Source organism: Chenopodium album, chromosome 2 (assembly GCF_948465745.1).
Source record: "Chenopodium album chromosome 2, dcCheAlbu1.1, whole genome shotgun sequence".
Lineage (NCBI taxonomy): Eukaryota > Viridiplantae > Streptophyta > Magnoliopsida > Caryophyllales > Amaranthaceae > Chenopodium > Chenopodium album.
This window is the reverse complement of record NC_137835.1, coordinates 67,635,238-67,707,326: the sequence shown is the minus strand read 5'-3', so window position 1 is coordinate 67,707,326 and position 72,089 is coordinate 67,635,238. Positions and strand designations below refer to the sequence as shown.

Genomic DNA, 72,089 nt, shown 5'->3' with positions numbered 1-72,089 from the left:
AGAAGACTATAGGTCTAAAGTGGGTGTTTAGGAACAAGCTAGATGAGCATGGTATTATTGTCAGGAACAAAGCAAGACTTGTTGTTCAGGGTTTCAATCAACAAGAAGGAATAGACTATGAAGAAACATTTGCGCCAGTGGCCAGGTTAGAGGCTATTCGTTTACTTATTACTTTTACTGCTTATATGGGATTCACGTTGTTCCAGATGGATGTTAAATGTGACTTTCTAAATGGATTTTTAAATGAAGAAGTCTATGTGGAACTTAAAGTCAGCAAGCTAAGGTCCCTGAAGGAACTTAGTCTGCGTGGAGCCCAAGTAACCTACCTGTACAGAAGCACGGCGCAGCAATTTAATTTAGCTAAGGTTTTTATCTTCTAGATTATTGTTAATATTTAAGTAGGTTAATGCACGAGATTTATTAGAAGCGTGGCAAGTTTGCTTGGTAAATAAATTATTAAGGAAAATATAAAAGATAGATTTTTAGAAAAGATTTTCTAAAAGGTTTTATTTCTTAAAATCGGTTTGTTAAAAGATATGATTCTTTTTAACAATATCTTTCTATCTTATTTTCCGGAAAAGATTTTCTTCAAATATGATTTTCATAAAACCGTGTTTGTTAAAAGATATGATTCTTTTTAACCATATCTCGAACTTTAGAGAACTAGAGCCAAGGTTAGGTTGCAAACTCATTGCATCATATTATGCCTACTTGACTAATTGTGCATTATTTGTTGTGCATATATATTCTATGTTTCTCTTAACCGTTTGTTGACTTGTGTTGAGATTAAATAAATTAATGACTTAAAGAACTTTGCCTAATTAATTATTTAATTTGAGTCAATAAAGTCTAATATTTTAATCGGAATTGACCTAGTACGACTTTAGGCATACCCCAGTTGACTAATAACACCGAAGACAGTCCCAGACCGAAGCTCCACTATTGGCGCCAAGGTCTGAGCTGTAGCGCCACACTATGGAGTGTAGCGCCTGATGACAACTATGTTGTCTGGCGCCAAGCTCCACAGTGTGACGCCAGTCCTGTTGCTTGGCCGACAGTTCGGATTATTGGTCGAGTCATCACCTAGGGTCTAATTAATCAGTTTTCTGTTTAATTCGGTTAATTTCGCTGTCAATAACACCTTTTCAAGTCATTAATCGAGTCTTAGTCACATAGTCTAGCCACATGGTCATGACACGAGTCTTAACGTACTATCTACACTCACTAGTCTTAGCACACACGTTGAGTACATCACCATGGCCATGTCTTAGGTCCATGCATGAGTTGGTCTTTCCGTCATTTGAGTTGGGGGAGTACATTCTATTCCTAATTCTTCATATCCCTCCACCTAAATCTTCTTCACATTCTTCCATATTTCTTCACTTCCTCCATCCATTGCATGTTGAATAAAGTTTGAGTCAAATAATTAACAATAAGTATCCCCAAATTCCTTTTCCACAATACTTGGTCGAGGAGAGAAGGGCGATTAATCAAGGACAACCTCTTTATTCAAGTCTCACTTTTTGATAAACCAATTCGTCAAAAGAGGAAGGCTAAGAAGATAATGGCAACTCAAGAAGAAGTCAATGATCTTAAGAATCAACTGGCTACCGTGACTGAAACACTGAAACTTCTCGCACTCAAGGTTGATGATCCCGTGAAGCAACAACAAATGAACCTCATGCAAGAAAGTCTAAGCAAGCTATCTAGTGACTATAAATTTCAGGGCATGAGTTCACAAGGGGTCTCGCTGGACAAGGAACTTCTTCCACATAAGTTCAACGCCACTGACATCCCTAAATTCAAGGCAACAGATAACCCTTACTTCCATTTAAGAGCTTTTGAAACTATAATGAACATTAAGGGTATCGATAAGAAGGTTTTCCCCTCTCTGTTCCCACTATCTTTTGAAACCGTTTGTCAACAATGGTACTTCTCCCTTGACAAGGAGAAAATCTCTACCTGGGAATCGATAGTGAACGCTTTCATTGATAGATACAAGTGCAATATCCAATTTGAAACCGATCATAGACAACTTGAGATGCTAAGACAAAAAGAGAATGAAGGTTTTACTTCTTTCTTTAATAAGTGGAGGGAAACTTCCTCTAAGATGATTGAGGTCCCCACCGAAAAGGAGTCTATGAGGATGTTTATTAAGAATCTCCAAGAAAAGTATTCAAAGCACTTAAAATATCAACACAACTTGAATACTTTCAAGGCCGTTTATGACATTGGAATTGAAATCGAAGATGACCTCGCAAAGCAAAAAGCTACTAACAATAGTAACCACGGTGGCTGGAAAGGAAAGAAGAACAACAATCCTTCTTCTTCCGAAAACGCCCACTCTAGTAATAATGTTAGTACCTTTGACCATAATGATGTCTTAGCCATGGACAATCAAGGATCTAAAAGGAAACCCAGGCGAGAGTTCACACCCATTGGAATGACCTATGATGCTGCTTTCGATCGTCTCTATGATCGAGGATTAATCAAACCTATTGGCCCTACCGAGGATCCAACACCAGAAAATCAATCTTCGAGATGGAATCCAAATTCCTATTGCAAGTACCATCGAGGAAACGGTCATACCACTAATGAATGCTACAGATTTCAAAATATCATTCAAGACCTCATAGAAGCAAACAAGGTTCCATTGCCTCTAGCTAGCGAGAAGACTGGGTGATGATGAAACAACACAAGACAAGAGGCGAGCTTCAACGACAAGATTTCATGGCCTCCTTTTCTATTTCTTCTTCATCTTTTCTTTCCCCAATAAGTCTAGCATAGGCACCTTTCTTTTCCCTTAGATTAATTTTGTAGATTCTTTTTTTTCTTTTAATAAAATGAGCATTTATTTCCTTGCACATGATCGTTACATTGCATTGCATTAAAAAAAAAAAAAAAAAAAAAAAAAAAAAAAAAAAGAGTCGAATCAAGCACAAGGTATACCAATGATTTGAGGCACCCCTTGTAGCCACATCATATCTCATTTCACCCTTCAATTATACATCCTTTCTTCATAAACCACTTTGAGCCTCGTCTAATGATAGACCTTTCTTTTTTCAACCTACATCTACTAACCTTGGGATGGGATGGTGTGCAACTTATGCAATTTTCAAAGAACAAAGCTTGAGTGATTTCAGAAATTCAAAAAATAGTAAAAATAAGCAAAAGCAAAAAAATAAATAAAAGTGTACAAAAGGGCAAGTGTTCCAATGTCTTTGATATGAAAATATCTTCGACATGAACACGTCTCAGATTGCGTCTCTTATCGAGTGCTCGAGAAACATGAATGCCAAGTGAGTGATAGACCGCATGATCGAGATTTCCCACACTTATAAAAATAAAATAGATGCTAAAGCAAAAGATAAAAAAAGAGCTAAAAAAGAGTAGAAACTCAAGCATTCAAAAGCAAGGTTGCACACCTTGAGGGCTTATCTAGGGTCTTGAGCCTTTATCCCCTTCTTCTTCTATAACCTTTAGCCTAACCACGTTACAACCCTTAAAAATACCTTTTTGAGGTACACACACACTCGTGCGAGGTTCGGCTAGAGCTACGTTTGGCCTGATTCCTGACGGATACGTAGGCAACCTCACATCGAGGTGCGGCCGTAATAAACATGCACTCATATTCACATTCACACACTTACACCATGATCATATCAAGGGATCTCCAATGCTCATCCCTATTCACTTAGAGCTAGACTTGGGGGCTTGATCTCTACATCATTAGCTTACCTAGCCTAAGAATCACCATCATTTGACTCTTTTTAACATTTTCTCCACACACTTAGCTCTTGCGGCCTAACTTTAGTGTCACTATCACACACCGCACAGATACATGACCATTTACTTTCCCTTTAGGAACCCTTTGTCATGAAATCTTAACACAACGCTGAAGCATGCCTTATCAACATCACTCATCAATCATAATCATCATTGCATCACAAAGTATGAAGTGCTTAGCCTCCGTGCCTAAGTTACCTAAATGCTTTCATCATTGAGTCAACCATTGAGATAGCCTAGGATGGGTTAATCCTTGCACCTTGAGTAGCCTCCGTGCCTAAGTTACCTAAATGCTTTCATCATTGAGTCAACCATTGAGATAGCCTAGGATGGGTTAATCCTTGCACCTTGAGAGATAGTATCAAATAACATTTGACTAAGCTCATTCAACATGCTTCTTCAAACTTTTGATTTTCTTTTTCACGTCTTTCTTTTTCGGGAGAAAGTCGGTACCCTCCACAAAATTGACGGAAATTTTTTGATTTTTTGGCATTTTCGAGTCGCACGATCACATTACTATGCACACACGGTTCACGAGTCACACGTGTCATTTTACTTCGAGTCGAGTCAACCTCGAGTCAGTCAATCTCAGCGAGTCAAGTTTATACCTTGAGTCGTGTCAAGTCAATGAGTCAAGCAATGCTAAACCTTAGGTCAACCCTAAGATAATTAAAAAGATTCGCAAAGTTCTATAGTCAAAATAAATACAGGTGTAGCAGAATAGGGAGGACCCTACTCCAATTCCTGGCGCTAGAAATATCTCAGCAACGACAGAGCTCGAAGCCTCTCAGAAAGGTGATTTCAAACTCATGCAGCAATTTCGGGTTCCTTGGTACGCCAGTTAGCCCCTATAAGCAATTTGACATGATTAGTAGTCGGCTCGATTACAATCGTAGTAAGTGATTAACCTGACGAAAGATCGTCTCACTTAGCTTAAGCGCCTAAGTATTGGCTCATTACAAGCACCAAAGCATCAGTTCAAAAGCAAGCACTTAAACGACAATATTTCCAAATATGGATTGCCGCGCATTCTTATTAAACGACAAAGTTTTCCAAAAATTGAATTGTCATCCCCAACTGACAATATTTCCAAAAATGGATTGTCGTGCATCTTCTTCAACGACAATTTTTCCAAGATTGGATTGTCATCTCTGGCAAAGTTTCCAAGCGTGGATTGTCGTGCTCCTTCTTTGTTAGCAAGTTTTTCAAGTTCAGATTGTCATAAATTCGTCGGCTCGTTGGCAAGTTTTCCGAGATTGGATTGTCATGCACCCAGTTCCCTACGGCAAAATTTCCCAAAGGATTGTTGTAGGTCTCTATTCATCATAAATTTCGGCAAAGGTTCCTCAACGTGGATTGTCATTCATTTCAGCAAGTGGCAAATTTTCCCGAAGTGGATTGTCGATCGACTCTTTTTGCAAATGTTCCAAGACGCGGATTGTCAATTGTGGCAATATTTTCCTAAAAGGATTGTCGCATAAGCGTTGGCAAAATTCCAAGATGGATTGCTTTCAAGAGTTATATTCCAAGATGTGGATTGTCGATCGTTGCAAAATTCTTATGAAAGATTGTTACGAAGCATTGGCAACTTTTCCAAAGATTGGATTTTGACAAATTTTCTGAGATACGGATTGTCGCTTCATAGGGCAACATTTCCAAGAATGGATTGTTACGAATCATTGACAACTTTCCCTAAATTGGATTTTCATACATCATACAAGAGTTGTGTTGGCAACTATTCCCAAAGAAAAGAGGATAGTCATCACAACAAAAGCACCGACATACAGGTTCACAAGCAGCGAGATGGCGTTCCATAGATTGTGGAAAGTTGTCAAAAAGCAACTGAGGATTGTTTCAGGAGAAATAATCTTCGATAGTATTCCCTAGGATGTGGAATATTATCAATGCGGATAGAGATTGTTTCAAGAGAAATAATCTTCGATGGTATTCCCTAGGATGTGGAATATTATCAATGCGGAGGAGGATAGTTTCAGGCGAAGCAATCTTCCAAATTTGGAAGCAGTTACAGGCGTAGCGGTTTTCAAGCGAGGTGGCATTCTCTACCTTTTAGGAGGTCATCAAAGCAAGGATACAGTAAAGCGGCAACAATCGGTTATTTTCAGAGACGTGTGCTCGACGGTGCAAGATACGCGTTTCTTAACTCTTTTATCTGTTTAACTAACGCTAGTTTGCAGGTATCGGCGTTACCAGATTGATTTAGGATCGCAGAATGTTCTGAATCATTCTCCGTCCCTATCGCTACTTTGACTTTTGTTTTCGAAACTTGCGTTTCTCCAAACTCAGTCAAAGTGGGGGCTTCTGTAGACACCCATTTGTGTCTCCCCAAAACCAAACCCAGTGATGAGTACCTTTCACGTCGAATCATAATCGAATGAAACGAAAGTGTGGAAAGGTCTAGTGTTGCGGAAAGTTTTTATTTCTTTTCTCTTCTCTCTGTTTTGGAAAACTTTATTTTAAGAAAATAGCCAATCCAGTTTGTTTGGTCCATGATATGGGTCAAATAGTGGTGTAGTTGGATGGGGCTTGCAAAGACCTTTCCAACGATATATTATAAGCCCAATTCCGATGAATATTGAGGAAGTTATGGCCAATTTACCAAACTAGGCCCGGTTTGAGCCTTATGTGCGGCCCAATGATCTAGGGGAGGGCCTAATATGATTTATCATTCCTAATGCAATTAGGAATGGTTTTAGTCTTTTAGAATCTTCTAGAAGGTTCTTTTCATTCCTAATTTAATTAGCATTGATAAGTTGACTTTGTTGACTTTTCAGAGTTTTAATTAAAGTCAAATAGCATTTTCGAAGAAATTATATTATTTTATCCTCCAGTACGGTAAACTTATCGGATTTTCGAAAACGCGTTGAAATCAAGCTTGGCGTCCAACCCCAGGCCTTGGCGCCTGGAACCAGGCCTGGCGCCTGGTGCTAGCTATTGGCGCCTGGCGCTAAGGATGGTGCCTGGCGCCAGCTAGCCAGGGTTGGCGCCAGCTCTGTTTCCTGAGCGTCAGACTCTGTTTTGTTAATTTATCTTTTTTGGCTGATTTTCTCTATAAATATCGTATTAAAAACTCCGTTTTCATTCACCAATTCTCACGATCATTCATCTACAATCAGTTTTAATTAGCATTCTTCAATCTTTCAATTCTTTCTCTTTTTCCTCTTAAACTTGCTTTTTACATACAAAATTCCGCATTCGCAAGATCTAGAAACACCTATCCATATTCGAAGTTGCCTTCGCCCTAGACGTGAAAGGTTTTAATTTCTGAGGGTTTGGTCCCAAATCTCTCTTTCAATTATTTAATTTGATTGTTTTGATTTATTATTTTCCTTGAAGTTACTAACGTGTGTATTTTGCTATTAGAAAGAGGTACGAAGCATCAAAGTAAGTACTTTAATGGTTTTTATTGATATTATGAAGTAGAAATCATGTTTACATTGTTATTATGATATTCCTAGTATCATGTCTAGGGTAATTTTAATATTAAATATGATTGCTACGATGCTTCCTATTTTCTTCCTAATATTTATGATTGCTAGTATCATGTTAGGGTTAAAGATTTGATTTTTATTGCTTAGTGACATTCTAGGGTTTGTTATTAATCTTGTTAGTATCATGCCTAGGATCTTGCTATTAATATGCTTTAATATTGTCATGATTATTGTGATTATGTTCATTTTATTTATGATTATTATTATTATGATTATTGTAATTATTATTCATGATATTATAATTATGTTGCTTGATACATTATTTATTGTTATTGCTTGATCACGCCTTTTATACATGTTTAAAGGAAATTTGTACTTGTAATCACGCTTAATAAGATAATTAATAATTTTGTTTAGGGTTAATTGTGATTATAATTTCAAGTGATCGCCAGTAATAGTTTGTTTGTGCATTAATATTCAACCAACATAGATTAAACAGGTTTAGGGTTAATCCTATTGATTGCATGTTAATTGAAAAGCGCACATGAATACGGTCAGAATAAAGTAGAGGCCTATTATTAGGGCAGGTTCAATCTCTTTTAGGTTGGATTTGTACCTTCATCCCCGAACCCTTATTTGGTTCTAGAACTTATGGAGTTGACGATCTCTTGGATCGTTAAGGGGTGTAACCTTCACCTCGTGAAATGTTTACAAGTTCCTTAAAAAACTTGTTGGCGACTCTTTTGCTCTATCTTCTTCCCTTTTGGACGCCACCGTACTTTAGTGTATGATCACAGTGGGGTTCAAGCTAGTAGGGGTTTAACGCTTGAAATTATTCCCTACAGGACCCTCTTAGACTAAACCATATCCCGAACTTTAGAGAACTAGATCAATGGTTAGGTTGCAAACGCATTGCATCATATTGTGCCTACTTGACTAATTGTGCATTATTTGTTGTGCATATATATTCAATGTTTCTCTTAACCGTTTGTTGACTTGTGTTGAGACTAAATAAATTAATGACTTAAAGAACTTTGCCTAATTAATTAATTAATTTGAGTCAATAAAGTCTAATATTTTAATCGGAATTGACCTAGTACGACTTTAGGCATACCCCAGTTGATTAATAACACCGAAAACAGTCCCAGACCGAAGCTCCAATATTGGCGCCAAGGTCTGAGCTGTAGCGCCACACGATGGACTGTAGCGCCTGACGACAGCTATGTTGTCTGGCGCCAAGCTCCACATTGTGACGCCAGTCTTGTCGCTTGGCCGACAGTTTGGATTATTGGTCGAGTCATCACCTAGGGTCTAATTAATCAGTTTTCTGTTTAATTCGGTTAATTTTGCTGTCAATAATGTTTAATTGAATCAATGATCGAGTTTAGGCACTAAGTCCCATGGTCTTACACAAGAGTCCAAGCATGTCACTTACACTCAACGCACACACCAATACACATACTTTGACCATGATTAAGAGAGTCTTGTGTGCGCGTTTTTCCGTCATTTTTTTAGGGGGGTAAGTCGGATATTAATCCTCCAATAAAAATAATAATACTTAATTACCTAAAAATATGTACATTAATATGTACCCTTTTCTTTTTCTTTTTTTCCTTAAAATAAACCATAAAGTCAAGATGATTCGAGTCAAGTAATTAAAATGCAAAATGGTTTAATTTACAGCGCGTGGTCAAGAAAGGAAGGACGATTAATCAAAGATAACCTCTTCGTACAATTCCAACTTTTCGACAAACCTATAGCTCGCAAGAGAAAAGCTAGTGTTATAATGGCAACTCAAGAAGAAGTCAATGATCTTAAGAACCAACTGGCTACTGTGACTGAGACACTGAAGCTTCTCGCACTTAGGATCGATGATCCCGTGAAGCAACAACAAATGGACCTCATGCAAGAGAGCCTAAGCAAGTTGTCCAGCGACTACAATTTTCAAGAGCTTACATCACAAGGGGTCTCAGTGGACAAGGATCTTCTTCCGCAGAAGTTCAGCGCCAACGACATCCCAAAATTCAGAGCAATTGACAACCCTTACTTTCATTTAAGAGCATTTGAAACAATAATGAGTATCAAGGGTATCGATAAGAAGGTCTTTCCTTCTCTTTTCTCACTATCTCTCGAGACCGTTTGCCAACAATGGTTCTTTTCACTCGAGAAAGAAAAGACCTCTACCTGGGAGTCTATAGCAAACGCTTTCGTAGATAGGTACAAATGCAACATTCAAGTCGAGAATGACCATAGAGAACTTGAAATCCTCAAGCAGAAAGAGAATGAAGGCTTCACCTCTTTCTTTAACAAGTGGAGAGAAACCTCAGCTAAGATGATTGAGGTGCCAAGTGAAAAAGAGTCTGTGAGACTGTTTATCAAGAATCTTCAAGAAAAATATTCCAAGCATCTTAAATATCAAAATAATCTTCATACCTTCAAGGCCGTTTATGACATTGGGATCAATATTGAAGATGACTTGGCTAAGTCAAAAGCTGCCAACAATAACTCCAACAGTGGCTGGAAAGGAAAGAAGAACGACAATCCTTCTTCTTCCAAAAACGCCCACTCAAATAATGTTAGCCCCTTTAATTTAGGAGAAGTTCTTTCCATGAACAACCAAGGACAGAAGAAACCATTTAGGAGGAACTTCACTCCTATTGGCATGAGTTATGACACCGCATTTGATCGATTAAATGCAAAAGGTCTTATAACTCCTATTGGGCCATTTAGGGACCCACCAGTTGAGAAGAGGTCAGTTAACTGGAACCCCAATGCACACTGCAAGTATCACCAAGGTAGGGGTCATTCCACTGAAAGCTGTTGGAAGCTTAAGGAAGCTATCCAAGACCTAATCGACAATAACAAACTACCATTGCCCCCTGCCAGTAAGAAGCCAAGCATCGACAATGCACCTCTAGCTCATACTCTGGCTATCTCCGATGAGGAAAACGAGGTTGACCCCTCCTCTCTCATTAAACCTGTCAAAGAAATCTGTGCCATAGAAAAAGAAGATGAGATCTTTTTTTATGTCAAGGATAGTCTTCCAGAACCAGCAAATAAGGAAGATATACAATTGCTCACACTGTCTATGAAGGAGGCATCGCAATTACTACGTGAAGCTCTCAAAGTTATGAACGAACTCCATAAGAAATATGATGAGCTTCCACTTCCAAAAGAAGAACCTAAAAGAGAATTCACACCAGTGAGGACGACTTATGAGGCAAAGCACTTTCCCTTACAAGTCACTGAAAAACCCAAGAAGAGCAATAGAACCTACACTCCGATTGGGATCCCATATGCGCAAATGTTCGAAATGCTCTCCGAGAGTGGCGAGGTCAAACCTCTCGAACCGAGACCATTCGAGTCATTGAAAAGGACAGATAGATATTACTGTCAGTATCATCAATCAGGGGGGGCACACTATAGAAAACTGTTTCAAATTCAAGGATTTGGTACAAAAAATGATTGATGAAAAGAAACTAGTCCAAGTTCAACAAGAAGAGGATACAACCATTCATGGAGTTTGGGACAGTGATGAAGAAGATGTCTATCTAAAGGACATAGTAGGACCTTCACCTTCTGTGTCATACACCACAGATGACATTTGGGCTGAAGAAGATTCATCAATAGACGTCCTCACAAGATCTGGGAGAATGCAACCTCCCGTTTCAACACAACCTATGCCCACCATACATCGAGTTCCCATACCTATCATCGAAGACAACGACATTGTTAAACAGTTTAAGAAGACAAAAGTTGAGATGAATGTGTGGAAACTTCTGGCAACATCTCGAGAGCATAGGTTGGCTGTAATGAATTCCTTGGATAAAATCGGGATAGATTCTGACACTACTCCTGAGGGACTAGCCAAATTCCTCACAAGTGACCTTCCTAGTCCGATTAATTTGATCACCTTTTCTGACAAAGATTTACCCCCAGAAGGTGACAAACATTACAAGGCATTAAACCTCACGGTAGTCTGCAAAAGGATAAATGTTCCCATGACTCTAGTAGACAATGGATCGGCTATCAATGTCTGTCCACTTAGAACCGCGAGGATGCTCGGCATAAGGGATGAAGACCTAGTTCCGTCCACACAAGAAATAAGAGCGTACGATAATACTCGTCGTCAAGCTCTTGGCAAGATAACCCTAACTGTAACGGCAAGAGCAATAGAACATGCTACTACTTTCCAAGTAGTAGACATCAAAGCTTCATTCAACTTGTTGTTGGGACGCCCTTGGCTTCATGATCTAAAGACCGTCCCTTCATCTCTCCACCAACAAGTGAAAGCTATAGTTGGAGGAATTCCAATCACTATCGATGCTTCGCCAATAAGAATCAAATCCATAGAAAATCCAATCATTAATGTGGAGCACGACGAGGATGATGAAGACTTATGGGGCTTTAACGAAGAAGTCTCCTTAATCCAGGAGGATGAAAGGACATCTCTTTGCCATGACCCCCATTCCAACATGACCGTCAACGCCATGCTGAAGAAACAAGGACACTTTCCTGGAATGACTTTAGGAAAGAAGAAAGGAATAGCAAAACCGCTGGAGTCACCTGGCCTCCCTAAGTTAGATACTTTCGGACTTGGTTTTGAACCAACTCGGAAAGATCTCAAGCGAGCCCAGGAAAAGTTGAAGGCGCGTAGGAACGCTCGCATTCAAAAGAAAGCAATTCCAATGGATCAGTACCCTCTTACGCTTAATGGTCAGTTCATAAAAGAAGGAGAGGACTATCCATGCCATGAATTTCCCGAGCCATTTGTTGTAAACGGCATAAGACAACCGGGATTCGAGATTTTCTTGGATTGCTACTTCACTGATGAAATCCCAACTCCCGTCCATAAGGAGAAAGCACCCCCATGCTTTGACTTTAACGTCATGGGATTACTTTTTGGGCGAGAAAAGAATGAGCCAACTTATGAAGAAGATAACTCCTCACTCATTCAAACGGACCTACAAAGTGAAAGCTTCGACCCCTTGAAGCTAATTACTCCAGCTGAAGGATCACTACATGGATGGCGCAAGACTATCAAAGTGACTACTCCAAGCGGAAGGGAGATATCAATCACGACAGGACAGGGACCGATGTTTGAGGAGTCGTCTGAGTCAGAGTTTTTCCCTTAAGTATTTAGTAGTAACACCTCCCTCTCCTATTTCTTCTCCTAGGATAGTTAGTGATCCAATCCCTGAGGACATATCACTCTTTGATAAAATGATCTCAAAGTATAATAATATTTCTCATTCTCCTTACTTCTTGTGTTCTTCCCTAACCCAAGATGACGAGCATTGCTTAGCTAACGATGAAAAAGACAAAGAAATTATTAAAGCAATGGAAACACTCGAAAAGAAAACACCGGTAATTGAAGAAACTGAAACGGTTGATATCTCGAATGATTCAACCCATAAAAGAGAAGTTAAAATCGGATTAACATTGAATAAACAAGAAAGAACCGATTTGATTAACTTACTTAAAGAATTTATCGATGTATTTGCTTGGTCATATGAAGATATGACAGGCATTAATAGAGAAATAGCTCAACACACTATACCACTAATTCCAAGAATGAAACCTGTAAAACAAAAGTTGCGTCGAATGAAACCCGACGTAGCACTTAAAATAAAAGAAGAAGTTCAAAAACAAATAAATGCAGGTTTCATCAAGGTATCCAAATACCCCGAATGGGTCGCCAACGTCGTCCCAGTTCCAAAGAAAGACGGAAAGGTAAGGATGTGTGTCGACTATCGAGATCTAAATAAGGCAAGTCCAAAGGACGACTTCCCTTTGCCACACATCGATATTCTGGTAGATAACACGGCAAATCATGCGCTTCTCTCGTTCATGGATGGGTACGCAGGTTACAACCAGATTCTTATGGCAGAAGAAGACATGGAGAAAACAACCTTTATAACACCATGGGGCACTTACTGCTACACGGTAATGTCATTCGGGTTGAAAAACGCGGGTACTACTCACCAACGTGCAGCAACTGCCTTACTCCATGACATGATGCACAAAGAAGTCGAATTATATGTCGACGACATGATTGTAAAATCAAAAAACCGTCCAGGCCATCAAGTAGCCTTAAGGAAATTTTTCGAAAGGCTAAGAAAGTATAACATGAGGTTGAATCCATCAAAATGTGCTTTTGGAGTCACCTCAGGCAAGCTCTTGGGATATGTCATAAGCTCTAGAGGAATAGAGGTAGACCCAACCAAGATTAAAGCAATCATGTCAATGCCACCGCCCAAGACTGAGAAGAAGATTCGAGGATTTATTGGCCGGTTGCAATACATAAGTAGGTTCATATCAAAACTGACGACGATATGTGAACCAATCTTCAAGAAGCTCAAGAAGAATGTACCAGTAGTATGGGATGAAGAGTGTCAAAAAGCCTTTGAAAAGATCAAAGTCTATATCGCAAATCCTCTCGTATTAGCACCAGCACTTCCCGGAATACCTCTTAGGTTATATTTGACGGTTACCAAGGAGACAATGGGAGCCATGCTAGCACAAGAGGTAGAAGGCAAAGAGAACGCAATTTACTACCTAAGTAAAAAGATGCTCGAATATGAAACACGCTATACACCGCTCGAGAAATTGTGCCTCGCCTTGGTGTGGGCTACAACTAAGTTAAGACATTACATGTTGGTGCATACCGTTTTCGTAGTCTCCCGATTAGATCCACTCAAATATCTATTCGAGAAATCTACACTCAATGGACGCATATCAAGATGGATAGTCAATCTAGCCCAGTTTGATGTACGGTTTACGCCACAAAAAGCTATTAAAGGATCCGTGGTGTCAGACTTTCTAACAGATTTTCCAATAGAAGACTCGACGCCAATACAAGACAATGACTTTCCAGATGAAGACCTAATGGTCACTGAAGATGATACTTGGACCTTGTATTTCGACGGAGCCTCAAACCAAAAGGGATGTGGCGTCAGAGTGCTACTAGTATCACCTAAAGAAGAGCACGTTCCAATCTTGATAAAACTTGATTTCGACGTTACCAACAATGCTGCTGAATATGAAGCATGTGTGGTAGGCCTTGAAACAGATTTGGCATTGGGAGTAAAGAAGTTAAGAATATTCGGTGACTCTTCTTTGATCATCAATCAGATATCTAAAAGATGGAAAGTAAGGAGCGAAAGCCTAGCCCCTTACCAAACCTATCTGGAAACTCTTACCGATCAGTTAGAGAAGGTAGAATATACATATCTACCTAGAGAAGAAACCAATTTGCTGATGTCTTGGCAAGATTAGCCTCAATGGTTAGGATTCCCACGGAAATCGAGCAAATGCCTCTAACTATCGAAAAAAGGCACAAACCAGCATACATCCAAGCTATAGAAGACGACGACTTAGTCCAAGAAGAAGAAGAAGAAGAAGAAGAACCGTGGTACACAGACATACTCAATTATGTTACCAATGGAGAATACCCTCCTCATGCTAACAAAAGAGCAAAGCGAGCGTTGAGACTTTTGGCTTCTCAATATGTACTCATAGACAACGAGCTACATAAAAGGGTACCTAAAGGTCGAGCTCTCTTATGTGTAGGAAAGATGGATGCAGAAAGAGTAATGAGAATAGTTCACGAAGGAATCTGCGGCACTCATGTAAATGGCAAAATGTTAGTCCAGAAAATAATGCGAGAAGGATATTATTGGACTACAATGAATAGGGATTGCCATCAATACGTAAAAAGATGCCCTAAGTGCTAAATTTACGCCAATTTACAACATGTCCCTCCATCTTTGCTCTACACCTACACATCGCCATGGCCATTCTTTACATGGGGAATTGACATCATTGGCAAAATCACTCCCCCAGGAACGGGAGGCCACGAATTTATTCTAGTAGCAATCTATTACTTTACAAAGTGGGTCGAAGCGCAATCATACGCTAAACTCACTGCAAAACATGTAGCACTCTTTATCGAAAGAAATATTATATGTTGATATGGAGTCCCACATGAGATGATAAGTGACAATGGAACTCACTTTCAAGCCGAATGTGAAGAATTGCTACAAAAATACGGCATTCAACGTCATCATTCTTCCCCTTATAAACCTCAAGCAAACGGAGCAGTCGAGGCAGCTAATAAAAATCTAAAGACTATCATCGAGAAAATGACTGAAAATTATAAGGATTGGCCTGACAAGCTTCACTTCGCATTGTGGGGTTATCGCACGTCAATCCGTACATCAACAGGAAATACGCCATTTTCCTTGGTATATGGAATGGATGCCGTACAACCTGTCGAATTAGAAATACCATCTCTACGCATCGCGTTAGAGAGTAAACTCGATGAAGTCGAATGGACTAGGGCAAGATATGAAGAATTGATTCTACTTGACGAGAAACGACTAGAAGCTCTACATCATACTCAGTGTTACCAAACTCGTATGGCTAGGCATTTTAATAAGAAGGTCAAGACAAGAAATATCAAAGTAGGAGATTTGGTATTAAAAACACTAAGGAAAAATGTTTTAGACCCAAAGGGAAAATTTAGACCTAACTGGTCTGGACCCTACATTGTCAAAACAATCCTATCAGGAGGTGCAGCAAAACTAACTGACATGGATGGCAATGAATTCTCAAACATGACCAATCTTGACCAACTTAAAAAATACTACCCATAATTACTTGAGTAGGATACTCAAGAGAGCTACGTTCGGCCTGATTCCTTAAGAAAGGATACGTAGGCAACCCTTTACGGGTGCGGCCACTTTATTCCTTGACATCTCCGCGTTCCAGAATTAATTAAAAATTCAACAGAAAATCGGCGAATTGTTGGCGTCGCAGAACAGAGCCTGGCGCCAGCCATAAGTCATCAGCGTCAGCCGATGGAATTGGCGCCTGGCGCCAGACCTTAATAGCTGACACCAAATGCCAATGACTGGCGCCAATTCAGGAATAGAATCTGGGCGAATTTCGGTGTTTTTCGAAAAATTTTCGACTTCCGTACTCGACGAATTTCTGGAAAATTAATTTTTTCGATTTTCATTGCTTTAATAAAAAAAATTTAAAGTAAATAATTTAATTGAAAGCTAAAATTTCATTAATAAAATAAAATTACATTATTCATGGAATTTATATAAAAGCTGAAATAAATTAACTTTAAATAAAAATAACGATCTAAGTCTAATAAATCTAAAGCTAAGCAATGCTCTTAATCTTTCTTTTCCTTTCTAGCTCTTTTCCAATTCTCGTCTGCTTCCTCCTCTTCATCCATGACTTTAGCTAGTAGGCATCCTTTAGAGGACCTACATTCAATTTTGGAGTAGATGGTCTCCCCTTCAGCTAACACTCCATGCTTCTTTTCCACCCAAGCTTTTTTGTCTGTGGTGTTAGCTTTCCTTTTTCCTTTTTCTTTGGTAGTATTTTTCTTCCTAGGCATTGCAGGTGTTTTGAATTCAATTCTTGCACCTAAGCGTTCCTTGGCAGGAGTCACTCTGTCACCTAGACGATTCTTCACATCGGTTCTACCCTGATCAATCGAAGATTTCTTCAGCAACCACTTCTTTACATCATTGGGCAAAGAAGGAGGAACCTTTTGGGTAATCACTTCCCATAAAGGTCTAGCACCCCAATAAGCATCAAATCTGTCTACTTCTTGATAGGGTACTCAAAGGGAGGACGAAGATCCACGGAAGGAATATTCAGAAGCAAGTCGTATTGTCTTTTTACCCTGCAGGGATAATAATAAGTTACACGAGACAAGCTTGGAAGACGGCAGAAAGGTTGCTTGTTGACACCAACCATCCTTTCTATTTTCCACCATGGGATGACCCACTTGATAGTAAAATCACGTGATTCAAAGACTTTTCTCCACCCATGGCGCCCAATTTTAGGGATGCGCTTCTTCCTTCTCACGAAGCAATTAGGAGTATATTTTTCAATGTCGTCCGGAGGGCTAATTAATCCTAGCCTCTCCATTAGCCACATCTGTAAAAAATTGCAATGCAAATAAATTATTATTACAATACAAAAATATATATTTTGATTTCTGTAATTAAAAATATTATTTTTCTACCTGTAATAAAATTGGAGAGCCGCGAAGAGGCGCTTTTGGGTCCCTTTTCAATTCATCTAGACTAATCATAGTCTCTCCAACTATTAATGGCATTGGATTTCTCCCTGATTCAATTTGTTCTAGTACAGTGGTTATAATTGATTGACCCTCATTATTTTTACCACTACTAAGAAAAAATTGGTTAAGCATGCAAAATAGGAACGCCCATCTTCTATATATATGAAAAGATTCAGAAAGAGGTTTATCAAAATAATAGCGTGCAAATTCTTTCAAATTAACTATATTGCCATCCACTATTTTTGATAAGTCCCTTTCCTTTAAATTAAAGAAGCGCTCAAAATCCTTATAATAGTATGCATCTATTCTAGGGATTGCTATAAGGTCTATCGCAGGGAAGCCTAAGATAGCACCAAATTCCTCCGGCAAAGGGCTAATCTCATCATACCCTATTCTGAAACAATGAGTATCAACATTCCAAAATTCTAAAGCGGTATGTATGAAGTCTAGGTCTAGATCTACCCCTTTGATGCCATAAATTCCCCCCAGGTGAAATAAGTCTAATTATTTTCTCTCCCTCGCATTAAGAGATCGACACCATTCATGAGTGTATTGGGTGAAGGTCTTGGTGACTAAAGACATGATTATTATTTTTTCTAAAGAAGAGAATTGTTTTATTCGCTGGAATTATGAGAAGAATCGGCTGGGAAGGGGGCTATTTATACACAAATTGCGAAGAATTTTAATCAGAATGAAACACGGAGTCAGCGTCAATTGGCGCCAACCACCAGCGCTTGGCGCCACACGCTAAGTGTAGCGCCTGGCGCCACGCGCCATAGTGTGGTGCCAGCTGGCGCCAAGTTTCCAAACCAACCACGCGTGCTCAACTTGTGTTTTTAATATTAGACTCGAGTCGGTTAATGACTTTATGGCTCCGTTTAATTTTCCTAAACATATTTTCTATCCTTTTTTCTTAATTAATTAAATATAGCTATTATTTTTAATTTATATTATTCCTTTTGGACTTTATTTTAATTTCCAAACACCCGACATTTTATTCGATTTTTTTTCCTTTTTTTTTTCTTTTTGGGGGAGAGAGTCGGATACCCTCCATCAATAATAAAAATGACGGAATTTTTGCGCAAAATTGTTGTCACACTTTTCTTGCACACACTAACATACACACAACAGTAAAAAAATTCATAATGGCATAAATATACAAAATGTGTCTATAAATAATGAGTCTAAGGCAAAGTTCTATAAAAAAAAGTCAAAATAAAATATACACAGGAACAAACTACGGCGCCGGAGGACGTAGGCCCATCATATCATAAAAATGCGCCGTACGAGGAGTCACCTCTCCACCAGCTCCAGCTTCAGCTCCAGTCTCCGTAGGAGGAGGAAGACTCAATATAGGACCACTCCAGCCAGGATCAACCTGAGGCTAAGGCCGCAGAGGCTGCTGCGATGACAAGCCAACCTCGTACATCCCACCACCTCTGAAAGCCGAGGTAGCCTCTCCTACCGGTGCAGCGTGAGCACCCTCAGAGGAAGATCCCGAGCCCTCTGCAACATCAGCTCGAGCAGCCAGCAAAATGAAGAAGGAAAGGGGTATTTAAGGAAGTCCCTGTGTTGGCGCCAGGCCCTATGCATTAACGTCACAAATTTTGCTTGGCGCCTGGCGCCAATATCAGCGCCTGACACTAAGGCCAGCTGTGTGGCGCTGATGGTTTTTCAGCGACGCCAAAGCACCCAGCCACCTGATGAGGTTGAGCTAGCCTTCTGCAACATATTTTTGGGTTCCTTGGTACGCCAGTTAGCCCCTCTAAGCAATTTGACATGATTTAGTAATCGGCTTGATTACGTAAAGTGATCGACCTGATAAGAGATCGTCTCACTTAGCTTAAAGCGCCTAAGCATTGGCTCATTAGCAAAAAGCACCGACATATAGGTTCAAAAGAAAAAGAGCACCGACATACAGGTTCAAAGCAAAAGAGCGCCGACGTACAGGCATAGCGGAAGCAAAGTTCAGGCAAACTTTTAAAGATCGACAGGCGTGGATCTTCGGTAGTTTCCTTTGGAAAATTATCGCATCAAATGAAGATGACTTCAAGAGAAGATATCTTCGACAACGTTCCCTAGCTTGCGGAGAGTTGTCACAAACAGCTGGAGGTAATTTCGGGCGAAGTTGTCTCCGATCATATTCCCTAGGATGTGGAATATTATCAATGCGGATGGAGATTGTTCAAGAGAAATAATCTTCGATGGTATTCCCTAGGATGTGGAATATTATCAATACGGATGGAGATTGTTTCAAGAGAAATAATCTTCGATGGTATTCCCTTGGATGTGGAATATTATCAATGCGGATGAGGATTATTTCAAGAGAAATAATCTTCGATGGTGTTCCCTAGGATGTGGAATATTATCATAGCGGAGGAGGATCGTTTTAGGCAAAGCAATCTTCCAATTAGGAAGCAGTTACAGGCGTAGCGGTTTTCAAGCGAGATGGCATTCTCTAGCTTGTAGAAGGTCATCAAAACAACAGTGAATCGGCAACAAATCGGTTACTTTCAGAGACGTGTGCTCAACGGTGCAAGATACGCGTTTCTTAACTCTTTTATCTGTTTAACTAACGCTAGTTTTTGCAGGTATCGGCGTTACAAGATTGGTTTAGGATCGCAGAACGTTCTGAATCATTCTCCGTCCCTATCGATACTTTGACTTTTGTTTTCGAAACTTGCGTTTCTCCAAACTCAGCCAAAGTGGGGGCTTCTGTAGACACCCATTTGTGTCTCCCGAAAACCAAACCCAGTGATGAGTACCTTTCACGTCGAATCATAAACGAATGAAACGAAAGTGTGGAAAGGTCTAGTGTTGCAGATAGTTTTAATTTCTTTTCTCTTCTCTCTTTTTTGAAAACTTATTTTAAGAAAACAGCCAATCCAGTTTGGTTGGTCCATGATATGGGTCCAATAGTAGTGTAATTGGATGGGGCCTGCAAAGACCTTTCCAACGATATATTATAAGCCCAATTCCGATGAATATTGAGGAAGTTATGGCCAATTTACTTAACTGGGCCCGGTTTGAGCTTTATGTGCGGCCCAATGATCTAGGGGAGGGCCTAATATGATTTATCATTCCTAATTCAATTAGGAATGGTTTTAGTCTTCTAGGATCTTCTAGAAGGTTCTTTTCATTCCTAATTCAATTAGCATTGATAAATTGACTTTTGTTGACTTTTCAGAGTTTTAATCAAAATCAAATAGCATTTTCGAAGAAATTATATTATTTTATCCTCCAGTACGGTAAACTTATCGGATTTTCAAAAACGCGTTAAATTTGAGCTTGGCGTCTGACCCCAGGCCTTGGCGCCTGGCGCTAGTGTTGGTGCCTGGCGCCAGCTAACCAAGGTTGGCGCCAGCCCTGTTTTCTGAGCGTCAGACTCTGTTTTATTAAATTATCTTTTTTAGCTGATTTTATCTATAAATATCGTATTAAAAACTCCGTTTTCATTCACCAATTTTCACCAATATTCACTAATCATTCACCAATCATCATCATCTACATTCACTCACCAATTGATTTTATTCATCTCTCTTAAACATTCAATTCTTTCTTACTTTGCTTTTCATACAAAATTCCGCATTCACAAGATCTAGAAACACCTAGCCATATTCGAAGTTGTCTTCGCCCTAGACGTGAAAGGTTAATTTCTGAGGGTTTGGTCCCAAATCTCTCTTTCAATTATTTAATTTAATTGTTTGATTATTTATTTCCTTGAAGTTACTAACGTGTGTATTTTGTTATTAGAAAGAGGTACGAAGCATCAAAGTAAGTACTTTTAATGGTTTTTATTGATGTTATGATGTAGAAATCATGTTTATATTGTTATTATGATATTCCTAGTATCATGTCTAGGGTAATTTTAATATTAAATATGATTGTTGCGATGCTTCTTATGTTCTTCCTAATATTTATGATTGTTAGTATCATGTTAGGGCTAAAGCTTTGATTTTTATTGCTTAGTGACATGCTAGGGTTTGTTATTAATCTTGTTAGTATCATACCTAGGATCTTGCTATTTTTATTATGCTTTAATATTAACATGAACATGATTATGATTATAATTGTTATAATTTATGATGTTTATTATTATTATTATTATTATTATTATTATTATTATTATTATTATTATTATTATTATTATTATTTTGATGATTATTTCATTGTTATAATTTTATGATCATGATTATATTTATTATTTTATTATTATGTTGCTTGATGATTTTTATTGCTTGATCACGCCTTTATGCATGTTTAAAGGGAATTGGTACTTGTAATCACGCTTAATAAGATATTTAATAATCTTGTTAGGGTTAATATGATTATGATTTCAAGTGATCGCCAATAATAGTTTTATTTGTGCTTTAATATTCAACCAACATAGATTAAACGGGTTTAGGGTTAATCCTAATGATTGCATGTTAATCAAAAAGCGCACATGAATACGATCAGAATAAAGTAGAGGCCTATTATTAGGGCAGGTTCAATCTCTTTTAGGTTGGATTTGTACCTTCATCCCCGAACCCTTATTTGGTTCTAGACCTTATGGAGTTGACGATCTCTTGGATCGTTAAGGGGTGTAACCTTCACCTCGTGAACGGTTTACAAGTTCCTAAAAAACTTGTTGGCGACTCTTTTGCTCTATCTTCTTCCCTTTTGGACGCCACCGTACTTTAGTGTATGATCACATTGGGGTTCAAGCTAGTGGGATTTTAAAGGCTTGAAATTATTCCCTACAACTACTCACACATAATTAAATCTAAAACTAATCAAAGCAATAAAAATAAGACATGATGAAAGAATTAAAGTAAATAACTGAGATTAAGAGAAGAGAAATCGTTACCAAAGAAATCTAGAATTAAGAGTAGAGTTAAGAACAAAGTATTAGAAAGAGAAACTAATCTAAAAGCTAAGTAGAGAGAGAAAATCTAAGAAAGAGTAAAAGAAGATCCTAAACTCGCTTAACGGAGAAGTATTTATATTAAGTAAGAATCCTAAACTAAAACAAACTTAAACGACGCTAATCGTTTCCTAATAATAACACGCGCCCGATCGGGCGAGGCACCGCCCGATCGGGGGCGCCTTTTTGCTCATCAGGTACGTTTCTCGCGCCCGGCCGGTCGCGAGTTTGGGCGCCGACTTACTTCCCTCGCCCGGCCGGGCGCGCCTTCGGGCGGTAGCTTCTTTGGTCGGGCGGCACTCTTGGGCCACTATTTGGACTTCGATTGGGCTCCAATTCTTCAGGCCAATCTAGATTTCCTCTTCGGATCTTGAATACTTGGTCCAAATGCCCCGGTATCACATATACTGAGCCCTTAATCACCGGTTTGATGGCTCTAACAAGTCATGGGCTATAGAAACCAGTCGTGCTTCTCCAATGCTCGTAGTTGCTCCATAATATCTCGGGAAAATGCTCCAAAAGTGCAAATCCCTACAAAAGTCAACCAAATCTACGAAAACACTAGAAAACACCAATTAGTAATAAAAGTGGATCTAAAGAGCCAAAAACACTACTAATTATGACCAAGGGACGGGGGTAAAATACTATATAAAATAGACATATCAAACTCCCCCAAGCCAAACCTTTGCTTGTCCCTAAACAAAGATCTCATCAATGAATAAATAAATATGCTTCACCCCAAAAATAAAAATCAAGCACTAACAATTCAAGGTAAATCCAATAAACATGCTTCAAAATCAACCAATCAAATCCGTCCAATTACCCTTCCTCTTTAACAATTGTCAAATAGAGCAAACCACAAGAGCATATAGAATTCAAGACTAGTGCTCACACACTCAACTCTCATTTATGTGGCGAGTAAAAGATGTACTCGATCGCTCTCCAACCAACCCCTTTATGTGAACAATGCCCTCCCAACTCACACTCTCGTGTGTATAAAAAAGATGTACGCTCAACCTACTAGTCGACTCGAAATATGTCAAATCATAACTTGCATTGATAAACAACACTTTCACATTCATACAACTCTATGCACAAAGGTCGGAAGGTCTTTAAAGTTTGTAATGTAAGGCTAGGGTAAAGGGTAGGAATCATTTGGGAACAAGTGAGAGAAAAGCTATGCTTAAGAGAGCAAATCCTAGTAAAACTCATGATCAAAATAAATAATGATCAACATCTCCTACATAACCAACTCTAACAAAAATCCACCGAAAATACTCCAATCATAAACAACAATCCCAACACTTACAAAATTTCACTCATAAAAATATAACAATAAAGAACCTTAGTGAATAAACAAACTTTATTTTCCGAACTTGAATTTTTCATTGAAGCTCAATTTTTCTTCCTTTTGATCAACCTCTAATAGAACATTTAAACATTGAACAATTTTTTTCTTTTTGCTTTTTTTTTCTTTTGAAGTTCCCTTATTTTTTTCACTTATTTTTCTTTGAACTTCTCTCTTTTTTCATAACATCATACTTTATTTTTTCTCAAGAAGATTAAACATTCAAACTCATCAAAAATAAACATGATCAAGAACAAAATAACTTCTCAAAACCCACCCGAATTGTGCAAATAATAAGCACACTACAAACTCCCTCAACTCACTTACTATTAGCTCTCCCAAGCCAAGCTTGGGACTAGTAACCAATGGGGAAAATTAGGCTTGTAATGTGGTTAATAAACAACAAAAAGTCAAGGAAACAACATGGGTAGCAAGAAGGGAACAAATGTATCTACAATCATCTGGAGGCTACCTAAAAGAACAAATGTCTTCGTCCTCCTCAATGTGCATAATAATGAGTCATAAAAACATTACTTATAGTTTCAAACCAATACTCAAATTCATTAACATATCAGGAACTATCACACGTTCCTAACCAAATCAACTAGTCAGGCACTATATTCACAAGTAGTTGGACAAAATTGACTCATGTTAAGGTTTCAAGGCAATCAAATATCAAATCATGATCAAATAATCCACAATATTTATCATCAATAACCAAGAATCAAAACAATATTTTCCAATTATGGGGCACAGGGAAGCATGAATGATTTACAATTCATTGGAACGTATTTTTGGATTTTTTTATTTTTCAATTTTATTTGTATTTTTTCATATATAAGAAAGAATTAAAACTAACCTAGAATGCAATAAATCTAAACTAAGAAAACACACCAAAAACAAAAGAAAAGAGAAAAAGAAAGATACCAAATCCAAAATCCTCCCCCAAGCCAGAATCAGACAATGTCCTCATTGGCTCGGGAACTAGCCCAGCATAGCTAGTCCTCATCATCCTTATCCATGGAGCCAAAACCTCCACCTCCACTGCCACCTGCACCACCTGCACCAGGAGAGCTACCACCAAAATAATCAGCATGAAAACTCCCCCCCCCCCCCGTCGGTCCCCCGAAAGGAATGTCCTGGCCGTACCCATGGAAGGCAGAATAGTCAGTACAAATGTCATGGGCAGTGGGATCCCTATCGTATCCCTGGGGTGGAGGCTGAAACCAGTCAGGGTAAATGGCATCGTCGGGAATGTTTCCCCGACGAGCATAATCATCATACATAGGGTAGAGAGCTCTACCCTGGTTCCTCTCAAGGTACCCTAACCTATGGTCAATGGAGCCTACCATCCTCCTAAGGTCAGTGTAGGAATGCTCGATAAGGCCTAAAGCCTGACCTATACTCTGAAGGTCCCAAACTGGGTCAGAGTCAACATGGAAGACAGAATGAGGTATGCGAGGTGGAGAAAACGCTACCTCGCGCTCAGGCTGGGGTGGTGGAACTGGTGGTGCTTGCCCCCTAGCATTGGCAACTAAAAGGTCGTACGTGTAGGATGCTTGCCCGAGGGGAAAGGCGGTCAAATCAGGACTAGGTAGGGAAAAGATGGGCAATGGCTGCTCGGTCCCAGTCCTAATACACCAGTGGGGGGTCTGCTCACTATCCAGTCGTACCCAACCCAACTCCTCAAAATACCTAGCAGTCATATAGGTATCCGGTCCACAGTTAGTCATATGGTGGGGTCCACTCTCAACAAAACCGGCCTTTTTAACTGCTATCCTAGTGATAAGGCCTCCTATACGAATAGAGGTATGAGACTCGGTACTGGCTGTGGCATGTCTACTCAGGTGGTAGATGATATATCTACCTATTTTCAGTTTACCAAACCCATACACATAGTGTCCTATAACAGCTAGTTCGTTGGTTTGGGCGTTATGAGGCTCGTTCCTACCAAGAAAGCACAAACCCGCAAACCTTTGCCAGATTTTTAGGATAGGGTGATGGATAGGTTTTGTACTAGCATGTTGGGGGTCGGGGGTAGGTAAACCAGTTAGAGCATGATAAATATCACCCATTTTGTAATCAGCATGCTATTGGAATGGTAATTCATAATTCAATTCAAATAATTTACAAAATTCAACATATGTGAAACTAATATTCCTATTGTTCAACCTAAAAAATAAATTCAATCCATTTCTACTATTTACAACTTTCAAAGAAGACAAAAATTCACATGTTAATTCACGGTATGTAGGATATTGCATGTCAACGAATTTTCACATTCCTATATCATTCAAAAATTGTTTAACAAAATAAAAAAAAAAACCATAAGATTCTAGAGTAGGGAGGTGTAACCACCGTGAAGGAATTACCTCCTGCCCAGCAAGGTGTTCTAGCCGTTCCTTTTGCTCCTGGCTAGCAATACGGATCGTTGGCCAGTAGGAGAGTTGCAAATCTGGATCGTACTCCTCCCTCGAGCTAGAACTCCTACCAAAAATTGATCGAGCCCTCTTTGAAGCCATAGTATAAAAATGGGTGTAAAATTATTTGAATGAAACTTGAAAATTTTTATATAGGATTGTAGAGGATGAAGAGAGGATTAAGAAAATGTAAAAAAAAATTGGATTTGAGTGAGAAATGAAGAGAAGATCTTAGAGAGAAGGTAGAGGTTTTATGGTTTTAGAGAGAGAAGGTTATGGAGGAAAAGAGAAATGAAGAAAGAAAGAAGAAGGAAGAAGTAAAAGAAAAAGGGGGACGGTGGTGTCGTGCCCGGTCGGGCGGTCTATCGCCCGATTGGGCGATCTGTGTATCTAATTGTGCGCTGCTCTCGCGCCCGGTCGGGCGGGCTATCGCCCGATCGGGCGATCTAAATGTCCGTAAACGTCAATTTTTGCGCCCGGTCGGGCGAAAATTAAGCTTTTTCTAACCTCACTCTCGCGCCCGATCGACGAGCTTTGCCCGGTCGGGCCCGAGGCTACTCGGAAAATTTTTTGTTATCTTCTTTTCTTCAATTTTTGGCTAACTCTTTTCCTTCAAACCTGTACAAAAACTCATAAAACTCATCAAAATTCCCTCCTCTCTCCTCTCATAAGAAAAAGAAGGAAAAACTAGTCTAAAAAGCATTTAAAATACGGGTTGCCTCCCACAGAGCGCAGGTTTATCTAGGTCCCGCATGACCTTCTTACCAAGTACAAGAACTAGGACCTTTGGCCTAACGCTTGGTCGGGTGGTTTCTCACCCGGTCGAGCGGTGTTTAGGCCACGACGCGGTTTCCTGACATACCCTGTGGGACGCTAATTCACTTCATCCGGTGGATCTTCCTTGACTTGGACTGGGGGCTCTTCAATGCTACGCACTAAAGATCCCTCTTCGATCGATGGTTGCTTAAAATTGTCATTGGATTTAGCACTTGCAACTCGATGTGGCGGAACACTTATTGTAGGCTCAATTTCCACAACTTGCTTGTTTAATTCCACCTTCTCATCCTCAAAGCCAAGACCGACAGTGTAGAGGGATCTTTCTATTGCATCAACTTCCTTCTGCCATTTGTCTGTCTCATCTGTAAAGGACGCAACACAAGATACCGCCTCCAAGGGATCTTTTAAATGAGCTTGGGGCTTGTTAGAATAATTTTGAACCACATCAACACTAAAACACTTCTCCTCTGTCATGGGGCTTTTAGGGGTATTATTAAGATTAAAAATAATTTTATCGTCCCCTACTGATAGTGTTAATTTTCCACATCTCACATCTATAATTGTTCCTGCAGTGTTAAGGAATGGTCTACCCAAAATAATTGGGGTTTGCATATCCTCGGCCATATCAAGAACAACAAAATCAACAGGTATATAAAATTTACCTACTCTAACAGGAACATCCTCTAAAACACCTAAGGGGTATTTAAAAGAACGGTCGGCCATTTGTAGAGTAATATTGGTAGCTTTTAATTTACCCATATTTAGTTTGGAACACACAAATAATGGCATAACACTAACGCTTGCGCCCAAATCACACAATGCATTATCAATCATTAGATTGCCAATATGACAAGCGATAGAAAAACTACTCGGATCTTTTAATTTAGGCGGAGATTTATTTTGAAGTACGGCACTACATTCTGCAGTGAAAGCGACTGTCTCTACCTCACTAATAGACCTTTTTCTTGTCAATATTTCCTTCATGAATTTTGCATATGCAGGAATTTGTGTAATTAATTCAGTGAAGGGAACTGTTACCTGCAAATCTTTTACCATCTCCAGAAACTTACCAAACTGCTTATCCAAATTTGTTTTCAGGTGACGATTAGGGAATGGAAGTTTGATAACTTGTTTTGGAGCATTATTGCTTTTATCTAGAGTGGCCACCTTCCCTGGAGTCGTACCCTGCAATGTAAAATCAGATGTGTTAGTATTACTCTTTAGCCCTACAGGGCTATTAGCGACATTGTCACGTTTAACAGAATCAAGATTAGCATTATTTATTAAAACATGTTCATCATCTCTGGGAATAGGGGGCCCTTCATAGTTTGAACCACTCCTTAGAGTAATTGCATAGGCTTGATCCGTAGGCCTGGTCGGCTGTGCTGGCAGGGCTCCCTGTTGACGGGCTTGCAGAGTAGCGGAAATTTGCGCAATTTGATTATCTACAATTTTATTGTGTGCTAGGATCGAATCAATTTGAGCATCTCTACTCTCCATGTGCTTCTGCATATTAGCCAGCATCGCTCTAATTTCTACCAAAGCAGGGTCAGAAGATGAGGAGGGTTGTTATGGTGGGGGCATTCTCTTTGTAGGTTCTTGAACCTTTCCCAAGCCTCATATAAAGTTTCATCGGCTTCTTGGGCAAAGTTCTGAATTGCACTCCGTAGTACAGCTGTTCTCTCTACAGGATAATATTTGTTATAAAAATTCAAAACAAGAGTTTCTCAGTCAGTTATACCAAGTGCAGTTCTATTTAATATATTAAACCATAATTTGGCTTTTCCTATTAAAGAAAAAGGAAAGAGAATCTCCCTGATTTGATGTTGTGTGACCCCAGCTTGCCTGATGGTATTACAATACTGACAGTAATCTGCAATATGAAGATTTGGGTCTTCACCCTTATCTCCACTAAATTGCTTCCTTTCTATCATCGTTATAAATTGGGGTTTAATCTCAAACTGTACCCCATCAAGAGCTGAAGTGGGAGTAAGGTGTGGAAAATCTGTAAGCTTTGGTTGTGAATAATCACTAAGCTTCTTTGGAGCCGTCATCTCTGATTCTGGATCTGAAGAAGCCTCTGAATTGCTAGAATCATTTGGAGGGTCTCGGTGATTATTATTATCACCAGAATCCGCCAGAATTTGCTTGTAAAGATTCTTCTGTCTATGGAAGGATCATTCGATCTCAGGATCGAATGGGATGTAACCTGATCTGGAACACCTGGGCATAAACAAAGAACTAAAAGCAAATATGAAACTTGCCTCAAAGAACTAACATTCTCTGAGACAAAAGAAATAACCTAGACTACAAAAATAATCAGAAATAAAAATAAAATCGTTTCCCCGACAACGGCGCCAAATTTTGACAGGCTAAAGTCGTATCACCTAATAAAAAAATAATTCCTAAATCCTCTAACTAAAGTAGATAGGGAAATAGGGTTGAATCCACAGGAAAACAAGTCTTTTTATTTCTAATTAATTAAAGCAATCTAAATTATTAAGTAACAATTTAATAATATGAATATAAGACTAAACTACAGAGATTAAGAATAAGGAGAAAACAATGAATAAAATGCCTAGGGCATAGGTTCACCAATAAATAGTATTCCAAGGTAAAACATAATAATCAATCATCAATGCATAAATTAATCAGATCATAAAGGGCTTTCGTTACGTATTACAATCACACAATTAATTTACCGGTATTAAATCTCATCACTCGAATCTCGACTTAACCATTTAAAAATTAACCTGCCTATTGAAATTAGACCTAAACATCAATTCTCATCTCTCGAATCTCGAATCAATATTGTCAAACTCATGCATAAAAGATCAGGCCTAATCTAGTCACAGAGCATTAAATCAATCAATAGGAAATTAATCTAGCATTGATAATTAACAACAACAAATTACCCCTTCATATTATTTATGAATCCCCACAAACCCTAGAAATAAAACTACTCACACATAATTAAATCTAAAACTAATCAAAGCAATAAAATAAGACATGATGAAAGAATTAAAGTAAATAACTGAAATTAAGAGAAGAGAAATCGTTACCAAAGAAATCTAGAATTAAGAGTAGAGTTAAGAACAAAGTATTAGAAAGAGAAACTAATCTAAAAGCTAAGTAGAGAGAGAAAATCTAAGAAAGAATTAAGAAAGAGTAAAAGAAGATCCTAAACTCGCTTAACGGAGAAGTATTTATATTAAGCAAGAATCCTTAATTAAAACAAACTTAAACAACGTTAATCGTCTCCTAATAATAACACGCGCCCGATCGGGCGAGGCACCGCCCGATCTGGGGCGTCTTTTTTCTCATCAGGTACGTTTCTCGCGCCGACTTACTTTCCTCGCCCGGCCAGGCGCGCCTTCGGGCGGTAGCTTCTTTGGCCGGGTGGCACTCTTGGGCCACTATTTGGACTTCGATTGGGCTCCAATTCTTCGGGTCAATCTGGATTTCCTCTTCGGGTCTTGAATACTTGGTCCAAATGCCCGGTATCACATATACTGAGCCCTTAATTACCGGTTCGATGGCTTTAACCGGTCCTGGGCTATAGAAACTGGTCGTGCTTCTCCAATGCTCGTAGTTGCTCTATAATATCTCGGGAAAATGCTCCAAAAGTGCAAATCCTTACAAAAGTCAACCAAATCTACGAAAACACTAGAAAACACCAATTAGTAATAAAAGTGGCTCTAAAGAGTCAAAAACACTACTAATTATGACCAAGGGACGGGGGTAAAATACTATATAAAATAGACATATCACTTTTTCCCCACAACAAAATCAATTGGCGCCCCCAAGTGTCTATCCAAAGTAGGGACCTTTCCAATATTAAGGATCTCTTTCAGTTCCTCTACATCTTCTGGCTGAGACCATTTGCTAAACTTGACACAAGATTTATTCAAATTTAGCTGTTGCCCCGATATTTCACCAAATCTCATCAAATATCCACCACATTTTCACATAAGGTTTGAGTTGCTTGGAAGAAAATCATAGCATCGTTCACAAAAAATAAGTCTCTTCGTTACTCGAAGTCCCTAAATCTGATTGACTTTTTCTGCTATTGAGAACATACGAGACAAAATGTCCATGCAGAACAAGAAAAGATAATAGGATAAAGCATTCCCCTGGCGTAAAACGCATTCCGATTTAAAAGCCTCCAAAACCTACCCATTAATTAGTGTCTTGTAGGACACATTTGAGATACATTGGGAAATGCACTATATCCAAATTGTCGGGAAGCCATAAACTTTAAGGACTCGTAGAAGAAAACCCCAATTCACACTATCATAGGCCTTTGACATATCCAATTTTATCATAGCTTTTGTAGAAGTCCCATTACTCGTATAAATCAAGTGCAAAAGCTCATGACTTAGCATCACATTATCCTCCACATACCTCCTCGGCACAAAAGCATGTTGGTATTCTGAAATAAGATTTGGTACAAGGGACTTCATCCTATTTACCAGACATTTAGCTATGCATTTATAGATTGTATTGCATAGGCTAATAAGCCTAATAAATTGCGTTGCCAATTCAAGAATATCCACTTTTAGAATCATTACTAAAAAGCGAAGGATTAAGTTCTTTCAATAAATAGCATGTAGAGAAAAAAGATTGTACCGACTCAACCACTAAGGTGCCCACCTTCTCCCAATGCTGATGGAAAAATTCTGCAATAAAGTCGTCTGGACCTAGAGCCTTAAGATTATAAATAGAGAACATCGCCTTTCTAATCTCTTGATGTGAAAAAGGCCGGATCAAACACTCCGTATTCAAGGCTGCTACTACAGGCATATCTAATTCTCGTAGAACTAAATCAATTCTTTCAATTCCAACATTCATAGGCACTAAAGGCGGATTATACACTTTTAGAGTGTCTCGAATTACAACCTCCAATTTTTTTGACCCTTAACAACCCAAGTATCATCATCACTCCTAAGGGTAACAATCTCTCTCCGCTTTTGGCATTTAACTCTATTTTACAACATTGTTGAAGAAACATCCCCTGGGGGTTACCATGGTATGCACGATGGACATACATAATTATATTTCATAACACTTTTCCTTCAACGTCTATTATTAAAAAATGTGTCTTATTAAAATCTTACTAGGAAAAACCAGTGGGATAGTCGCTCAAGATTTTGCTTCGTGTGGAAGAGAAGCACCTCGTGATAAATTTGTAGACATGATAAATTATCATCATGGCCATGTAAGAGGAAAAAAATAAAATAAAAAATAAAAAATAATAATAAAAAAAGAGCAAACCAGCATATTTAGAGCTCATGATAAATGTATAGTAGGATATGCAAATCTTTTGAAAATTTGCATTCCCATATAATTGGAATTACTAGGAAATGCCAAATTGTGTTTGGATTAACCATAGAAAGTCAAAATTCCAATGAAAAGTTCCACTTACCTAAGTTTACCTATGTTATTAAATTCCTCTATTTTATGGGAAGTGGAACTTTCTAGAAATTTCTGTTTTCCATGAATTTGTCAACCAAACAACACAAAAGAATATTAATTCCTGGAAATTTCAATTTTCCATTATTTTTTTATTTTTTATTTTTTCGTCAACCAAATGATACCTTAAACTGTAGATAAAATTTCTGCATAAAGGAATGTATCAATAAGAATCCTAAGCATTCACTAATGAATGCATATATCGCATGGCATGGGATTTGAGAAGTCCAAAGTAATGGTGTGAAATTTAACAATCTTATTTGGTTAAAGCTTTTGGCCGGTTACCTAAGACCAAAATTAAAAATATAGTCCACATCATTTGATTTTGTGATTAGAAAGTTTTTTATTTCCTAGGACAATATTAACTTCACCTTAAAACAGGTTGACGAATAACTATAAATAGAAGCTATAAATAAATTAATTTACAAGTGACTTGCACACGAATATCCAACATTTGAACACCAGATTGACTTGAATGAGACTCAATCTTTACTCTTGTTTGATTGTATTGCATCTATTATTATTTTTTTTTTGGTGTTTAGAGAGCCACAAGGGCGGGGGTGAGAATCGATCCCAAGATCTCTTGGAATCGGGAGGGAAGCTCTAATTCTATTAAGGAAAAATTGAGAAACCAGCATGTTGTGCCTGAGTTTTGAGTTTTGACTAACAAAGCCTATAAAAGAATAAAGTTCATTGGCAAAAGAAAAAAACAAAACTTATCAATGTCATGTTGTGCTTCAGTGCATGCATCATTACATTTGTGATAGAGTGAAGTCTAGATGGTTCATCTCCAATCTTAAGTTCATGGATAATTTCATAATTTCTATATTTGTACACAACAATTGTTCAGCCTGATTATCTTTAATACTTCGTATACATTGTTCTTTTTCTAGTTTTAAGTCTAATTCTAATGTTATAAATATATAAACTTTACATCAAGCCCAGGAGCAACAATATGACCAAGGCACGAATGGCATGTTGAGTATGTTCCAAAACCTCAATTGCTTTGGCTGTGTATTATAACATAGAAAAGTTCATAGTTCATACTTATATTGCTTTATCCCAAAAGCCATCACTCTTTGGAGAAATGGAGGGGTGGAATCACATCCCTCTCCCTTTGCGATTCATTTCCAGGGATAGCATTCCAAATTATCAACATAGCAATGCTCCATATTGGAACAAACCAAGAAACCGGGAACAGTGAAAATGACCCAGCCAAAAGAAACTAATACGCTGCAGTAATCCTGTCAAAAATGGATCAATTTCACCTTGATCTAAATTCCTGTACAAATTTAAGGCACTAATAAATAGATAAGAATCTAGCTGCTCCATTCCTCTGCTCAGGCCATCAGCCATCATGTTTGCATTGTGCAGTATATGTGCCCCTCAGAACTCAGAAGCCACCATGGCAATGGTCGAATCTTTGTAACTAGTAATTGGAGGCTCATCAAAAAGCAATCTTGTTATTAGATAATATTGTGACGAGTTCACGAGCTCACCACTTCTTCCAAATTGGATAGAATTTTGTCCATCTTATGATAGTAAGGCCAACTTTTCTGGCTCTTCTCGTCATTTTTGCTTTCCTGAAACAGAAAAATCAGTGACCAAAATCAAACTGATAACTTCGTCCTGATGCTGAAGAAGTAGCATGTGTATATATATATGTAGGGAGATGTTTCAGAAAAGAAAGGGTCCTTAAACTCTAGTTTTTACAACACACACACAGGAAGGAAAGCCTCCCTCCTCCTACCCAACCAAAAAAGGGGAAAAAAAAGTCTACTAAGATCCAAAATTCTAAAGTAGACATGACGATGTGTCACACCAGGCGATTTTGCCAAACTCTGTCTCTGACTGGCACAGCATGAGATTCATGAGCTGTGCCTTGCTGAGCTGGCCATTTCATGGGTCAAACCAACGACATGGAACAACCCATATGCTGGTTCATAGGAAAGCATCCTTGTTTCAAGATGTCTGCTTATTATATAAGGTTGTGTTCTCCGCGCCTATATTCCACTTATTTTAGCTTATATATCCAAATTCCAAAGCTTTATTTGTCAGGTCAATATCATATTTTTCTGAACTTAACTTAAAAATTAGTAACCTCAACTTATAACAAAATGTACTCCCTCTATCCCTAAAATAAGTCCCCATTTTATTTGGGCTTATAGATTATGAAAATGTCTTATGAGGGCCATTGTTCAGTGAAGATTTTATAGATTTTCGCAGAAATGTATTTGTTTTCTTCTTTTTTTCTTATACATGTGAGAGAAATGGGATTAAAAGGAAAAAAAAAAAAAAAAGCATAAGAGATAGGCTTATACTATTATTTTATTTAGAGGACCCCATTCAAAAAAAAAAAAGGGCTATTCTATTTGGGGAAAAGGAGTATTTGGGTAGCTACTATATTTTCTATATATATCTGGACTTCTTATTTCCTAAATACAATAACTACATTTCCAAATTTAACTTATCTGGGCTTATAAAAGGTATAGATAAGATGGGAAGACAAGGCCTAAGTAATAAGTAAAGTTATACCCCGCAACACATAAGAGAAGACTTTTAACAGAATGATTATCCCAAGCAGTGAATCAATTAGGCTTTCCTTCGGTGCTCTTAATCAATGAGGCGCTAGGTGCGGGGTAAAGCAGCTTATTTTTTTACCCTAAGCAAGGTGCACCAGAGGCCCATAGGTTTCTTTTTTACAACAATTTTTTTAAATATTTGCTCAATGATCCGTACCAAGGCACACCTTAAGCACAACAGGACCCCTATCACTTTTGTGTGCCATGAATTATTTTATACATTGATGATTGATCCCATCCATACGAACTATGGTTTATGTTTATAAGCACTCAAATAATTATAAAATAGTTTTATTTAAAAAAAACCTTGTAAAGTACTTAAAGTAGCCAATTTGACTATATCTAATCATCTGAATGGCAAAGTTTACGATAACTCATGGTGAGACTAGGTCGGTCATAGGGTCCATTTTTAAATTTTCTGGGATAACTTTTAGTGTCTCACAATACATTAGTGTAACAGTTTTACCCAAGACATACTTTTCTTCAATGTCTGTGCCAAAGTGAAAAGATAAGAGGGTGTAACTATACTGAAAGGAGATCCAAGAACAAACCTCGTATTTTTGGACCAGAGAAGTCCACAAGGATTTGCATTGTCCAGGTGTTCTATTGTAGCCATCAGCTAAAAGGCTTGAAGATATCTCTTCCCAAAGTGCCATACGTCCTTTTACAACCTGGAACCTGTCATGTAACTCTCCACGCAACATTATCAACTTTTTTACCTCTTCAGGCTTCCATTTATTGCGTGTTGTTGACTTTGAGCGCTTTGACGAACGAGTTGATGTCTCATCAGATTCCCCTTCACTAACTTCCACACCTTCACTTCTGTCTGTAGATTTCTCCAGTAATCTAGAAGCTTCACCACTTTTTTCTAGCAAACCATCAGAATCCTCAGATTCTGCAGTAGAGTCTGCTTCTATATCAGAAGTAGAAGCAGCAGCATCAACCTTTTTAAGGAGTCTATCAAATTCACTATCATCTGCATCCAACAAAATTAAGAACAAGAAAATTATTAGAGAATTTGACTAAAGGCCTTAATCCATGTCATCTCAGTTCTAAAATTTTGAAGGTTGAATGGTGCAAACAGCTTATTACTTGCATAACATCCCTCTGCTTCAAATTAAAAGACAACATTAACTAGCCAACTTTGACCATTATGTAGGGTAATACTAAGTAGTACTTTTGATCACGAATGAGTATATTTTTCAGTCCAATTCATGCAAGTATTGACTCAACATACAGGCATAGACAAGTTCAAAATGAAGGTGTAAAATTTGCTACACTAGCAAAAGTGATTTTTTTTTTTATTATAATTCAGAAGCATGTCATATTAACTTTGAAAGGGACGAGAAAAAGCCCAATAAAAAGAGCTATTTTGATGCAGAAAACCAGCTTGATAAGTTCCTGTTATACTTCCTCCGTTTTTTTATTATTGCACCATAGGGGTTGGGAGTAAATATTTTGGTAGTGGAAAAAAGTAAGAGAGAGAAAAGGTAAAAATACAAAATTGCCCATGTAACATATTGATAAACTAAAAAGTAAGTGTGAAAAAGCAAGGGTATGTTGAGTATTTGTAGTGTGAACACAAATAATTTTTTTCCTAAAGAGGAAATGATGCAATATTTGTGAAATTTCCTAAAAAGGCAAGTGGTGCAATAATAAAAGAACGGAGGAAGTATACAACATCCAGATTATAATTCAGGACTTCAGGCGTGCACATAAAGAGTGATACAAAAGGGAAGAGGACAACCTTCAGACTCCAGCTGTGAGGAGCTACTGCTAGCTACAGAAACATAACCACCGTCTTCCTCATCTTGTACTCTTCCAGAATTTTTCTTTTGCTGCTGTCCGTCAAATGCCTTGCGTAACCCTGAGAGATTCAAGCCAGGATGTGACTTTCCAGATAGCCGTCCATTGACTTCTTCAGAAAGAACTGCTACTGGATTTTCAGTGGCGACCGCAATTACTTCAGGCCTTTTCCCACTGTACTTCCTCACCACTTTTCTTAATACCTCAGAAACTGTCCGCTCTATATGTGAAAGAGGACAATTTACAGGACAGCTAGACAGCGCAGCATGTGCAGCTTTGTACAGTGCATCTAAAAGCTTTCCTTTATCTAGCCATAAACACCGTGTGGTTATTCTTATTTTCCCTTTCAAGCACTTCTCTGTAAATCCCTCTCCAGCCTGAGGGCGTAAAATCTCCATGCTTCACCACAAGATAAATAATATAGTTAGGCAGTGCTAATGCATTAACTTATAGAATCATAATATAGTAATCAATTTTATTTAAACTCCATCCTACCTGATCACTAATATACCATCTGTAGCAATTTTCATTCTTTCATCAATACAAAGTTCAGCAGATGTGCCAAAAGCTTTGTCACCATCATTATACATCAACTGTGATTACGAAACACCCATAAGTTACAGCAACAAAAAGTAGCACAAAGGCAAGTTGGTTCCCAGGAGAACCAAATCAACATACTCCCTCACCAACATATGACAGCTGGCACAAGAAATCCATCCTTAATTATAAATTGGACACTTCACGAGTCAACACATGAGGTAGATGGTTGGTGTCCTTGGTGAGGGAAAACAACATATTAATCCATTAAATGGATCTCAGGCAACAAATCTATTACCTGTAAATTTTCTTTGCCCAGAGAAACAAACCCATTCGATAACACTCTTCGATTCCTTAGGTGAGACACTCCAAGCATCTCTCCATTCTTTATCACCTGTAAAAAGTATATAGAGTATAATCTATAATCTAGACAATTGATGAATTGACAGTCTGACGCAAACTATTAAAGCTCAGTATTATAGTAATAATTATGTCAAAGTAAGATACAAAACTTACAGTAGTGTGATTAACACCAGTTGATTTTCCAAGCAGTTCATGCTCTTTCAGGAACAACAGCTCACCATGAATGGGAAGAAAATGCTGTGGCTTGACAATCTTGAGTGCTTCCGCCTTAAAAAGCAATATTTAACTTTTTAAAACACAGTGCACTCCGAATCGGAATATGACATACATAAGAAACTAGTATCTAATTGCAAAATTGCTTTTAAATTTTTAATTAGATCACACAATGCATTGCAGTAATGTTATTATGATTTGACAACCAATTAATAGGCCACTTAAAAACAATCTATAAATTGTCAAATTCAATTATCCTTACAACAGTACCCCAAAATTTGGAAGTTTCAATAGTTCATGCAAGACTATGAAAATTTTCTATACATGGAGTAGAAGAGAGAAACTACATCAATAATAATGCCCTTCATGTTTCCCATTTGTTAATCATCAAATCTCAAGTTTTTTGTAGATGTGTAAAAATTCTGATGGAAGTTTAAAACCATATAGGGAGATCTAACAACATTACAATGGATTCCAAATAATAAAACTTACCAATTCTTCCCGATATGCATGACCAGAAGTGTGCAGCATTTCATTTTTACCCATGACTAATGTTGATCCAAGTTCTGATATACGATTGAACATTTTCATCACCCTACTTTCATTTCCTGGTATAACCTGTAATTCATAGGAATAGAATAAGCACACAAACACATACTAGTAATACCTAACTTGTTTCAAATAAAATGATTACCCCATCTCAGGTTAGTTTTGACACTGATGCACATAATTTTAGGTGATAAGTTGTTTAATAAACAAATGTCAAATTAATGGAAAAGTAGATGCAAAAGAAGATAATGGGGTATTATTTTATTATAAAGTGGAAGTAATATTGATAGATGAAAGTGGGATGATTTTTGTTGAACGTGAGAGAGTGGAACCCTAACCTTTTGGCACTGGAAAGAAAGATTTATCAAAATAATAATAGGACACTAGGACCTATCCTTAATGTTAGTGCTAAAACTAATTTGGAACAGAAGATAAAGGAAAGGGCAGAAACAAATCTTAGATAGAGTACAGTTTAAAAAACTCAAATAAAACAATAATGAAGATGAATACTGATTAAAATAAAAAACCCATTACAAGATTGTCCTGAAGTATAATGTATAATGTCACCCCCACCAAATGTTTTCCAATATTTACCTTCGCAGAGTATAATATAACATCTTCTTTACTCAACTTTAGGGAATGACTACTCCCAAATGATGCGAGATTTAGAGCAGCACGTGGCTCTGCCTGACACAGCAATATACTTTGTCATAACCCAAAAAGAAGCCAAAAGAAAGAACGATGAACTACAATGTAGCCAAAGTGACAACATTCAACAATGACAGAAGCTGGAAATCATTTTATTACTCACTTGAGAGCCAGTTGTAACAATCAACAAATCTTTTGGGGCATAAGCATCAATATCTTCCACCTTAACCTGAGAAGAATTAGAGCACAAGGCATAAAGTGCATGTAGACATTATCTCTTAGAAGAATAGTGATAGAAGGTGAGTCTGGCTAAAGTTATCTACCAGATATAATAGATGACCACTGAGGAAAAATTCCAGACCTACCAGTGACGCAGCCAGAAAATGTACACAAGGGGGCCACATTAACATATTTCATGTATCATACAAAGTATCTAAAAGTTGAAACCATTTTAAAAATAAAAAAAAAATTAAAAAATAAAAAATAAAAAAAAAAGAAAGCTATAATACAAAATTAAGGTAATAAATCTTTTAAAAAAAATGAATATACAAAGAATAAGAACTTGAAGATGCACAATGGAAAACTTTATGGTCCGGGTTAAAGGCAGAAAAAAGAAAGAGAGCATAAAATGTTCATTACAAACATCAAGCACAGCTCATCAAATGGGTTCAAGACTTATATTCCCAAAATGAATCAACTTTCCCAAGATTTCCAACTGCAAAATGTCTCAACAACTAATAGATATCAATTACATACTACTAAAAGCGAATTTAAACGAACACTTGGCAACATATTATTAAAAAAATTCCCGCCAAAATTACTTTCTAAAAAAATCGTTATTATATAAAAATAAAGATTGCATTTAGATTAGGAAAAATTAAAAAGAATAATCCCACCTTTCGCCCATCTGCTCAAAATAATCCCACCTTCTCGAATTCCAGAAATAATCCCACCTTGTAACCCCATCTTCCCAAAATAAACCAATTAAAAGGTGACATGTGTCAGATTACCTTTTAAAACAAGTTACCAATGCAAACAACCGGTCATTAAATAAAAAAGGTTCATTTTGAGAAGATGGGGTTACAAGGTGGGATTATTTCTGGAATTCAAAAAGGTGGGATTATTTCTGGAATTCGAAAAGGTGGGATTATTTTGAGCAGATGAGCGAAAGATGGGATTATTCTTTTCAATTTTTCCTTTAGATTATGACTTTTTTTTATATAAATTCTAAAATAAACTTCCTAAAATATCAACTTGCACATTATAACTATAAATATTTTCTCTCACATGTTTTAATTGTTTTATTATATTTCATGCACTTTAATACCTGATGAATCGATTCATTAATTTTTATATAATTATATTATTATCATAATTATTCAACAACCGTGCATTTGCACGGGGTTTAACCTAGTTGTAATATATAAGGGTGGCCATGGCTATCCCCCATCCATCTCTAGTTCTGCCAATGAACCCTGAATTCAATGGAATGATTGATCCACTATAAATTATGCATAGATCAGCAGCATAATACCACACTTTCTGCGTGTCTGTGTGTGGTGTAACTGGTGTTAGATTTGGTTGGGTATGAGCATTGAAAAGCACTGAACTTCTCAGTTATTATAATATCTAGTAAACACCATTTTTAAGAATTGCACAAAAAAATTAAAATAAAATAAAATCTCCAATAAGTTTACCAGAGTAGATGGATCAATAGGTGCCTTCCCATCCTTCCAAGCAGCATCCAAATATGTTCTCAAGGACATTCCAACAAAGACCTATTAGGACAAAACACATTAAAATATGTTAAGCCTGCTTATTTCAATAAAAAAAAAAAACTACCAAAGTACCAAGTGTATCCTAAGAACTTTAAAAGATGCATACCAGCTTTCGACCCGTGGCATCTGCTGCTGCTTTTACACTTCCGAGGCGATGTATATTAGATGCAAACTGAGTAGTAATCACTCTTCCTTTGGCTGATGAGATATGCCTTAGCAGTGCATCTGCCACAACACTTTCACTAATAGTCCTCCCAGGTGACATGATGTTTGTTGAATCACTCATCATCTGCAATTAAAAAGTAGTCGGTTGATACTTCCAGTTTGAATAAAATACTGACTATTAATGCAACAACATTATCATTATTTCTGTCTATTGAAATAAAAATAATAATAAAGAGAAGCAGCCATTACTCATCACACATAAACTACACAAATAAGAAAAAGGGTCAGGGTCCCCTGTGCAACACATTTGAAGTAACTGCCATCATATTTAATCTAGAAGCTGCACTAGATGTGGTGACTCACTCTCTAAAATTAAACATTATCTAGCCAACTTAAGCATACAAGTAGAGTAACCAACAAGCAATAAATTAGATGGTCATCTACAGGTTTCTCGTCAATCTACACAGTAAGCTGACTAGCAGAGTAACTTAAGCACACTTACTAATGTAACTCCTTCCTTTGCAAGCTCTTCCAATGCCAGGCGATCAAACACTTTTCCATCTACCGGTTTCTCATCAATCTACACAGCAGACAGTTCAGATAATGCTTAGTGTACACATCCGTGCCCTTTTGAAGAACTTAATATAGTAGACATCAGTAGAATATAATACCTTCCAATCACCAGTGTGGAAAATTGTACCATCGCTACAGCGCATAACTAATCCACAGCAATCAGGTATTGAATGGGTAACCCTGATGGGTTCTATTTCAAATGGCCCCGCAGTGAACCTTCTCCTAGTTTTAAACATCTTTAATCTCGATGGGACGAAGATTCCAAACTCTTTCAGACGCTTCTTTATAAGCTGCTCAAGAATAGAAATGGCAGTAAATATTCGAGATATTTAAATTTTATCATAGAGCAGCACAAATCACAATATCTATAAGTAAAGCTCTCCTCACAGAAAATATTCATCAAAGACAGGGTAAATCTGAAACAATTTGACATGTTTCTTGGAAAAAGGGGGGAGGGGGTGCTTCTTGGAAAAAGCAAAAGTTTGTAACAAATACCTCCATGGTAAAAGAGGATGCAAATATTGGTGTGCTTGGATCCAAGGCAGGGATAACCTGTGATTAAAAAAAAAAAAAAAAAAAAAAAAAAAATCTGGTCAGTAAATTGTCAATTAATATTGTCCTGAAAATGTGAAGGTTGACCTTTTTTTTAACTAAATTTCACCATTGGTTCACATTAATTGTACTTCGTTCTCTTTAGGTAAGTCTCAAATAGGTAAATTTGATCATTAACTTTCCCAATGTATTATATGCATTTCTCTACTTAGGCTATATACTCTGCAAATTGCTTTTGGAACTACTACGTAAAGAGCTACTATGTATTCTTGTAACCACATATTTTAATTATGTGATAGTAAAAGCTATGACAGTTTTGTTTGAAATATATAGCATTTTGTCGTATCTATGATAATCCAGCATAATACTTTTATTTCTTATACTAGTGTCAAACATGATCAAAGTTAAATTAAACCAGATACATTCATAATGAAACACCTTATTTTCGGAAAAGAGAACAAAGCATTGTACTTTTCTCATCCCCCCCTCCCCTCCTAATGAATCAAACCAGATCAAACCAATTTAGACCAGAATACCTTATTTTATGAGAAGAAAACGAAGCCTTGCACTACTTTCATCTGCCCGCCCCGCCCCACCCCACCCTTCCCCCCCCTCCCCCCCACCAAACTTCCCTGTCCCCCTCTCTAATATAACAGTGAAAAATTGTTCATATACAAATGGTTGGAGCCTTCATATTAATAGTTAACAGAGCTGTTCAAATCCGAAAAATCCTCACAAGTACTTTGCCATGGGAAGGGAGAACGGGGAAAGAGCCTCTTTAGGGACATTGAGGTAAGTTGAAATTGTTAATCTTTTGGGTGCAAAATTGTGAAATGAAAAAGGCATTTATAATAGATTATAGCATCAAAAATACTTCAAAATAATTTTTTTCATAGTCTTACCAATATACATAACTTAAAATTACAATCAAAGAGTTAACCAGAAAGATTCAAACTTGCAAATTCTTGTGCAACTAGCCTTTCACAAGTAATCGAATAAATGAAACAATAAAGCATTAACATAAGCAGGAGGCAGTGCAATTGCAACTCTTTCGGTCAAGACTAGATGATCTTAGCTTCCAAAAAGTCAATTATTACTGTGACAACGAGGTCTATTAAAAACCAACTTCAAGTAACAGAAAGAAACTTTACCCAAGGCAACGCACCAATGTGATCTTCATGCCCATGTGTAATAATAACAGCTTCAATTTTGTGGCTCCATCTTTTTATAAAAGTGGTATCAGGTATAATTTTTTGAACACCAAACTCATCAAAGCTGCATTAAGAAAATTAGATCAAGGAGACTAGATTAGCAATTCAACTAATACCCTTGTTACAAGTGTAGAAGGTGGTGGACTGTAACAGTGGTGCATAAACACTTACTCTGGAAACATAATTCCTGCATCAATTAGAATATAACGATCGTAATTGCCGACAAGCATGCAATTCATCCCAATTTCACCCAAACCACCAATTGGTAGAACACGTAGAGGTGGGCCAGTGGGACCTTCAAAGAACTGCTCCATTTTTCGCTTTACAGAATCTTCCATACTTTTCCTAGCACCTTCAAGCCTTACATGTCTTTTACGTGGTACTTTTGTCGCATCTGTGCCTGAAATTAGACCAGCAAATATAAGAATTACACTAACAGGAATGATATTGGCACATGACCAATGGTCTAAATTTAGACTTAACTTTTCAAGAACCACACAGGTACAGTAAAACTTTGTAGATGTCATTTCCAAACAATGATTTAACATTAATACAGTAAAGCACAAATATACAGATACTATGCTTCTAGATACAATAGAGCAACATGACAATAATGAAGAACTAATCCTCTTATATTATAACTTCATTAATTGGGTTCTTTGTGAGCAGTAAGAAAACTCTGGCTCTTTTGTACATAGCTCTATCAATCAGACACTCAAAATGAAAACCTGCATCCAGGAAGTGAGACTGCAAAATTTTCAAAGTTTTTCTGTCAACTTGTTCTTTCTATAAAAAAAAAAAAAAAACAATTAGTCTTTAAAAAGGAAAAGCAATAAATCTCGAGGGAATACTCGTGATAGTCTATAAATCATTTCATGAATCCTGAGAGAAGATAAGTGAAATCCGTCTTTCATTATCTCTAGTCTATAAATTCGAAATCAAACTTCCAAACACATAAAACTTAGTAACATGCACAAATCTTGCATCAATAATTTGGTCCAGAAAAAACTTGTTCAAGGAAACAACTGTCATTAATCACCCCTTATAACAAAGTATATCCTACATCCTCCCTCTACCATATCCTCTAGAGAAAATTACACCTTACTTACAAGTTACAACGCATTAAGACAATATTAAATAGATGTTAATGTCTATGATAATACAAATTCATCCCAAAACTTATGGTTTTTTTTAACAAATTTACATCACCACTCTAAGGTGGGAATCGAACAATAATGAAAATTTGTGAAGAAAACGACTGTATAATCAAGAACATTACCATTACCGTCATTACCAAACAGGCCCGCAAAGTCATTAGTAACCTAAACACGACCGAGTGAGAAAATTCGAACACAAAATGACGGTAATGGTAATGACTTTGCGGACCTGTTTGGTAGCTAGTTTAGTGTGTAATGGTAATCAAAGGCGCTGCCATTACCGTCATTACCTAACTTAGTAGCTTATCTAGTGGGTAAAGGATTAGACAAATAAATTCAAAATCCTTTACAAGCTACTAAACAAGTTCCTCCAAATGCAACACAAACTACCACTAAACAAGAAACCAAATTCAACCCACTTACACTAATTCCTATACAAAAAATCCCAAATTAATTTTGAAGCAAATTAAACAATAATAATTAAAAATAATAATGAATTTAAGAAAACGTACTTAAGTTGGCACGAGTAGAACCAAGAGAACAGGAAATGTAACGGCTTTTGAAATGGTTAGGACGATAAGAGAAGGAACAAGGACAAATTGAAACGGCAGTAAAAGCCGCCATTGTTAAACCTTGCCCTTCTACAGTAAGAAGCAGGGCTAAGAGGAGAGAGAAGAGAAGTGGTTGAAGAATGAAGGAAGGAAGGAGGCGTTTGAGAAAGAATGGATAGATAATTATACGAGTAGAAAGAAAGAGAGAAAAGGAGGGTGAAAATTGAAAATATCTCTCTTATCGTTTAAGCTCTTGTTTCATTTCAAGTTTTACATTGTTCTAGACAGTGATGGCGGACTTGCCTCCTCACATGCTTTACTTGGATTTTCTCTCTCCTGTCACGTGATCATCTCTTTTTTTTATTTTTATTTTTTTTTTTTTGGAAATTCTCGTTAGTACACCCGTGATTTTGACTTTTTCCATTGATACACTCTTAAATTTTTGTCTTCCCATCGGTACACCCATGGTTTGGTCTTTTTTCCAACTGTGACTAACACCGTTAAAAAATATTTCATTAAGTTAAAGACCCTGTTTGGTAGTTAGCTTATTGGGGGTATATTAGCTTATTTGACTAACTTTAGCTGATTGACTAGTCAAACAAGCTAATACAAGTGTTTGGTAGTAAGCTTATTGAAAGAGCTTATTCCACTAAATAAGCTATTTTTGAAAAAGCTCATTTTAGGAGCTTTTTCAATTATCTTATTCATTAATTATTGTGAAATGACACTTATAACCTCATTTAATTTAAAATCCTATCTAAACTACCTACCCTACAATTAGCTTATTGGTCATTTCACATACTCAATCACATTTAAGCTATCAGCTATTTACCAAACACTTTTACATAATCAGTTAATACAATAAGTTAGTCAAATCAGTTAATTAAATCAGCTAGTCAAAATCAGCTAACTCAATCAGCTTCAGCTTCAGCTTTCAGCTTTCTCCCAAACAGGGCCAAAATAATTAAGGAAAAGAATATAATACCCCTTTTAAACATCTAATGTCTCGATTTGCTTGTCGAAAATTGTTCGGTTAAAGTTTTGGGAGTCATGTTAATCTTTAAGGATCCAAATTAACCTCAAAATTAGAAAAAAAAAATATAAAAAAAAATAACGCAAATATCTCATGTGCGTGTCAAAAAAATCTCGGTTTGCGTGCCATTACTTTTTTGTGATAATAATTGTTCGTTTAAGGTTTTAGGGGTCATTTTGACTCTTTAAGGATCTAAATCGAACTCGAAATTGTCAAGAAAAATTAACGAAAATATCTCATTTTATACGTCATGATACGCAAAACGAGACATTTTGTTATTTTTTGACAATTTCGAGTTCGATTTAGAACCATAAATTGTCAAAATGATCCCTAAAACCTTAACCGAACAATTACTATCACAAAAAAGTAACGACACACAAACCGAGACATTTTTGGACACGCACATAAGACATTTGCGTTATTTTTTTTTTTTGCTAATTTCGAGGTTTGGATCCTTAAGGACTAGCATGACTTCCAAAACTTTAACCGAACAATTTTTGACATGCAAATCGAAACATTAGATGTTTAAAAGGGGTATTATAGTCTTTTACTTAATTATTTTTAACTTAGTGAAATAGTTTTTAACGGTATTAGTCACGGTTGGGAAAAAGACCAAATTACGGGTGTACCGTTGAAAAGGCAAAAATTTAAGAGTGTATCAATAGGAAAAGTCAAAACCAAGGGTGTACCAATGGGAATTTCCCTTTTTTTTTTTTTTAAGGAATCTCATTTTTTTTACTTGTAACATGATACATTGATATTAGCCTTGAACAAAATATCTTCGTCAATAAAAACCTTGAACAAAATATCTTATCGAACTTGATTACGTTATAGACATTTATAAAAAAAAAAAAAAAAAAAAAAAAAAAAGTGTAATAGGTCGGTTTGATAAATCAATTTAGTTAAATTGTTCGCTCATATTATGCATGGTCGTAGAGGAGCAAGTGCAACAAGTCATCTTGCATAAGGCCCCAATTTCAAGAGGGTCTATTTTCATTTTTTTTTTTTTTTTTTTTTTTAAGTTGTAAAATTCTTCTTGTTTCTAACACTAAGCAATCCAACATATCAACAATTGCCAATTTTCCGGTCTTAATTCTAGCTTTCATATTAATTCTAATCTTTCTATATTCTTCCATCAATTCAAATTACTATTATCATAACTAGATATAAGCCCGTGCGATGCACGGTTTTTAAATATTTCATTTTGTATTTTTTTTTTTTGTAATTTCTTAATATTTTTTGTTTTTATTTTCTATTCTATTATTTTAACATTAATTTAAGGTAAAATATTTTGTTAAGTTTTAAATTATTCTTATTCAAATTTTACGTATATAGAACTTGAATTTATAAATTGAAATAAATATTATCTCATTCATCGGATAGTTAGATAAAATCATTAATTAAAAATATATTTTTTAATTTCTAATTATTTATTAAAATAATATAAATCCTAATGTAAAAGATAATATAAAAGATAATTTTTGTTTTTTTTCAATTCCCAAATTTCATTTGTTAATTTTTTCTTAAATGGCGACTGGAAATTTAAATTCTAAATTAATATATAAATCTAATTTTTCATTGGTCGAAATATTACTTTTGCTTATTTGGCGTACGATGCACGAATTTTTATATACATTTTGTATATAAATAATTTTTTTGGTGATCTCTTAATTTTTTTCTTGCATTATAAGTTTTAAAATTTTGTATGAAAGTATCATATCATCAGATATTTACATAAAACCATTAACATCAAGTGATAATTTATATTTTTTAATTAAATATCACAATATAATTTTTAGTTTTTTAAATAATATAAATCCTAATATCTAAAGATAATTTTTAGTTTTGTTACAAATAAAAATGATAAAATTTAGTGTTCTTAAATAAATAAAATCCTAATAAATTACTATTCGTCGTTTTTACCTACGTGGAAAAAATATAAAATTTTATTCGTCACTTTTGTTTAGGTGGCGAGTGATTTTTTTAATTCTAAAATAAAATAAAATTCTAATTTTTGATTGGTCGAAAATATACCTTTTCTTATGTGGCGCTCTCAATGCTCTCCAAAAATGTCTACTTTATTTATATATATTAGATTACATCTATTTAATTTCATGGATAATTATACTTGTATTGCTTATTTCTCTATTCAAGAATTTTCAATGAAAAAAAAATATATATATATATTTGTAGTCGTTGTAGCCAAATTCCCAATTGATACACAATCAAATAAAAATGAATTGGGAATTAGTGAATTACTGATTTGATTTATTCCTTCTTTGCTCATCCTTTGTTTGATTTTAGGTTTTTTTTATTGTTTTTTTATTTTTCTAGTTTTCATGATGGCAAATACGAAGTAGTTTCTTTAACTGACTTTTTTTTTTTTTTTGTTGAAGGTTAAAATCTTCTAAAACAATTAGAGAGACGAGTATTAAAATAAGTCCAAAAGATTGAGTATTTGTCAAATCGTTGCACATAACCTATAACGAACGGAGGTAGTATATAAGTTTTGAGTTATATATAGTTGTTATTATAAACTTGAATAAAATATCCGAATTTGGTTTTACGTAATAAAATAGTTCGTACATTTTTTTTTGGGTGTTTAGAGAGCCGCAGGGGGTGAGAATCAATCTCAAGATCCCCTGCAATCGAGAGAGGAGCTCTAACCACCTGAGCTAATTCTCACTCTCTAGATACTTCGTATATTTTTTTTTGGTGAAGTAAATACTTCGTATATAATTGCTATAGGAACGCATTGTCATTTTGTAATGTATAGGAAAATTGTGCATCACCTAAATAGTAGATAAAAAAAATTGTATGGAGTTGTAAGGAGGGTGTGCCCATCGTAGGGGATCCTTCTCATTATATGTCCATGGCCCTTCAAAAGCCTAGGACTATACACTTGTTAAGGTGTATTAGGATTTTAATTCCTAACTATTTGGGGACCTTGAATTAGAATTGATCCTATCATTACGCTTTTTTGTAAAAAACAAGTAGGAGTTGTCAATGAGTTTTAGGAAAACTCATAAACCTCTTTCATGCCTTTCTCCCAAGTAGAGTTCAAGGGATATTTAGCATGAATCATAAGTTTACCCGTGCCCAAATTGGTCTACATGTACCAAAAATGAGTTCGGGAGCGAGGGTACTAAAATAATGTTTCATTTAGGGGGAATCGCTATCCTAGCCCTAGTACGGTCTCTACTAGATCTTCTTTTTTCATAATTTCATCACCAAATAAACAATATATGCAACTAGGGGTGAGCAAGACCGGGTACCCGGTCAAAAACAATGGAACTGGTATTGGAACTGGTTACCACCGGGTCTGAGATTTTAGAACTGGTCTTAACCAGGTCCAATAATTATGGATTTGGTCCCGGAACTGGTGGGAACCGGTTCCAAAACCAAGTATTCAATTTCTCACCAACTTGGCAATGTTCAAAAACTAAATTGGCTAAGATTTATAGCCAGATTTCACTGTCATAACACAGAGTAACAAGCAATTACAACTTCAATACGCAAAGTAAGAATCGACAGAGTGTTTATTGCATAATTTTCGTTCCCTTCCATTTCTAATTGTGCTGGAGAAAAAAAATAATCTCTCACAATTTTACATTATCAGAACAGGTGAAATAAAAAAATTAAAAAAAAAAATGATGAAAAAGTATTAAAAAAAATGAAAGTTTGAGGTAGTGGAACTGTGGAAGATTGAAGAAAGAGGAAGGAAGAGAGGCGTTAGATTGTGAGAAATTGAAAATGACGGCTGAAGGAGTTTGAGAATTATTAGGGTTGGTTGAATGGGAGTGGGTCTATCATATTATATGGGCCGCAAAAAATTATCTACAGTAATATTTTTAAAAAAAAAAAAAACAATCCTTATGCATACACTTGATTTAACCGGGTACCCAGTGGGTACTGGGTCCAAACATTCAGGACTTGGAACTGGTCCCGACTCTAACCGAGTCCATATTTTTGGAATTGGTCTTAGATCCAGTGTAACCAGATCCGGGTCTGGATCCACCGGGTCTAAACCAGTTCCAGTTCTGGAACCGGGTACCCGGAATTTTTGCTCACCCCTTTATGCAACGTGATACCTAAAAACTAAGTTGATTTTATTTACAAGCATCAATCATGTAGGAATTACATTGCAAAGGTCGTTATTCTTATTTAATTGATATTCGTGAAAAGAACGATAAATAAACAAGATTCGCCTTGACTTAGGTGATCAATCAACAATTAATTATTCAATTCTATTCTTTATTTAACACAAGATACTATGTGGATTTAATTAATTAAAAGTTTGTTTAAGGTTATCAAACAATACTATTTATTCAATTAATTAAAGTTATTTAAACAATAAAAGAAAAGTGATTTATCTAAATCCTTAGGAAACCTACCGTTCTCTTTTATGTTAAATCTCTGTTTAATGCATTTATGGACTTTCTTTCTTATTTGTACCTCCAAGTATTTCAATGGATTCAATTAGGGTTGGAAAGTATCTAGGAAGCGAGAAGAAAAGTAATATGATAGCAAGAGAAGTTGAGAGATTAGGGATTTAGAATGTCAGGGTTTAGAATTCTGATTTTTCCGTCGTCTTTCGGGTTGAACGAAGACCCCTAGGCGTAGGAATCTAAGTTTAGGGTTTTAGAGTCGCGGCGTCAAGTGGCACGCGCAACTCTCAGAGTCGCGCTGGTATGCGCAGCGCAACTCTTTGACTTGCGCTCGACAGGCGCGCACAACTCTAACTGTTGCGCACGGCGCGGTTTGCCTTATACAAAAACACGTGTTTAAAACTTCCATAACTTTTTATTGCAAAATCGGATTATGGCGTGTAAGATATCATTGGAAATATCTGAATGTCTATTTTCCATTGCCATTAAAATTAGGTTAAAATATGTTATGGATCAAAAGATATGGCCTTTGGAGTGCAAGGGTATCGATTTTAGGGCCCGGTTTAGTGTTTTGATCATAACTTCTTCGTTTTCTCATAATTGGGTTTATAATATACCGTTGGAAAGCTCTTTGAAAGGGCTATCCATCTTTGTAGGACATTCATGGAAATTTGATGGTTGTTTTATCTGTTTGGCTCGGATTTCAACAATGTAAGATCCATTGGATCGAATTATTGCATTTGACGCATTTGGGTCTGTTCACTACAAAAAAAAAAATCAATATAGCATCAACTAAAATTTGTTGCTATTCACCAAAAATCCGTTGCCAACTCTATTTAGCAATGGGTTGGAAACAAAAATTTGTTGTTGCTAAAAGGCTTGTTGCCATGGGATTTTGGAAACCAGTTGCAAAGCAATTTTGTTGCAATATTGCATCAATTTAAATATAGTTTCCATGATTGTTGCTGTTTTTTGGTGCATTCGTTGCCATCTTTGGCAACAGCTTACCATTGGTTGTTGCTAAAATTTGCAACAAATTATTAATGTTAGTTCCTAAAATAGCAACAAATTATTAATGTTGGTTCCTAAAAATAGCAACAAATTATTAAAGTTGGTTCATAAAAATAGCTACAAATCATTAATATTGGTTGCTATCAACACTACGAGACAAAAACCCAATCCCTATTAGCAATTCGGTTCAACCCGATCTCGACCTTTACCAATCTGAAATCTCACTCAGATTAGGTCAACTCGGCTCGACTTTGCATGTAAGGCTCTTTGAATCCCCAGTCTCAAGAATCGCATTTGGTAGGAGTCGAACTTGCGACCTCAAAGTCAGATGGTGAATCTCTTACCAACTATACCAAGTACTATTTGTTTACTTCTATGCATATAATTTATAATAAGTGAACAAAATATTAGAGACGAAATTGAAAAATTTGTCTCCAAATTAGGGACAAAATCAAAAATCCGTCTCTAAATTAGAGACAAAATTGAAATCCGTCTCTATTTGATGTCATTTTAGCAACAAATAATTTTATACATTACAGCAAAAAGTGGCTTACATATAAATTAACAACTCGTTTCCAATGGCAACAAACAAAATAATGCGTTATCAATTAGCAACAATAATTTAGAAGACTTGTTTCTTATGGAAACAATTCAAAAATTCATTGTATTTGTTTGTTTCTAAATCAATACAAATAAAATATTTGTTGTCATAGTTTGTTACTGTAGGCGTCGCTCGAAGTGCGCCTACGTTAAAACATGTGGTGAATATGCTTGGCACTCTTAGGAAGTAGGAATTGACATATACGATTAGAGACAAGGAAAGTAGGGAGCCGCCAACAAGTTTATAAGGAACTTGTAAACCGTTCACGGATCATAAAAGGCAAACACGAATAAGGGACAACGAAGGCAACAACGATTGACCCGTGAAGGTTACACCCCATTCATAATCTATGAGATTACTAACTCCATATGGTTCGGAACCACGAAAGGAGGATCGGGGATGATGGTACGAAGTGAGTCATGGAGTCACATTCACCCGTATTGGCCTCTACTCGATTCTTATAGTGAAAAGTGATTCCTGCGATCTCAAAGACATACAAACAAAGATTCAATTTGTTCCAAACTATTATTATGCTAAATTGATTTAATGTTAATGCAACACATTATTCTAAAATATTTGTGATCACTTGAATTAAGCAACAAGATTAAAAAGGAACCTAAATCGGTTGTCCAAATTATCTTATTAGGCGTGATTTTCAATTACATATTCCCTTTAAACATGCAATATAGTGATCATGACAATAATAGAATAAACATTAATATTGAAAGCAATTTAACAATAATAGCGTTAGTCAAATCAAATATAAAATAACCCTAATCATGATACTAGAAATATAAAATAAAATAAGAGTAATTAAATTGATTAATTACTCACATTCTGCGCGTTCCTTTAAATTGCTACATCATGAATAAACTGTTAGTAACTTCAATAAAAAAATATAAATTAAATAAAAATTAAATTAAATTAAATTAAATTAAATGAAAAGTAGAGTTGATTTGGTCCAAACCCTCAGTTATTTGTACCTTTCACGCCTTGGTTTAAGGACGGAACCTCGGGTTAAGTATAGACTCCTTGGAGTGCTTAGGGGAATTGTTATGGAAGAATAAGGAGGCTAGAAATTAGGTTAAAGAGGGAGAAGAGAATGATTTTTGGTGTAAGGTGAGAGAGAATGATTATTGGTGCCCCCGAACTGCAGAAAGGGGGTCCTATTTATAGGGAAAATGAGCAGAGGGTACACGCGGAACCCTAAAAAGATAAAAACCCTAAAAAATAATACCATGTCACGGCAAAGAGCACCGTGACACGGTGACAGGCACCGTCAGACGGGGGAAGATCCCGTGACACGGGAAAAATCTGAGTGACGCGGGAAATAATTAGGTTACGGGAAGTGAAAACGCGTTTAGGGATTACGCGAAAAAAACACGGAGCAATCCCGTGGCACGGGATGTGCACCGTGACACGGGAAGAAATGCCGTGACACGGCATTGTCCACCGTGGCACAGTGCAGTATGCCGTGTCACGGTGTAAAAAGTACGCGGAAATTACACGGAATATTCCCGTGTCACGGAATGGGCACCGTGACACGGGGGAAAATTGTGCAGAATTACAAAGATGGGCACCCCGTGACACGTCAGCTTTTGCCGCGTCGCGGCATTTTTGCTGCTGCGCGGTAATTTCAGTTTTTTACCCGTTTTTTAAAATAATCATAATTTTTGATCCGTAACTCGGAATAAGGCATATAATATATCATTGGAAAGATTATCAAGTCTACTTTCCAAACCAATTAGAATCAAGTCAAAATAATATGTAGAATTTTAGATATGGATGTTTTAGTGGAAGGGTGTCGGTTTTAGGCTGAGTTTAGTGTTTTGCTCATATCTTTTTCGTTATAGCTCGGAATTGGGATTATGATATATGGTTGGAAATCTTATTTAAAGGCCTATCCAAAAAAATAATAATTGGATCAAAATTTTATAGCTATAAAATCATTTTCTCTCAATTTTGCGATGTGGACACGAAAAGTGGAAAATAGGTTATGGTTTAGGAAAATGAGCTAGAAATTGGATTGGTTCATGAAATATATTGGATAGAACATGTATTTAAGAACTCCAAAGATTAAATACTCAACTCGACCAATAATGGCGGTGAAAGGTGTTCATCAACGGGTTTGGTTTTGGGGAGACATTTTTAGGTGTCTACAGTTACTATTTGGCAACAAGAGAAAAATATGATGTCGTCTAGTAACAACTAGTAAGACAATTTGTTTTAAAAAGCAACAAATCAAAAATATGTAGCCATTGTTTATTAAAAACTAAAGCATAAAATGTCGCTTTTAATTAGGTAATGAAAAAATTTAGATTCGTTGCTATTTAGCAACATTTTAAAAATCTGTTGCCAAACTTAGTTGCTAAAAACCTTTTATTTTTGTAGTGGTTATTAATTAAGTTTAAACATGCATGAGCACGTTTTAGGCCTAATTAGTAATCAGACAAGTCTCTAAGATAACTTGGTCTCAAATATGGGTTTTAACTTACTTCATAATGCATTTCATTATCCATAAGCACTTCAACTTTGATCTAGCACGAAGAACGGATTTTTATAACATCATCACACTTCCTGTCGGGACAAGAAGTCAAAAGTAGGTGTCTACAGGAGTATAATTTTAAAATTATTAAGGGCCCCTTTTTTAATTTAGAACATGGCCCCTTTTTAAATTTAGAACAGGGCCCCTTAAATCATTGCAACGGCCCTGATATTATGTAAGTCAGTATGTAAACTAGGCAGTATAAAAGATGCGCTATGAAATCTATTTGGACAGTCAGGCTAGGCTAGCTTAGGCTAGGCTAAGCTATGACTGGCTCATGTATTCGAAAAAGTATTGTGTAGAGCAGACTCGTTGTGATTCTATCCACACAATATCTTCCTCGGCCTCTTCATCCTCCTCTTAAATTCTTAACTATTACTCCCCAAATTTCTTTTTATTTCTTTTCTCTCTCCTCTATATAAAGAGAAAATAAGCCTTTCAATCCAACAAAACCTCCAATTTGATCTTCCCTCTCCTCTGTAGAAAGAGAAAGTAAATCCTCCATGGTTTCCAATCCAATCAAACCCCCAAATTTATTTGATTCTAATTTTAGTAGAAGAAATGTTTTGTCTTATCTCGTCGCTAATCTTTAGCAAATTTTGTCATCCAAAATAATGATGAACAAATTCAATCAAGAACACCTTCCAAGTCAATCTAATGAGTTGACTCAAGCCCTAATCTTTTGAAATTCTCTGCAGAACTTTTCAGTTCTATTCAATTAAGGTTGTTTGTGCTTGTGCTTTAAAGCTTCTTGATTATTTTTCTATTGTGCACTTTTGTTCTTTTGTGTTAGAGTTTGATTCCTGTCATATTAAGGCTCTTTATATAAGGGCTTCTCCATATCAAGAATTGGGCAAGCTTCATTTCCACTAGAAAGGATTTGGTTAAGGCTGCTAAAAGTGATCTAAATAATATAGAAGTGTTATCAAAATTACACCATGTTGAGGATTTGTTACTGGATAAATCTCTGGTTAATTAGAAATTGAAGGGTAAGATGTTCCAGCCTGTTACCCAAGTTGAGTCGACTTCCTAAGTTCCCAATGATTGTGTAACTATGTGTAACTTCCCAAGTGGCTGCTGCGATTGCTAACTTTCAATGTAGTGTTTTAAGTCCAGCCATTGTTTTAGAGCAAGGTTAATTGACTAATTCAGTTGGTGGTGATAAAGAATGTATTCCCCTACCACTGGTATGAGAATACATTCTCCATATCAGTGAGTGGCGATATGGTGTGTGATTTCCAATCGGTCTTAGTTAGTAAAGACAGGGATTGCAAGTTTTCTCCACCAGTTTCGGTGAGTGCTGAAATGGAGTGTGATTTCCAATTGGACTAAGTTAGTAAAGACAGAGGTTGTAAGGTCTCTCCACTAGATTCAGTGAGTACTGATATGGAGTGTGATTTCCATTCGAACTCGGTTAGTAAAGGCGGTGTAATATCCTATATTTCAATACGTATTTTAATTTATATAGTTATTTCATAAAGTATTAAAATAATTCGAAATGAATTTTTTTATGGTATTTCATAAATTTAAAAAGAATTATTTTAATTAAAAGCTTATTTTTAATTATTTAATTTAACAATCTTGAAAATATTTTATTTCATGATTTGGAAACTTCGGGGCATATATTTTATTATTAAAAAAAAAAAAAAAAAAGAGGAAGCCCCAGTTAATCTATGGGATAAACAAAATTTGTTTATCACATGTCATTTTGGTAAATAAATAAACAACTTTATCTAGTCATCATCACTATGGGACCCGCTTTTATTGATAAAATTGTTGATTTATTTACAAAATTTGTTTACCACATGACATTTTGTATATCTTAGGGATTAACTTGTATTTACCCTAAAAAAAGAAGTTTCGAAGTCATTGGGATTTTTAAAAGTAAGTCAAAAGACTAGAGTGAATAGGAGTAGGAATCATTAAGGTTAGTAAAGGAATTGTAAGTTAGGAGGGTTATTGAGAGATGGTATAAATACCCATCACATGAGCAAAATCAAACTTTGACCAACGTGGGGAATACCCAAAGGTAAACTATCTCTCTCTCCTCTTATTTTCTTTTATTTCCATTAATTTTCCCCTCCCCTTCTTTATTCACACGCACGATGGTCGGCCACCACCGCAACCAGCACAAGCCGACCACTGTAGCCACTAGCGAGCGTCAGCAGCAATAGCTCTGACCGGGAGGCACGCGGTAGCAGCCTTGCCATGGTGGTGATGTGCGGCTATTGAAAAAAAAAATTCTCTTTTTGTTTTAATCCTTATCTAGCCTTGATTTAATTATTAATTTTGGGTGTAATGATTTTTATGATGTTTGATCATAAGTATTAATTATATAATTTTCAGATTAAGTTTTGGATTTTAAAAGCCCCCAATTGAAAACCCTAGGTTCCTATATTAATGTATTTTGATGGAATTTGATTATAGGTGATTGAAACTATTAAATCTGACGTTTTAAAACATAATTACAGCAATTTTATATGTTTTAACAAAGCTGGAATTTTTGTATGTAAGCTATAATTATGTTTCTTGAAAGGATTTTTAATTACCCATTAGTTGGGAATAAAAGTAAGGGTTTTAAATTAAATTTCAGCTTATTTTTAAGGGTTTATGAGTGATTTAAAGAGTACGTGTATATATTGCTAGAAATTTATATTGAATAGGTATTAATATCTCTTTTGTAATTTTGGATTATAGGAGAATTCCAAGTGAGTGATTTCATTTAGTCATGGCGATTTTGAGATCATAGTTAGGGTATGTTCGCGTACTTGGTAATTACTTGAGTATGTAGAAGCATGCTAGACTTTGATTAATAAATTTCAAGGTAGTAACATACTTCGTATATGATAGGTGTAGACACCTAAATGTGTCTCCCCAAAACCAAACCCAGTGATCCTTTCACGTCATTTGATTATCGAACGAGGTGAAAGTATAAAAAGTCTAGTGATGAGGATGTTTTTATTAAAATATCTCTTCTTTCTGTTTTTGAAAATATTTCTTTTCTTACCTTATTTTTGAAAAATGTGCATTCCAGTTTATTTTGGTCCATGATAAGGGTCCAATAATGGTGTAGTTGGATAGGGTTTGAAAAGACCTTTCCAACGATATATTAAAAACCCAATTCCGATGAATAATGAGGAAGTTATGGCCAAAATACTAAACTGGGCCCAAACCGGATTTTACCTACAGCCCAATGATCATGTGGAGGGTCCTAAGGTCTAATCCTATTCCTAAAATAATTAGGATTAATTATAAGTTTCTAAAAGATCTTAATTATCCTTTTTGAAACGATAAGATTAAAGAATTTGAGTTAAATAAAAACTTTCCTTTTCTTAAATCCTAATTCTATTCGAATTTAAAGATGTTCAAAGACAGTCTAGATCTTGAAATCATCTTTCCAATGATATATTATAATATTAATTCCGAGCTATAACGAAAAAGATATGAATGAGATACAAAACTCTATCCAAAACTGACACCGTTCCACTATTTCTGCCATATTTTTTTTATCTACAAAAGATTTTAATCTGATTCTAATTGGGTTGGAAAGTAGACTTCAAGAGCTTTCCAACGAAATATTATATGCCTTATTTGGACTTCTAGATCAAAAGATATGATAAAAACAAAATCCGCAAAAACTCCTGTCCATCGAGTTTTATTTCGATTCGAATTCGGATTCTTTTCTTATTCTTCGACTCTCTTTTTTCTCTATAAATAGAGGTCATATCTCCCCTTTTTCAATCACCAACTTTCATCAAGAATTTCTTGATTCTCTCCCTCAATCTAAACTAACCCTTTTACAAACACAATTCCTCATACATTAGCACTAGACACCCCTAGCCAAGTTCGAAGTTGCCTTCGCCTTAGACGTGAAAGGTTTTAATTTCTGAGGGTTTGGTCCCAAATCTCTATTTCAATTATTTAATTTAGGGTTCGTTTGGCATTGTTGTGGTTTTCTGTTTTTTGGTTTTTTGTTCTCTAAAAGTATATGATATGAGTCCCATAATGAATCAAAAATTATATAAACTTATTAAAATTATGATAATTATGAAAACTGACAACAGAAAAGTGGAAACTCCTTTTTCTTGTTTCCTGTTTTTGGTTTTAAAAAAAACAGAAAACTGAAAACCAAAACTGATGCCAAACAAGCCCTTAATTTATTGATTATATTTTCCTTGAAGTTACTAACGCGTGTATTTTGTTATTAGAAAGAGGTACGAGGCATCCAAGTAAGTGCTTTAATTGTTTAATTGATATTATGATTTAGAAATCATGTCTAGGTTGTTATTATGATTCCTAATGTCATGTTAGGGTGTTTTGATCTTCCTAGTATCATGTCTAGGGTAAAGAATAAGTTTCTTAAATCAATTATGATTCCTGCGATGCTTCCTATTTTCTTTCCTAATATTCATGTTAGTATCATGCTAGAGCTATATATTTGATTTTTAATGTTTAATTTAGTGACATGCTAGAGTTTGTTATTAATCTTGTTAGTATCATGCCTAGGATCTTGCTATTATTATGCTTTAACATTATTATGATTATTTTTATAATTTATGATTATAATTGTTATAATTAGTGTTATGATGATTATTTTTAATTATGATTGTCATGATTATTTTTTATTATTATGTTGCTTGATGATATTTATTGTTATTGCTTGATCACACCTTTTATGCATGTTTAAAGGGAATTGGTATTTGTAATCACGCTTAATAAGATAATTAATAATCTTGTTTAGGGTTAATTTGATTATAATTCAAGTGGTCGCCAATAATAGTTTATTTGTGCATTAATATTCAACCAACATAGATAAACAGGTTTAGGGTTAATCCTATTGATTGCATGTTAGTCAGAAAGCGCACATGAATACGAGCAGAATAAAGTAGAGGCCTATTATTAGGGCAGGTTCAATCTCTTTTAGGTTGGATTTGTACCTTCATCCCCGAATTTCCAGTCATGGTTCTAGACCTATTGGAGTTAACGATCTCCTGGATCGTTAAGGGGTGTAACCTTCACCATGTGAACGGTTTACAAGTTCCTAAAACTTGTTGGTAATTCTTTTGCTCTAGCTTCCTTCCCTTTAGACGCCACCGTACTTTAGTGTATGATCACAGTGGGGTTCAAGTTTGGGGTTATGCTTGAAATATTCCCTACAATAGGTATTGATTGAAATTGTTGATTGGATTGATGTTGATGATTTATTTGTGAAGTATGGATTATTTGTGGTGAATTGATGATTGGAATTAATTATAACGGCATGATGGTTTTGAACCACTTTTTTTTTTTTTTTTGAATGATTGAAGGCATGTTTAATTAAACTAAATGTTTAATTGAGTTTGGAATATTAAAAGGGAATTTTATCATGAATCATATAGTTTTTATTGATGCTATAAGCATGAAGAAGGAGCTATCTAAGTGTCCATGTACACGAGCATTAAATTATATTTTGGTCACTTAAGGTGTTTCCAACACCGAGGGATAGGATTTTGTGGCTTATTATGCGTTTAAGGTGTCTTTTACACCAAGGTAGATTGAAAAGGGTTCAACATTAAAGATTATTTGGTCACTAATTATTCAGGAATTAAATTGGTATATTTGATTGCTTGAATGATTATAATGATTGATTGTGTTATGGTTTGAGAGTCATCACCAAGTCTAATAACATGCAAATCAACGTAAAGTAAAAGAGATTAAGCACCAAAACTCTTGGAACGTATATACCTTGAGTATGAACATGTGGAGGGAGTTATGTGACTTTATATTGGACCATAACTTCTATTGGGAGTACAGGACGCTATGTATTCCTTTTTATTATGCATGGGAATTCCGCCACTTACGATTGGTTCTTTTATATTGGCACGGTTAGCTCCCATGTTAGTACCCCTTTATTAGGGCAGGTTAGGACGAAACCCGCTCGATGCGTAATCAAGATAAATAAATAATTTAGTCTTTTGACGATTGGTCATATTGTATGTTGTATGGTTGTAAATAGATGCAAAAAGGTAAGTTGTGTGATGATAGGATGAAAGCATGCTAGTGTGTTTTGTTTACGCTTATGTACTCAGCATTGCTGATTGTGTGTTTGTATGTTTGTTTGGCCTTGTTTTTATCTTGGCCCTACGACGACCCATTTCTAATGGCGAGTAGTGGGGACAAGTAAAGAGAAGCTTTTCAGGTGATGAAGCATATTCATGATGCGCATGAGTAAGAGCGAATTATGCTTAGTTTTCATAAGTTTATTATGTGGTTTATTGCTTTAATTAATATATTTTATTATGCTTGTGAGACTAACGCAAGGGTTTTTAGTATTTTTCGGTTTTAATGAGGGCCTACAAGGGTTCCAAGTCGTAGGTTGACTTTGTTTGACTTTGGTTTGACTTTACTTTCGTTTGATTTGATTTTAAAGTTGGCTTGTTTTGAATGGTTTTAAAGATACTCTTCCGATGTGTGTCTTTGATAAAGGCCTTAGTCGTTTTCACGGTGGCGGTAATGTCTTAGATTTTCCTATTTTGTATTTTAAAAAGGGCAAAACAGGTATTTTAAAGGAAAGGAATTTCAAGGGTGTTACAAGTGGGGATTGTAAGTTTTCAGCACGTTTTCGTTAGAAGACTCTTGTATGCATAAGTTTGTTTCTCGGCATGGCTCGAGTTCATTCCTTTGGCTTTCCTCCTCAAATTTGCAGCAGGTTATGCAAGGCAAGGTCATTCAATTATATCATTCTAAGTCTATGTCATTATTGTCAATTCTGGTTCGTCCGAGTAAAACTTCTATCTAGATAGAAGTCCCCCAAGATGTAACTTCTAGGGAAGCACATACCTCTATTTCTACTTGAGATAAGTTCCTTTGTGGATTAGATCGACATGCAGCATCCACTTTAGAGTTCTAGTCAGCTCCCATTTCCCAGTCCATGCATGTATGCTTCAGTTTTGCAGTCTTTTTCGGAGGAGGTGATCACCTCTATTACGATGGAAGTCTCCCACAATGTGAAGCCAAGTGTAGAAGGGTCTTCTACCTTTAATTACTTCAATAAATGTATGTTGTGACAAGGAGTGGCAGACGGTTCCCATTTTGTAGCAGTCTTTAGGTGCTCTAGTGGCGAACAACAATTCGCAGAAGGGTTTGTGGGAAAAGTTTGTGATTTTATTTTTCAGTTGTTCACTTTGCATTCTTGTGCTAGATCTTCGAGTCAACCAATTCCCCGTCACAATTCTATTTTTCATCCTCGGTTTAGGAAAAGATTGAAGGTTCTTTGGTGGATCGACCTAGTTCGGTTGCAGGTTGCCAGGAGGTTCGTGTGGGTCCAAAGCGTGATCACGGGCCTAGTGTGGACTTCAACTCTTCAAGTACTCCAACTTATTGGCTTGAATAAATTTTGCTCGCAAGTGTCTCTTTGGTGTTTTTGTGTAGTGTTGTTGTTGATTGTCTTTGTTTTTCTTTATTAGTACTCTTTGTCAAAAAAAAAAATGACATGTGTAGGCGTCGTTCGAAGTGCGCCTACGTAAAAAGCATGTGTGAATATGCTTGGCACTCATAGGAAGTGGGAATTAACATTACGATTAGGGACAACGATTAGGGACAAATAAAGTAGGGAGCTGCCAACAAGTTTTTAAGGAACTTGTAAACCGTTCACGGATCATAAAAGGCAACCACGATAAAAGGGACAACGAAGGCAACAACGATTGACCCGTGAAGGTTACACCCCATTCATAATCCATGAGATTACTAACTCCATATGGTTCGGAACCACGAAAGGAGGATCGGGGATGATGGTACGAAGTGAGTCATGGAGTCACATTCACCCGTATTGGCCTCTACTCGATTCTTATATTGAAAAGTGATTCCTGCGATCTCAAAGGCATACAAACAAAATATTCAATTTGCTCCAACTTATTATTAGGCTAAATTGGTTGAATATTAATGCAACATATAATTCTAAATATTAGTGATCACTTGATTAAACAACAAGATTAAAAAGGAACCTAAACCGATTGTCCAAATTATCTTATTAGGCGTGATTTTCAATTACATATTCCCTTTAACATGCAATATGGTGATCATAAAAATAATAATAGAACAACAACATTAATTTTAAAACCAATTTAATCACAATTCCAACAACATAAAATCGTTAGAAAAATAATAAAAATAAAAGGAGCATGATCCTTACTTTGATTCTTTTTGTTTGCAACTACAAAATAATAAACGAGTTAGTAACTTCAAGGAAATAAATAAACAATAATTAAATTAAATTAAATATAATAGAGTTGATTTGGGGCCAAACCCTCAAACAATTCTACCTTTCACGCCTTGGCTTAAGGATAGAACCACGAGTAAGGTATGGAGTCCTTTGAGTACTTGAAGAAGGAATTTTGAAGTGAAAAGGGTAGGCTAGTGTTTAGGCTAAAGCATAGAAGAGAGAAAATAAAATAAGAGAATTACTCGGTGCCCCGTTCATCAGAAATGAGGGGGTATTTATAGGGAAAATGTGCTGAGAGAGCACACGGAACCCTAAAATGATAAAAACCCTAAAAAAGTATCTCGTGACACGGTCAAACTGTACCGTGACACGGGAAGTCCCACCGTCAGACGACAAACTTTCCCGCGACACGGTACATTTTTAGTGTGACACGGGAAATTTTCAGAAAACGGGATAAAAAACGCGTTAAGGGTTTACGCGGAAAAGACACGGAATGTCCCGTGTCACGGTAGGTACCTGCCGTGGCGCGGGAAATTCCAGCCTGTTTTTCCGTCTAAATACATTTTTAACCCTAATTTCCTTCAGCATTTTAAGTGCCGATTGATAATTTCGGGCCTTTTCTGACTTTTTATTATTCGGGCTAAAATAAGAAAATAATTAAATTAAAATAAATAAAGGGTTTGGGCCAAAAATAAATAATAAAAGAATAAAATAAAAAAGGCTTGGGCTAAAAATTAATTAATAAGTTTGGGCTGAAATTAAAACTATGCTTTTACCAAACATCAAGACTAATCCATGGACTGTTCAAAAATATGAATTTAATAAAATACGATTTTTTTAAGCACTCTCGGGATTAAATACTAAACCCGACCAATAGTGGCGGTGAAAGGTTGTTCATCATCGGGTTTGGTTTTGGGGAGACATTTTTAAGTGTCTACAACATGGCACCCTAAATATTAGTTCAACTCTTTCACCCTTCCATTTCCAAATTGCCAGCTAATTGTTAGCTATATGGTTGAAATTAATTTGTTAGGTACTCGATTTGATGCAACTATTCAAGTTAATTTTTTTGGCTTTTATACATATATTTAACTCAAATATTTCAAATTAATTTTAAAAATTGTAAGAAGAAGCTAAGGAAAATGGCACGCGATTTGATATTGTATACTTATTATATGGATGACTTTCGTTATTATTGGAGATGATGAAGACAAAATTCCAATGCATAGATTTGATTTTATACAATTTTTTGATCAATTTCGCAACAATATTTCATTTATTAGTAAATATATTGATTTATTTTATATAAATGTAAAGATTTAATTTATATCAATTTTTTCTAACATTTCACTATTCAATTTATCCACTTTAATTAGATGTTGTAGATACGGACATATGGCTGTGAACGAAGTTGGTGATTTAGAATTTAAATTATTTTTAAAAAATAAAATTTTATCTTTTCACATTAAAATTTTATGTTTTCACATTAAATTCAATTACAATGAATAAAGTCGTATTATAAGTAATAAAAAATTAAAATTAAAATTTTGTAATTTTGTTTGAAATTATTAAATACAATAAATCAAAACCTTAAATGAAAAAACCGTGCATCGCACGGGCTTTCATCTAGTATCATATCACAAATAAGTAAAACTGGTCTCACAGCCAGGCCACAAGACAACGACACTTGACATTCCAATTTTTTGCCAAGTGTTGCGCCACGTAGGCGAAAAATAAAAATTATTGTAACACATATGATACTAAGTAAGTGAATTTTATATAGTTTTTTTAAGATAAAAATGAAGTATAGAGTTTTATTATCAATATATTTCTAATATTTATATATACCAAATTAATCAAATCTTTTAATAAATATCCTATAACTCTGTTCTATTTCCATCATAAAATCCGTTTGAAAAAGTTTTTTTTTAAATAAGATCTATTTATAATATATTTAATTTATTTTAAAAAAAATTGAGAATCGGTAAAAAAAATTAAGTTCAATAAAAATAATTTCAAGTCAATAATAACATAGATGTATATTTATTCACAAACAAAACTATAAAAAGTACACTATATTTAATTAAATAAGTGATATGGCATCATATGTCTAAATATCCTACATTATCAAAATAAATTGTAGGACTAAACTTAACATTTAAGCAAAAAAGTTTATACTGAAATTGTTATCAACAATCAGGGCATCACACGGGCACAAAACTAGTATATAAAAAAAACGCATGCATTTTTCAGGAGCATTTAGCGCATCACATAAGCAAAAGTATTAGTTTGACCTAGAGGTGGGCATGGGTCGTGCCGGCATGTGGGCGGCACGGGGCTGGTACGAGATTGGACCGACACGGCACGAGCCCGCCAGCGGCACGACACGACACGTTGACCGAGGAGTGGGTTGTGGGCCGTGCCATGAACACAATTTCAAGAATTCGGCACGATCACGACACGAACCCGCGTGCGACACGGTAGTTTGGCCCGCCAGGCACGGCCACAAAATAACATAAATAGTAATAAAGAACTATAATAATAAAAAGAACAATAACTAGTTTTTGGCCCGGACAATGCCCCAGGTCATTATATGTATATTATAAATGAGGTTTTATGATATAAATTATGTGATAAAATACATATATAGATTAAATTAGTTATAGTTGTTGTAAATAAAGGAGTAGTCAAGTACAAATAGTGTAAAAATATTTAAGTAAAATAAAAAAGATAATCTCACAAACAATGGAACAATATCGGTGCGTCGTGATGCAAATCACTGACTTGAAAACTAATTTTTGGCGCAACCAAGGTGCTCAATTGTATTTGCCGGTACGAACCATATGGTTAACACACCACTTCCACACAAAAGACACTTTTTGGTGGAAGGTTTGAGTCAAGTAACTTATGCCCAACTATAAGAATGTGTTTAGACTATTGTGCTTGATGTAAGGAGTATTTTTTAAGTGTACGAAAAAAAAAAAAAAAAAAAAGGTTTCTTCTTGTAGACACCTAAAAATGTCTCCCTAAAACCAAACCCGATGATAAATAACCTTTCACCGCCATTATTGGTCGGGTTTAATATTTAATCCCGAGAGTGCTTAAAAAATCGTATTTTATTAAATTCATATTTTCGAAAGGTCCATGGATCAGTCTTGGTGTTTGGTAAAAGTATAGTTTTAATTTTAGCCCAAGCTTGTTAATTAATTTTAAGCCCAAACCTTTTTATTTTATTATTGTTTATTTTTAGCCCAAACATTTTATTTTATTATTTTATTATTTTAGTCCGAATAATAAAAGTCAGAAAAAAGCCCAAAATTATCAATCGGCACTTAAAAAGCCGAAAGAAATTAGGGTTAAAAATGAATTTAGACGGAAAAATGGACTGGAATTGACCGTGTCACGGTACATCCTGACCGTGTCACGGGAAATCTTCCCGTCTGACGGTGGGACTTCCCGTGACACGGGAAGTTCCGTGTCCTTTCCGCGTAAACCCTTAACGCGTCTTCCGTTCCGTTTTCTGAAAATTTCCCGCGTCACTCCAAAACTGATCGTGTCACGGGAACTTGTATCGTCTGACGGTACAGTCTGACCGTGTCACGGGATACTTTTTTAGGTTTTTTATCATTTTAGGGTTCCGTGTGCTCCCTCAGCACATTTCCCTATAAATACCCCCTCATTTCTGATGTACGGGGCAACCAGAATTCGATTATTCTTGTTTTCTCTCTTCTATGCTCTTAACCTAAACACTAGCCTACCCTTTTCACTTCAAAATTCCTTCTTCAAGCACTCAAAGGTGTCCATATTTTACTCGAGGTTCTGTCCTTAAACCAAGGCGTGAAAGGTAGAATCGTTTGAGGGTTTGGCCCCAAAATCAACTTAATTTAATTTAATTTAATTTAATTATTGTTTTATTATTTCCTTGAAGTTACTAACTCGTTTATTATTTTGTAGTTACAAACAAACAGATTCAAAGTAAGGATCATGCTCTTTTTATCATTAATTAAATTGGTTTTATATTAATATTGATTCTATTATTTATTTTGATCACTATATTGCATGTTAAAGGGAATATGTAATTGAAAATCACGCCTAATAAGATAATTTGGACAACCGGTTTAGGATCCTTTTTAATCTTATTATTAATTCAAGTGATCACCAAATTTTTAGAATTATGTGTGCATTAATTTTGAACCAATTTAGTTAAATAATAGTTTGGAGCAAATTGAATTATTGTTTGTATGCCTTTGAGATCACAGGAATGCTTTTCAATATAAGAATCGAGTAGAGGCCAATACGGGCGAATGTGACTCCATGACTCACTTCGTACCATCATCCCCGATCCTCCTTTCGTGGTTCCGAACCATATGGAGTTAGTAATCTCATGGATTATGAATGGGGTGTAACCTTCACGGGTCAATCGTTGTTGCCTTCGTTGTCCCTTTATCGTGGTTGCCTTTTTATGATCCGTGAACGGTTTACAAGTTCCTTAAAAACTTGTTGGCGGCTCCCTACTTTCCTTGTCCCTAATAGTATTATGTCAATTCCCACTTCCTATGAGTGCCAAGCATATTCACAACATGCTTTTTACGTAGGCACACTTCAAACGACGCCTACAATTTGGCGATTCCACTGGGGAGGATTCTTAATTATTTATCGATTTGAGTGATCGGTATTTAATTAAGATGAGTGGATGAGACTTGAAAGATTCTTGAAAAAATATTCCTGTGATTAAATTGTCATTTTTGCATCTGCATAGACGTTTTAACGTCGAATTCAGGTCTGTCCCATAGGAAAAATTGGATAACTCGGTTGCGCGCAAAAGCAAATAGGGCACCAGTCAGATTTTCTGACTGCCGTGTCACGGTACAGTGTACCGTCTGACGATACACTGTACCGTGACACGGGAATTTCTGCCGTGTCACGGCAGTCCTAAAATCAGTCCGGTGGCCTATTTTCTTTTCCCACAGTCGACTTCCTTCGATTTTTCTGAAAAAACGTATGTGTTCTACATGCGTCTTAGCCCCGGGGAATTTAAGCTCTATCAACCCAAAAACGCTCATAGCAATAAGGGTTCATCCGGGTCATTAAATTCACCCAAACCATGGAGTCGAGTTCGATTTCATCACGAACTCGCGGAGCCACCCGTTGGCATACACCCTCAAGGGAGGCTGCCTTGCTAACGCGTCCAAACTCTTAACCATGGTACCCTTTTTGACACCCAAAGCCTGACCAATAGTTGAACATAGATCTTGACTTTAGGTTGCGAACTTTTTTACATCATCGTGCCTAAATGCTATGTGTTTGTTTGGTGCTAACTCTGATGTGTTTGCTATTCTTGTTTGACCTATGACCGAGGGTTTTTACTCTCACATAGTAATTAGTACGGACTTAAAATCGATTAAAATCTGAAAAAAAATCACAAAACTGACCTGGAGCTGCGCACCGTGTCACGGCATTTTCTGCCGTGTCACGGTGAACAGTGCCGTGACACGGGAAAGTCTACCGTCTGACGGTAGGCTTAACCGTGTCACGCTTGTCTGCACCGTGACACGGTGCCCAGGAAAGTGTCCCGTCAGTCTTTTTTCTCGATTTTTGTGTCCAGTATTAAGTCGTGTTTAGTTATACGGTCGAAACACGCGTCTATAACCTCACCTAATCACTCACATGTTATGTCCACACACTTTTTTTTTTAGTCGTGCACCATTTTTGACCGTATTTTAGGGAAGTTTCGTTTTTGTGTCGTTTTTTTTTTCGGAGTAAGTCGGATAGTATCCTCCCATGTTTTTTCTAAAAAAAAAATAATAATAATAAATAAGTAGAGCTTCAAATTTCTTTTTTTTTTTAATCCGGATAGGTTAAGGTTAAGTGTGGTCATTAAAGGTGTATTTGTTTCGGTGTCACAGCGCTTGGGCAAGAAGCAAGGGTAGATTGTTACGGTTCGAGTCCATACCTCAACAACCTCTTGTACCAAAGAGGCGTACAAGGAAACCACCTCAGTCATCTCCACAAGATCCGTCTCCAGTCTACTTTCAACCAATGGCCACTAAGGAAGACATCGAGAACCTCAACAGGACAATCGAAAGGTTGTCTGACATGATGCAGACACTCACTACTAGAGTGAGCACTGTAGAGCAAGACAAGCAAAACAGTGTCACTGCTGCTGCGATGGACAAGATCAAGGAACAGATGAGTAAGATTTCAGAAGAGTTCACTTATGTGGAACAGCCTGTTACTTCCTCGTCCATAAGAGAGAAGCTTCCTGAGAAGTTTTCCACTGCTGATATTCCCAAGTTCAAGCCTACTGATAACCCGCTTTTCCATTTGAAGGCTTTCTCTGCAACTATGGCTCTTAAGGGAGTAGATGTGACACTCTTCCCTACGGTGTTTCCTCTTTCCTTAGAGCATGCTTGTCAACAGTGGTTCTATTCTCTGGAATCCAAGCATGTCGCGACCTGGGAAGATGTTGCTGAAAGCTTTATGAACCGGTACAAGTGTAACATCCAGGCCAAGACTTCTGAACGTGAACTCTCCATTCTCAAACAGAAAGAGAATGAAGGCTTCACCACTTACCTAAGCAGATGGAGAGAAACAGCTGCGCTCTTGGTAGATCCTCCCAAGGAGAAGGAAATGGTTCGCTTGTTCATTGCCAATCTAACGCATAAATACAAGCAACACTTGAAGTTTCTGCCTTTAAGTACCTTTGAAGCTGTATACGATATTGGAATCAATATCGAAGATGAACTGATGAAGTCTGTTGGTAGCAACAATAACAACAGCACTTGGAAAAACAAGAAGAACGACACTCCTTCTTCTTCGTCTTCTAAGCCCAATAATGCTACCAACAATATCAACATCAATGATGTGCTGGCCCTTAATGCTCCTACTCAAAGATTCCAAAGGCAAAGGAGGATTTATACGCCTTTGGGAATGACTTATGATGCGGCTTATGACCGTCTACATGGTCAGGGACTGATTATGCCAATCGGACCATTTCCAGAACCTCGACCTGAGAATAGGACCGCCAACTATAACCCCAATGCTTATTGCAAGTATCATCAAGGCAAGGGTCATAACACTGAGAAGTGTTGGAGGCTGAAAGACGCAATCCAAGACTTGATAGATGCTAACCAACTTCCTGTCCCTCCAGGGGGAAAGAAGCCTAACATTCAAACAGGTCCTCTTTCTGATGCTTTAGCTATCATGGGAGATGAAGTCTCCTTTGATCCGTCAATACTCATTCAACCTGTGAATGAACCTCTGCCGGAAGTTGTATTTATCTCAAGCACTGAAGAAGTGAATGGGATTTGGGATAGTGATGATGAAGATGTCTATCTCAAAGACATAACCTGTTCATCTCTCGGCACCAGTAAAGATGTTTGGGGGGACCTTGAGGTCAAGGTTCTCACTAGAAGTGGACGGTTGCAACAACCTAACCCACCTCCACCTCCACCACAATCAAATCCGATAGTTGATCCCATCAACCCTGTGAATAGCGATGTGGTCAAACAGCTACAAAAGACCAAGGTGGAGATGAATGTATGGAAGCTTTTGGCCACTTCCCACGAGCATCGAAAGGCTGTAATGAATGCTCTGGTGAAGATAGGAGTCGATGACGACATGACTCCCCAAGGACTGGTCAACTTTCTCACTACTGAGCTGCCGAGTACCAGCAATCTGATTTCCTTTTCTGATAAGGATCTACCCCCGGAAGGGGACCAACATAATAAGGCCTTACAACTCACTGTGGTGTGTAGGCAGATGAATGTTCCTATGAGCCTGGTTGATAATGGCTCTGCAATCAATGTGTGCCCACTCCGTACTGCAAAGAAGTTGGGTATAAAGAATGAAGAGTTGACTCCCTCCACTCAAGGGATTCGAGCTTACGATAATACCCGCCGTCAAGCCGTGGGTACTATCATACTGAATATAACTACTGGGGCCGTTGAGCGTCGCACCAAATTTCAGGTGGTGGACATTAAGGCCTCTTTCAATCTGTTGTTAGGACGCCCTTGGCTTCATGAGCTAAGGGCGATTCCGTCGTCGATTCATCAGAAAGTGAAAGCCATAGTTGGAGGGGTTCTGATTACCATCGATGCTTCTCCTATGCGCATTCAAGTTATTGATACTCCCATCGTCCATGTTGAACACGACGAGGAAGATGAAGATCTTTGGGGGTTTTCATTAGATGATGTTCTTGTGATCGAGGAAGAGGAAAAGTGCTATCTCGACTTCGATCCTTATTCAAACACCAGTATCAACGCCATTCTGAAGATGCAAGGTCACTTTCCTGGAATGACCCTTGGGCTCAAGAAGGAAATGGCTAAATCTTGGGGCCATCCTGGTGCAGTAAAGAAGGACACTTTCGGCTTAGGATTCGAGCCGACAAAGGAAGATCTGAAACAGGCTGCGTTGAAAATGAAGGCTCGCAACAATGCTCAAATCACGAAGACAGAAATGGCCATGGATCCATATCCGTTCACTCTCAACGGCCAGTACATCAAAGAAGGGGAAGACTTCCCATGCTATGAATTCCCCGAACCATTTGTCCATGATGGGATCCGTGAACCGGGATTCGAGGTGTTCCTCGATTGTGACTTCATCGATGAAGAGCTCTCCACAGTCGAGAAGTCAGCTAGCCTGAACTCTGATGATATGGGAATTAACCTTCTTTTCGGAATGGAGAAGAATGAATCCAAGCCGGTCTACAATGATAACTCTGAACTCGTTCAAGCGGTCATAGCAAACAAGGAATTTGATCCCTCTGAGTTAATCGTCCAAGCTGACAACATTTCAAGGGGATGGCGCAAGACATTGAGGATCACTACGCCGAGTGGAGAGAAGTTGGAAATAACCGCTGGCGAGGGTTCTATGTTTGATGAGTCTGAATCGTCTGGGTCCGAGTCCGAGTCTGAGTCTAAGTCTGTAGATGAGTCCTTAGAGTCTGAGGCCGACCCTCTTTCTGCTATAGAGTTCAACCCTGAGTCTCTTGTTAAGCCCTATCCTTCTAGTCCTAATAATTCTGGTGAGGTCGCAGCTGACCTTGCCTCTCTTGATGTATTAGCCAGTGATTTCAATAAAATGAGTACCTTTTCTTACGATGTGTGCCATTCCCCTAGCCCTGATCAATATTGCTTTGCTAATGATAAAAATGACAAAGAAATAATAAAAGCAATGGAAGAACATGAAAATAAAACAATAGTTATTGAAGATACAAAAACAGTTAACATTTCCAATGATACGACTGTTAAAGAAGTAAAAATTGGATTAACACTAAGTCAAGATGAACGCAAAGAGCTAATTAACTTGCTTAGTGATTTTGTTGATGTATTTGCTTGGTCATACCAAGATATGCCAGGA

General features: G+C 36.7%; 1 protein-coding gene across 2 annotated transcripts; it reads right to left on the bottom strand.

The window, feature by feature from the left end:
* Window positions 1–33,049: 33,049 nt before the first annotated feature.
* On the bottom strand, window positions 33,050–45,179 carry LOC145599934 (ribonuclease J-like). Of its 2 annotated transcripts, XM_081655912.1 has the most exons (17): window positions 44,913–45,179; window positions 43,415–43,643; window positions 43,184–43,307; window positions 41,976–42,032; window positions 41,579–41,770; window positions 41,410–41,487; window positions 40,849–41,031; window positions 40,662–40,742; window positions 39,128–39,193; window positions 38,911–39,003; window positions 38,260–38,385; window positions 37,708–37,821; window positions 37,490–37,585; window positions 37,150–37,247; window positions 36,596–37,053; window positions 35,400–35,824; window positions 33,050–33,849 (listed from the first exon to the last, which is right to left on the bottom strand). In XM_081655912.1, the coding sequence occupies exons 1-17, from the start codon at window positions 45,022–45,024 to the stop codon at window positions 33,754–33,756; spliced, it is 2,628 nt and encodes an 875-aa protein (XP_081512038.1). In that variant the 5' UTR covers window positions 45,025–45,179; the 3' UTR covers window positions 33,050–33,753. The 2 variants fall into 2 exon arrangements, with proteins under 2 accessions (XP_081512038.1, XP_081512040.1); XM_081655914.1 differs by lacking the exon at window positions 44,913–45,179 and having other exon boundaries at window positions 43,198–43,307; window positions 43,415–43,554.
* Window positions 45,180–72,089: the final 26,910 nt, after the last annotated feature.

Bases quoted from the DNA above. Each gene is read 5' to 3' on its own strand.
- LOC145599934 (XM_081655912.1), bottom strand. From the start codon at position 45,024: ATGGCGGCTTTTACTGCCGTTTCAATTTGTCCTTGTTCCTTCTCTTAT. The intron at 41,032-41,409 runs GTAAGTGTGCTT...TTTTAATTGCAG, and splicing joins CAAAGGAAGGAGTTACATTA to ATGATGAGTGATTCAACAAA. The intron at 37,586-37,707 runs GTAAGTTTTGTA...TACTTTTTACAG, and splicing joins CTGGTGTTAATCACACTACT to GTGATAAAGAATGGAGAGAT.